At 43.7% G+C, this 71525-nt stretch overlaps 1 long non-coding RNA gene, 14 other non-coding genes and 1 pseudogene across 15 annotated transcripts; 4 read left to right on the top strand and 12 right to left on the bottom strand.

Moving 5' to 3' along the window:
• Window positions 1-2920: 2920 nt before the first annotated feature.
• On the bottom strand, window positions 2921-3001 carry trnas-aga (transfer RNA serine (anticodon AGA)). Its single transcript has one exon. It is a non-coding gene; the product is annotated as a tRNA-Ser (tRNA).
• Window positions 3002-24612: 21611 nt separating this feature from the next.
• On the bottom strand, window positions 24613-24685 carry trnav-uac (transfer RNA valine (anticodon UAC)). The gene has a single exon. It is a non-coding gene; the product is annotated as a tRNA-Val (tRNA).
• A 182-nt stretch (window positions 24686-24867) lies between these two features.
• trnav-uac (transfer RNA valine (anticodon UAC)) lies at window positions 24868-24940 on the bottom strand. Its single transcript has one exon. It is a non-coding gene; the product is annotated as a tRNA-Val (tRNA).
• A 239-nt stretch (window positions 24941-25179) lies between these two features.
• trnav-uac (transfer RNA valine (anticodon UAC)) lies at window positions 25180-25252 on the bottom strand. The gene has a single exon. It is a non-coding gene; the product is annotated as a tRNA-Val (tRNA).
• Window positions 25253-31431: 6179 nt separating this feature from the next.
• Window positions 31432-50262, top strand: LOC116682434 (uncharacterized). The gene is made up of 3 exons (XR_004330429.1): window positions 31432-31525; window positions 42688-42693; window positions 50250-50262. It is a non-coding gene; the product is annotated as an uncharacterized LOC116682434 (long non-coding RNA).
• Window positions 35769-35856, bottom strand: trnay-gua (transfer RNA tyrosine (anticodon GUA)). Its single transcript is given in 2 exon segments — window positions 35769-35804; window positions 35820-35856. It is a non-coding gene; the product is annotated as a tRNA-Tyr (tRNA).
• trnas-uga (transfer RNA serine (anticodon UGA)) lies at window positions 40212-40293 on the top strand. The gene has a single exon. It is a non-coding gene; the product is annotated as a tRNA-Ser (tRNA).
• trnat-agu (transfer RNA threonine (anticodon AGU)) lies at window positions 44402-44475 on the top strand. Its single transcript has one exon. It is a non-coding gene; the product is annotated as a tRNA-Thr (tRNA).
• Window positions 50263-51243: 981 nt separating the features above from the next.
• On the top strand, window positions 51244-51315 carry trnaq-cug (transfer RNA glutamine (anticodon CUG)). Its single transcript has one exon. It is a non-coding gene; the product is annotated as a tRNA-Gln (tRNA).
• Window positions 51316-54815: 3500 nt separating this feature from the next.
• trnar-ccu (transfer RNA arginine (anticodon CCU)) lies at window positions 54816-54888 on the bottom strand. The gene has a single exon. It is a non-coding gene; the product is annotated as a tRNA-Arg (tRNA).
• A 1460-nt stretch (window positions 54889-56348) lies between these two features.
• On the bottom strand, window positions 56349-56421 carry trnak-uuu (transfer RNA lysine (anticodon UUU)). Its single transcript has one exon. It is a non-coding gene; the product is annotated as a tRNA-Lys (tRNA).
• A 1668-nt stretch (window positions 56422-58089) lies between these two features.
• On the bottom strand, window positions 58090-58280 carry LOC116682436 (U2 spliceosomal RNA). Its single transcript, XR_004330431.1, has one exon. It is a non-coding gene; the product is annotated as a U2 spliceosomal RNA (small nuclear RNA).
• A 237-nt stretch (window positions 58281-58517) lies between these two features.
• LOC116682440 (U5 spliceosomal RNA) lies at window positions 58518-58634 on the bottom strand. Its single transcript, XR_004330433.1, has one exon. It is a non-coding gene; the product is annotated as a U5 spliceosomal RNA (small nuclear RNA).
• Window positions 58635-67783: 9149 nt separating this feature from the next.
• LOC116682435 (U2 spliceosomal RNA) lies at window positions 67784-67974 on the bottom strand. Its single transcript, XR_004330430.1, has one exon. It is a non-coding gene; the product is annotated as a U2 spliceosomal RNA (small nuclear RNA).
• Window positions 67975-68210: 236 nt separating this feature from the next.
• On the bottom strand, window positions 68211-68327 carry LOC116682439 (U5 spliceosomal RNA). Its single transcript, XR_004330432.1, has one exon. It is a non-coding gene; the product is annotated as a U5 spliceosomal RNA (small nuclear RNA).
• Window positions 68328-68695: 368 nt separating this feature from the next.
• LOC116682437 (uncharacterized) lies at window positions 68696-68869 on the bottom strand (annotated as a pseudogene).
• Between the last annotated feature and the right edge of the window lie 2656 nt (window positions 68870-71525).

Below are 71525 nucleotides of genomic sequence, written 5' to 3'. Positions count from 1 at the left end.
GATTACTTGGAAATGCTTCCGGCAGTTTCTGAAATAAAAACAATGAATCAGTGGTGGAAAATGCAAAACTACCTGTTTCTATTTTATTACGTAGTAAGACAGAGGTGTAGTGATTACCTGGAAATGCTTCTGGTAGTTACTGTCAAACAACCATGAATCAGTGGTGGAAAATGCAAAACTGCCTGTTTCAATTTTATTACATGGTAATATTAGAATAACAGAGGTGCAGAGATTAGAGGTGCAGAGATTACCTGGAAATACTTACCATGAAATATGTCTTGTCCTTCACGTACGTAACGCAGTGCAATCTGACCAGCAGCTAAACACCTTCCACCATCAAGCACTGGCGACTGGGATCCTTGTAACACGTTTATTTGAGTTACAAAGGGTGAAACTGGGAGAAAACACAATGACCAGTTACTTAGATAGTAAGGAGTCACAGCTATTAAACAAAGATAATTGTAAAAACAATATAACTACACAACAGGCTAGCAAAAATGTAAGATGAAATAAAGAAACACGTAATGTATTGTTATACAGTGTACGTAGTATAACCTATGTGGGTATCTAAATAAACTAAGATATACTTACATGTGGCATTACCCAAGATAAAAGTGGCAAACTAGCTTACTGAAGTATACCGTCAGTTAGGGCTGAACAATATTGTGTTTTAGCATTGACATCGCGATGTGCGCATGCGCGAAAGTCACATTGCAGGACGTTACGATGTTGACGTTAATACTTTTTTGCTGCTTGATAGAAAAGTAACCTTTCACCGTTTCTCCTTTACATGATTATTACCATCCGACCATTCCCCTTTAAGACAGGTAGCCATGTGGGCAACGTGTGTATGTGACGTTAGTCCGACGGAGTTTGGTATGGGAAGTGAGGCTCTTTGTGTGGAGAAAAGTAGCCTACCGTTGGCAACAGCTGCCTCTAACACAGTGATGTCATAGTATTTGATGGGTAGTGAGTGACGCTACAGTAGTTGGGGTTTTATGTTCTCTGCAAATACAAACTAAACCCCCTGATTAATGCAACATAATCACAACGTCTCCCGGCCATTTCCCACTGCAGAAAGCTGCAACCAGTCAGGCTAAAGCTAAAATAGTTCGCTTAAAGAAACAAGCAGAAAGCTGCTATCAGCCAAGCTAAAGCTAATATAGTTAGCTTAAAGAAACAAGCAGAAAGCTGTTACCAGCCAAGCTAAAGCTAAAATAGTTAGCTTAAAGAAACAAGCAGAAAGGCGCTACCAGCCAGGCTAAAGCTAAAATAGTTAGCTTAAAGAAACAAGCAGAAAGCTGCTACCAGCCGGTCTAAAGCTAATATAGTTAGCTTAAAGAAACAAGCAGAAAGCTGCTACCAGCCAGGCTAAAGCTAATACAACTAGCCCAAAGAAACAAGAGGCATGCAGGTCTGGTCAGTTTATCAAACGAGCTGGCCTCGCTAGTCGACCACAACCTGAAATTTAGAGGAAGCAACATGCAGTCACTGTCATTCACGTTAACCTGGATTGATTATTATATGAATACAATGGTGTCATGCTAGTCAACCAGAGTATTTCTACCTGATGTCCCTCTCCAAATCACTTCAGAAGAGTAATGTTAGTCACAGCGCTTACTTGCTTTGGTGTTTGTAAAGCATTAAAGTCTATCCCCAGATGAGGGACAACTCTGTCCGGCTTATTTATGTAGCATGAAAGCTAGCATAAGCTTACTAACATCCAGCCCGCTTCTAAATACTGTAAATACCTTTTAATTAGCTCAACACTTTTTAACAGTTAAACTGAAACACTGGCGCTGAGCTCCAGGTCCTGCAGACGCAGACGGTCTGCCGTTATCTCAAAGTGTTGAGATAATTAAAAAGTATTTGTTTAGAAGCAGGCTGGCTGCTATTTAGCCAATGCTAGCTTCCATGCTACATAAATAAGCCTGACAGAGCTGTCCCTCACAGAAAAAAAACACAGGTAAAATTAAAAAAACACTACATAAACTTTGCTACAGTGCGTTTATTTAAACATAGGTACACCTACATGTAGGGTGACGAGATTGCAATATAAGCCTTTATATTAATATTAGCAGTGGAAGCGTGCTGGGCCCATAACCCAGAGGTTGATGAATCAAAACCATCTTCTACTATTTCCTGTGCTTTGTATCTTCAGTAAGTATATATCCAGTCTGTTGATGTTTAACACAGCAACTGATGTTGCAAGTGTCTGAAGTGAAATGTCTCCACCTGCTGAAGAGTAAACTTAATGGCATGTTGAGATTATTTCACCCATAAAAAAAGAAACTTCAGTGCTCATACCTTTTATTCCCGCTGTAACACACGTAAAAACTGGAGTGTAATACAGTAAATATACTACACTACAAGTAATAAATACTGTAAATAGAAACTGTAAAGCATGTACGTTCAAAGTGCTTGTTGTGTTGTTTACCAGTCAGATTACCACAGGAGGTAATATCTGTTGCACCTCTTTTAAAGACTCTACCATAATACCTGCTGGAGATGCCAGGTCCTCATACATGTAAAGCATGAGCTCTACCACTGAGCTACATCCCCTGAAGATTTTGAAATTCTTTTGACTTTTTTCTGAGATAGACTTAGACTTATCTTTATTAATCCTTTTGGGATGACTCCCGCAAGGAAATTGAAATATGCGGTGGCTTGAAATGAAACCTGGGCAAAATGCTTGCACTGCTATGGTATAAATCATAGTTGAAAAGTAACACACCTGTTGCCTTTCTGCTGGACAATACAACGTTCACTGCAAATCTTGTAAGACAGATTGATAAGAAATACATTGGTGGAGACTGGTTGCTTCCAGTACCAATGAGATAAGACAATATTGTTTATGAAGGAACATCTGGGTATACTGTGATGTGTCATTGGTTGGCTACCACTCTTAAAAAGCAGCGCTCGTTGTCTGCAGGATTTGAACCTGCGCGGGAGACCCCAATGGATTTCTAGTCCATCGCCTTAACCACTCGGCCACGACAACATGACAAGTAGCTCTATACCTGTTTGCACAAATGTTCATACACGTTTCTATTGGTTAAGACTGTAACTTAAGATATCATTGTAATCACATTCAGATCACCTCAAATAAAGACACTGATGATCATTGTGTTCATAAGTGCTTCTCTTTGGGGTTGTCTTGGTTGTGAGTTCATCATCAGACACTAACACATGCAGAGCAAGTACATTTCAGCTGTTGTCCACCGCTAGCTAAATAAATAAAAGAATGGGAGTTTTGGAATAGATATTCAGCACTAAGTGGTACTTTCTAATGCTGAATGAGCTCTATCTGGAGGAAAAAGGAGTTGCCCCAAAGAAAGTCATTGGACTCTAATTGACCACTCATAGACTGTTAATGGCATACATTGGGATGATGGTTGTCTATTCATGAAGCCATTCATTACTTACAATAGTCAGTTTTTTTGTTTCTTGTTATGTCTCGGCAAGAAGTATTATACTTTTGGGTTGTCTGTCCATCTCTACATCAGAATCAGAAATTCTTTATTGATCCCTGAAGGGAAACTCTGGAAAAGACTGCTCCTTCAAGCCAGCACCCTAAGGATTTCAGCCTTATGCCTCTAAAGTCCTCCGCTCTACCAACTGAGCTGTCGAAGCGAGCTAGTACATACACATGCATTGTAAATGTGATGACACAGGACCCCCCTAGAGGTGCTTTCAGTGATAGAGCGCACTTCCAGTCTCAATGCCCAGATGTATTATCTTATCTTAAAGAGCTCATAGTACCTTACAACCCTAGGAGAGCACTACGCTCCCAGAATGCAGGGTTACTTGTGGTTCCTAGAGTCTCTAAAAGTAGAACGGGAGCCAGAGCGTTCAGCTATCAGGCTCCTCTCCTGTGGAACCAGGTTCCAGTTTGGGTCCGGGAGGCAGACACCGTCTCCACATTTAAGAGTAGGCTTAAGACTTTCCTTTTTGATAAAGCTTATAGTTAGGGCATAGAATCGAATATTGTTAGGGAGTAGTAGTTAGTCACATAGTTTTCAGATTTATCTATCATATAATATAACTAAAGGGAGACTTGGCATACAGCCCGATCCGGTTGGGGAGAGTTCTGGCCGACCGGGCTGGAGCTCTCTTTACCTTGTCTCTCTTGGTTTTGTTGTAATAGTTTTAGACAGCTGGGGACTTATTTTGATACACTAGTTAGGGCATATAATCGAATATTGTTAGGGAGTAGTAGTTAGTCACATAGTTGTCAGATTTATCTATCATATAATCAAGAATATAATAGAACTAAAGGGAGACTTGGCATACAGCCCGATCCGGTTGGGGAGAGTTCTAGCCTGACCGGGCTGGAGCTCTCTTTACCTCGTCTCTCTTGGTTTTGCTGTAATAATTTTAGACAGCTGGGGACTTATTTTGATAAACTGAGCTCCTCTCTCCTCTATCTTTCCATCTTTTCATTTATGTGCATCCATGTCCCAGAAATGCTTGTTACTAACCTATTTCTGGGGAGTCATTCCCCGGAGTCCTTATGTTCTTTTTTCCCCAGCATGTTCCCTTGGATCAAAGAGGCTCCGAAATCAGGGTAGCAGCTATCGCCATGGTCCCGCTACACGTTCTGTGATGCCATGTTCAACTGCTACACTGCGGTGTCCTGCTACGTCCTGCTACGTCCTGCTGTGCCTTGTAATGCCGCACAGCGTCCTGCTATGCTATGAACTACTACAAAGAACTGCTACAAACTACAAATTTTTTCTATTTTTGTTATTGCCACTCTTCATTCTAACCCCAACCGGCCCGTCAGACGCCGCCTACCAAGAGCCTGGGTCTGACCGAGGTTTCTGCCTAAAAGGAAGTTTTTCCTCGCCACTGTCGCACTGTTGCTTGCTCTGGAGGAAACCACTAGAACTGTTGGGTCCTTGTAAATTCTGGAGTGTAGTCTATCTGTAAAGTGTCTTGAGATAACTCTTGTTATGAATTGATACTATAAATAAAATTGAATTGAATTGAATTGAATGTTTATGATTTTTTTTACTTTTTATGAAATTTTTCGACATACTAGACTGACTTTTTATGACATTTTATGATTTTTTGACATACTATACTATGAATTTTACAAAACTAAAAGGATCTTACTCTCTAACTAAAAGCTCTATCTCTGTAGGGATCCCCCCCTCATAATGTTGTCACACACTTAGCATAATAATCTGAGTCTTTCAACACTTTTAGTGGATGGAAACGTTCTCTTGTCAAGGAGTTTAATCACAGAAAGGGCAGGAAGGATAAATCCACCATATCAAGTCTCACGCGCGAGGCCTCGTTTAATTTATTTTATTTTAACTATAAAACAACAATAACTTGAGAGCGTACAATTAAAAATGGCCAACTTCTAGTGTGCTGGTAATGATGAGAGGACCAATTTACACAAATGTTTAATTTGCGCTTTTTCTAAACTCCCAACTTTTCATAGTTTCATCCCAAACCCACTATATAAATAAAACTTACAATGACTTTCTGTCAGCCAAAAAAGAGTATGTTTCTAGAGATGAGAAGAAAGTTTTTACAAAATCAAAAAGTTTCAAACATGTCTACGTTTTCCAACCAAAACATCTTTAAACGTCTTAATGTTTCTCCTTTGGGCCTCTCCTTCTCCTCTCCATGGTGGGTACATTGTGGTTAGGGTTGGGTACCAAAACCCGGTGCTAGTACGGCACCGGTGCCTTAACACCCGGTATCTATCGGACCGAATAGTAACGGGGATTTCAGGGCCTCATTTTGGTGCTACTGAAACACCAGCGCTGCCTTTTTCCATCTAGTGGTTGTTTTTGTCATTTAGCAGCAATTTACTGGGGAAATATAACTTTTTTTTTTACATTTCATTTGGACCATATAGCGATAAACAAGCCGTTCTTAAATATTGCTGGCTGTTTTTTTGTGCTCCTTATTTTAAAACATATATACATTTAAAAAAGGTATTTTTAAAAGGATGGGTTTAGGCACCGATTCTGGTGCCTAAATGGTAAAGAGTTCTGAGGACAGGCAGAAAACAGTCCAGCTGATCCACAATAACATACATGTTGGTCAGAAGATAGAGTTACTGCTGGTCAGCCTTCAATGTGGAGAGAAGATCAGAATATAACAACACAGCTATCAGGGCATGAGGAGGAGGAAACAGCTTGGCTCTGAAACATGTTCACAACGAGGCAGCGTGAACGCGCTGGTGTCTTTTAAGGTTACCACTATGAGAAAAGGTTTCCCCACATTGTTCACACCAGTACGGCTTCTCTCCAGTGTGAATGCGCTGGTGAGTTTTAAGGCTACTATAATGAGAAAAGGTTTCCCCACATTGTTCACAGCTGTACGGCTTCTCTCCAGTGTGAATGCGCTGGTGAGCTTTAAGGCTACTACTCTGAGAAAAGGTTTCCCCACATTGATCACAGCTGTACGGCTTCTCTCCAGTGTGAATGCGCTGATGGGTTTTAAGGTGATTACTCTGAGAAAAGGTTTCCCCACATTGATCACACCAGTACGGCTTCTCTCCAGTGTGAATGCGTTGATGGGTTTTCAGGGTACTCTGTAGTGTGAAAGCTGCCCCACATTGATCACAGCTGTACAGTTTCTCTCCAGTGTGAACTCTCTGATGAATCTTTAAATATCCTGATGTTGTGAAGGATTTGTCACACTGCTGACAGCGGTGACGTTTGACCCCTCTTCTTCTCCGTTCCTATCAACAGTCAGGAAACCAAGAAAATGAGTTAGTGAGGTGCCATGCTGTAGAGTTCTATCTTAAACTAGAAACATTAGAGGATGTCTATGGAACATTGTTTGACTGACGCATTACCTTTCTTAATTATCTGCCAACATCACTATTATGGAGTTGCATTATGGGACATGTAACATCCAGTGTTGGTTAGTTTGGGATAGATAAACTACTTTTGATCAATTTATGTGCGGCCTGTATTTTGTTGCCAGCCTTTAGCCAGCCGGTAACAAATGGGGGATTATCCGGGATTTTTTTGTGCTGGGAAAGTTGAAAATGTAACATTTTCCCACAGATTTTGAGCTTTCACTGGTATCTGTAGGGGTTACCGTGTTGTCTTCATGTTGCTGGAACAGCTCTACTCCAGTTAAGTAAATTGGAACCATTGTCCCTGATAGGCATTAGCAATGAGGGGCACTAGTTGACCTTTGACCTTTTGTTTTAGGTTGTTGTTTTTGCTAAATCAAACTTGTATAGCCAGCAGTATTGTGTAAGAAAGTAATATGGTAGTGTAATGTGGTATTGTCCACACAAGCTACATTTCCTCAAGCAGTTCTGAAGCTCAGCAGAGCTTTCTGCTGTGTGAAGAATAAAACTGCTGAGTATCACTGACGCCTCTGAAAAACACAGGTGCATATGTGTCGTGGTCATGGATGTTTAAAAAATAGCTTTGATGTACAGTTGTGTTCAAAATAATAGCATCACTAAACTCATAAATCATATTGGTAAAAGTGATATTTCTACATGGCAAATAATAATAAAAGTCCTAGAAAACCAACAGTCATGACATGCATGCTGCTCATTCTGTGGAATTGAATCTGTAATTGAAAGGAGCATGTTCAAAATACTAGCAGTGTTGTGTTCAATTAGTGAGCTGATTGATTCTGTGAAGAAACAGGTGTCAGTTATGGCCCATATTTAATCTATATACTGTATATATACATATTTAAGGAAGGAAGCACATGTTGTGCATGCTGGTTATAGTGCATTTGACACTGAAATACTCAGCAAAATGGCTCGTTCCAGACATTGCCCTGAGGAACAGAGGACTTTGATTAAAAAGTTGATATGAGAGAGGAAAACATATAAAGAAGTGCAGAAGATTATAAGCTGTTCTGCCAAAATCATTTCAGATGCCTTGAAATGGCATCCAACGCCTGACCGACGTGGGAAAAAACCAAAGGACACATTGACTGGCCAACGGAGAAATGGAGCAACATTCTGGGGACGGATGAGTGGGAAACTGTTCTTTTTGGGTCTAGGAGCCGCAGACAGTTTGTCCTCCGACCCCCCTGCACTGAAATCAAGCCCCAGTCCACTGTGAAGACAGTAAAGCATGCTGGTTATGGGATGTTTCTCATACTGTGGTGTTGGGCCTGTTTATCACATACCAGGGATCATGGATCAGTGTCAATACATCAGAATACTTGAAGAGGTCATGTTGCCTTATGCTGAAGAGGAAATGCCTTTAAAACGGGTCTTTTAACAAGACAAAGACCCAAACACACCAGGAAGGACCAAAGTCTTGGTTCCAGATGAACCAGATGGATGTTATGGAGTGGCCAGCCCGATCCATGGACCTCAATCCCAGAGAACACTTGTAGGGTGACATCATAAATGCTGTTTCTGAGTCCAAACCCAGTAATGCAGAGGAATTATGGGATGTAGTTCAATGGTCCTGGGCTGGAATACCTGTTCACAGGTGACTCCATGCAACACAGATATGAAGCGGTTCTCAGAAATAATGGTTATGCAACTAAATATTAGTGCAGGGATTCAAACCCTAACACATTTTTCAGTTTATACAGTAAACATTTGAGTTTGTAAAGAAAAATGCAAATACTGCTAATATTCCTTTTTCTTCACTTCCTGTAAAGGTAGAACACAAACTTGATCAATGTTGGTCATGTTTTGATTTGGAAATCAACGGCCAGTGTTCCCAATGCATTGGTATTATGGAATTAAAAGCTATTCTAAGGATTTGGAGCATTATTCACTTCTTTAAAAACACTGTTGTTATTCTGAACACAACTGTATGTAAAGGTTTTGGATACAAAGATTTAATGATTGGTGGAAATGGGGGTGGCCTAATACGACCCCCCACCAATACATGCATGTCTATTGATCTGCGTTTGTAGACAGAGTGAGTGAGTTAGTAAGGTGCCATGGTGGAGCGAGCTAAGTAAAACCAGAAGCATTGTTCACAGCATTTCTTTGTCTAAGTTCCACTGCTGTATTACCATGGTTACGCTGTGTTTGTGTGTTAATAAAGTTTGGATTGAATATCTGTGTGGCGTTTTTGTTGCCAGCCTTGACCTGCTCTTTATGGAAAGACCTGGGAGATAAATAACATCCCAGAGTACGGTCTAGACCTGCTCTTCATCTTTATGGAAAGCGCAAAGAGATAACTGATGTTGTGATTTATAAATATATATATATATAAAATTTAATTGATATATCTGCCAGTCAGTAACAACCGGGGATGGTCTGGGATTGGTAGTGCTGGAAAAGTTTCTTTGAGGGAGTGTTTGACTCCCAGTTGAACTTGATCTAGTATCTGTAGGGGTTATCAGCCTCTCCGACTCAGGGGATTGGTTGGCACTCTTTGTTTCTTAATTATTTGACTTTACATGAGAACCAAATAAAATATAGAATCTGGATTACCCTGCACATTTATCCTCACTTTATCACTCGCTAAACCTACCCTTTGAGGAATTACGGTATAATAAATAAATCCTAAAAGACTCCCTCTTGCATTCCTCTCTTCTTCTTTCTTCACTCCTCCTCCTCTGTGTCTTCCTCCTCGGTTCTGCTGGTACTCGGTGATAAGGTCCAGGTCCAGGTTGTCTTGTGGCTCCCATGTGTTCTCCTCACTGGAAAGGTGAGTGCAGACAAAAGAACATCTCCTCACACTTTGTTTTTAGACAATCCATTCTCACTCTAATTATCATTCCTATTTTTCCTTTTCCTTTTCTATTGCCATCTTATAAGGTTATTTGTGGGTCTGCAATGCAGTGTCAAAATACCAAACCTTCAACTTTGAGGGCATGATACCATGTTGACACTTACTGCAATGTGTAAATATATTATATATCTCAGGACCAAGAACACCAAGCATTAATATTATAGACTCATACTTACGCTGAGAACCCCTTCCATTTCAGCAGAAACTCCACTCTTCCCTTCACCACTCTGCGGTCCAAAACCTTCTCCACCACATACTCCTCCTCCTCTTCCACCTCCTCCTTCTTGCCCTTCTTTCCTGCTCTGGTCGCCAGCTTGCCGTCTGCTGAAGGTGCCTTTAGTAGACCCAAGGGGGGGGGGACATGCAGAGATAATGATACAAGGGTTAGAAAAACTAATGGGAGGTGTGAGTGAATTCTAGTTGACCATGTTTTACTATATTAAAATCTTCTGTTTGAATGGAGAAAATGCAAGGGCTGATGAGGGGACCAATCCATAGGACTCAAGAGTGTCAAGTATCTCCTGCATTCAAACTGAAAGAACTACTAAAATGTAAGGCCCAAAAGTCATTAACTGGAGCAACAAGCTACATGCACAGTAGCCTGGATCAACCACACTTCATCAAGCAGAACATCTCCAGATGTTCCTGTGTGAAAATGGAAAGTTCAGAAAGACGTTTTGATGGTGCAACAAGGCCGGCCTTTTTGAGGTGCGACATGCAAAGGCCAGTAAAATGTTTATGAGTATGTAGCGACTCTATCGACGTGGGTAGCCGGTGATATGTTTACACGGCAGTGAAAAAATTGCAGCTTGACTTAGTGAGATCCGCTCATTGCAACTTAATTGGTTGCACGTTTGCCGAGCCAGGATGAAGGATGCCTTCACTTCCGTAAATAAACTCCCAATGTATCATGGTTTGGATTTACCAGAGATAGACACAGAGACAAAGAGCAAGCGGCAGAAATGAGCGAAAACGTGATAACCATGTCCAGCAAGGTGTAGATAGCTTCCCCTGTACACCCTGGCTATGTCCACCCAAGTGTGGATAGCCAGGATGAACAGGTGAAGCTATGTCCAGCCAGGTGTAGATAGCTGGGATAAGTTCACGGCTTTCTTAAATAGACCACGGTATCCATCACAGATTTACTGATGCAGAAATGTAGAAGACGCATGCGTCATATGTTACACCCAATGAGCAGCAGCTTCTAATGGAAAGTAACGAGGAGGTGAAGCAGAAAGGAAAATACAGTTGTTATTAAACGGAGAGAAAAATAAGCAACAAGAAAATGAAATCATGAATATATTGTGTCTGACCAGTCTGCCATTAATATCATATATGGGAATATTGCTGCATTGTCACTTAATCTCAGGGGCGTCCGCACGCCAGGCAGCCTCAACACGCTGACGGCCCACCGGGAAAAGTCCTGACTCTCCCAATTGCCACTCCGCATCTGGGTGCCAGTGCAACCATTTCTAACCATCTAACAACTGCTATAGTAGGGTTTAAATCAAACCACTGGCTGTTAGCCCCTGTGTTCCGGTTTAACGAGAGTCCATGTTAACTGGCGACCGTCAGCCAAAAGCGTTGAAAACGGGAAGAGAATACGTAGCTGTCCGCGTGAATTCCTGTTTAATTTCTCATTAAAATGCTCAACATAACGCATACGTTACCTCTCTAATTTGTCTTTGGAGTCTAGTCTGAGGAAACTTGTCCGTTGCGTTTGAAACGCGGCTTGCTGTTAAGGAAAACAGTAACACAACGTTGCTCTTCCTGTTAATGTCTAGAATACGTTTTATTGAATACAACCATTTGTCTTCAGAGCCTGTTCAAGTAAACACATGTCACGTAGATAAGTATTTAGCCCTAAAAAGTAGAAAAAAAAAGAAAAAAAAATCGAACTTGGATTTTAACTCGTACCTTCTTGGGAAAATGTAAATGTCGCAGCAGCCCAACGCGGTGCGCCATGAGCCGTATGGCAAATTGGTGGGCGTGGCTTCATATCAACTCAAACTTCACACAGAGTGTGGTAAAATGAGGACGCAGCCAGATCCACTTGTGACCACACTGCATGCAAATAACTCACAGGCTGTTCTTGCTCAGAAATTGTCTTTATGTTTGTTAGATTCCCACAAAGTGTACATCTTGTATGTTTGTCTACGGTAATCACATTCACTGTCAGGCATCCCCCGCTCTGATCCTGTTTGTTGTCTGTCTGTGCATCATTGTTCCTGTTGCTATGCAACCTGGGGAGGTGTGGCCTCTTTCACTTTTCACCTGTTCCTGTTCAGCCTAATCACCATCACCTGTTCCTGCTCAGCCTAATCACCAGCACCCACCTGTGTCTCATCATCATCACCACCAGCTCTTATACCATGACCTGACATCCAGTCCCTGTCGGATCGTTAGTCTTCTCAGTATGTGTTTGGCGCCTCATCTGACTTTTGCCTGTCGTCGTTTTGTTCCGTGTCTGTCTTCGTGTTTGGTAACGTCTGTCTCTCTGGCTTCACCTCCAGTTATCCTGCTACGGACCGTCAACACTCTTCACCCCCGGATTGTCTTCACTCACCTGCCGTCACAGCATTTCCCTCTGTTTCACCTTGGTTGGTCATCTGGTGCACGGATTAGTATCAATAAACTCTCATTGAACTTCTCCTTGTCTGCGTTTGGGTTATTCTGCCAGCCGGGTCTGACATTCAAAGCAACTTGAAACTCAAAATGTCCATCTCTGACAAAAAAAAAAATGATTTCATGGGATTCAAACTCCTGCCATTGTGGGAAAATATATAAGTCTCAGCTATCTCATACATAAAATCTTTAAAACAGGAGGCATTCAGATCAACTTGTGACCACTGTAGCTTTTAGCTACTAATATTAATATAATTTATATAGGCTATTTATGTTATTAGCTTCAACCTTGAGGTTACAGGCTATACTTGAAATGTGAAACTATCACAAACCAATTAATTATAAGATGGATATGAAATTGTTACACAAGATAATGGATAATCAGTTATAGAAAACACACAATATAAGGCCAGAAGTATATGCTAACGCAAACAGTGCACCTCTTTGTGATTATTGGCCATCCCATGTGTTTCCACAGAATTGACAATAATGTAAATTGCAGATGCAGATTAGGTGAGCCCATCAAGCCAAGTTTGCAGTCAATTAACTCGTTAGTACTCTTAGTATATAATGCTTTGCATAAGTTACAACAGTGTTGGAGGTAGGGAGAAAACTTTGTTTGAGAAACACAGAAAAGGAAGCAAAAAAGGATGGATCCAAAACTGGGGAAATAAAATTATGGACTTTAAAGTTCATAATTTATTCCCTTTGGGTTTGACTAAACACCAGTGATACTCCATTAAGAGAAGAGCTTCAAAGTTTGTACTTAAGGGTAAGTTCAAATCTCACATTTTCTCCATCACAATTATTTTCTGTTATACTTTTGAATAGATTTAGCTTTTTTTTTTTTTGCTCAGATGAAGTTTTTCACTATATAAGTCGGAGACGGCAAGACAAACAGGAGCATCTTGCAAAAGTGGTAGTGTCAGCCTCAGAAGCAGACACTATTTTTCGACAAATTCACAGCAGCAGCCTGGGGTCGCATTGCGGGGTTGAAAAGACCCAACACGCAATAATCAGCAGGTATTACTGGCCTGGAATGGAGGCTGATATCCGCAAATGGGTAAGTTAAAAGGGTCCCCCAAAATGACCTAAGTTTATTTACATGACGACCAACTGAACAAATTAATCAAATTGAAGCAATAATTTGATCCTAACATTTTTCTTCAGGTTGGTCAGTGCCCTGATTGCCAGGAAAAGCGTGCCAGTTTAAAAGAAGAAAAAAAAACGTACAACCCAATAGAGGTGAGGTTTTTTCTGCAATGAATATCCCATGCAGCTAAATGTGCTTATATGCTCCCTGTAGAGTGTGTGGGTGTGTTTTTTTTGTTTTTGTTTTTTGTGCATTTCACACTGAAATACTCAGCAAAATGGCTCGTTCCAGACATTGCTCTGAGGAACAGAGGACTTTGATTAAAAAGTTGATATGAGAGAGGAAAACATATAAAGAAGTGCAGAAGATTATAAGCTGCTCTGCCAAAAGGATTTCAGATGCCTTGAAATGGCATCCAACGCCTGACCGACGTGGGAAACAACCAAAGGACACATTGACTGGCCAACGGAGAAATGGAGCAACATTCTGGGGACTGATGAGAGGGAAACTGTTCTTTTTGGGTCTAGGAGCCGCAGACAGTTTGTCCTCCGACCCCCCTGCACTGAAATCAAGCCCCAGTCCACTGTGAAGACAGTAAAGCATGGTGGTTATGGGATGTTTTTCATACTGTGGTGTTGGGCTTGTTTATCACATACCAGGGATCGTGGATCAGTTTCAATACATCAGAATACTTGGAGTTAGCTCGCTCCACCATGGTGCCTTACTAAGTAAAACCAGAAGCATCGTTCACAGGATGTCTGTGTCCAAGTTCGACTGCTGCATTACCATTGTTACGCTGTGTGTATGTGTGTTAATAAAGTTTGGATTGAATATCTGTGTGGCCTTGTTGTTGCTGGCCTTGACCTGCTCTCTATGGAAAGACCAGGGAGATACAGTGAGGAAAATAAGTATTTGAAAACCCTGCTATTTTGAAAATTCTCCCACTTAGAAATCATGGAGGGTCTGAAATTGTCATCGTAGGTGCATGTCCACTGTGAGAGACATAATCTAAAAAAAAATATCCAGAAATCACAATGTATGATTTTTAAACTATTTGTATGGTACAGTTGCAAATAAGTATTTGAACACCTGTCTATCAGCTACAATTCTGACCCTCAAAGACCTGTTAGTCTGCCTTCAAAATGTCCACCTCCACTCCATTTATTATCCTAAATTAGATGCACCTGTTTGAGGTTGTTAGCTGCATAAAGACACCTGTCCACCCCATACAATCAGTGAGAATCCAACTACTAACATGGCCAACACCAAAGAGCTGTCCAAAGACACTAGAGACAAAATTGTCCACCTCCACAATGCTGCAAAGGGCTATGGGAAAATGTCCAAGCAGCTTGGTGAAAAAAGGTCCACTGTTGGAGCAATCATTAGAAAATGGAAGAACCTAAACATGACTGTCAGTCTCCCTCGGACTGGGGCTCCATGCAAGATCTCACCTCGTGGGGTCTCAATGATCATAAGAAAGGTGAGAAATCAGCCCAGAACTACACGGGAGGAGCTGGACCTGAAAAGAGCTGGGACCACCGTTTCCAAGGTTACTGTTGGTAATACACTAAGACGTCATTGGTTTTGATTTTGTTTTTTTAGATTATGTCTCTCACAGTGGACATGCACCTACGATGACAATTTGAGACCCCTCCATGATTTCTAAGTGGGAGAACTATAGCAGGGTGTTCAAATCCAGTCCAGTCTAGACCTGCTCTTTATCTTTATGGAAGGCGCAAAGAAATAACTGTTAAAATTGAATTGAATATCTGCGTGGCCTTTTTGTTGGCGGCCTTGAGCCAGGCGGTAATAACCGGGGGATGGTCTGGGATTGGTAGTGCTGGAAACTTTGAGGGAGTGTTTGACTCCCAGTTGAACTTGATCTAGTATCTGTAGGGGTCATCAGCCTCTCCGACTCAGGGGATTGGTTGGCACTCTTTGTTTCTTAATTAGATCAAAAATAAAAATGTGATAACAAAAAATAATACTTTACATGAGAACAATAATCCAGAAAAACAAAGTGTGAATATATTGTTGAATCTGTTACGTTAAATTGGTAGTACATTACAATACACTTGACTGCACATTATATGAAAGGCACCGAGGAGATTATCCACAATGACTTTTTCCCGGCCTTTATTTATCCGTGTTGCCCCCCCGGCCACTATCAGAGGGCCGCAGTTTAATTGACTACCGGTTTTTCTTTGAGGAATTACGGTATGATATATAAATCCTAAAAGACATTTGTGAAACCCTCTGTGTGCATACATAAATATTGAGATTAGATTTCTGGGACTCTTCAGTCTGGAGTACCCTCTTTCCTTCACTCACCTCCTCCTCCCTGACACCTTTCCTTTTGCCCTCCTTCTTCTTCTTCTTCTTCTTCTCCGTCTCCTTGTGTTTCTGCAGGTACTCGGTGATAAAGTCCAGGTCCAGGTTGTCTTGCGGCTCCCATGTGTTATCCTCACTGGAAAGGTGAGTGCAGACAGAAGAACATTTCCTCACACTTTGTTCTTAGACAATCCATTCTCACTTTAATTATCCTTCCTATTATTCCTTTTTTCTATTTCCATCTTGTAAGGTTGTTTGTGGGTCTGCAACGTAGTGTCAAAATACCAAACCTTCAACTTTGAGGGCATGATACCATGCTGACACTTATTTGCAATATGTAAATATATATTATATATCTCAGGACCAAGAACACCAAGCATTAATATTATAGACTCATACTTACTCTGAGAACCCCTTCCATTTCAGCAGAAACTCTACTCTTCCCTTCACCACTCTGCGGTCCAAAACCTTCTCCACCACATACTCCTCCTCCTCTTCCACCTCCTCCTTCTTGCCTTCCTTTCCTGCTCTGGTCGCCAGCTTGCCATCTGCTGAAGGTGCCTTTAGTAGACCCATGGAGGTGGAGGGGGGGGGGATGACGACATGCAGAGACAATGATACAAGGGTTAGAAGAACTAATGGGAGGTGTGAGTAAATTCTAGTTTACCGTGTTTTACTAGATTAAAATCTTCTGTGTAAATGGAGAAAATACAAGGGCTGATGAGGGGACCAATCCATAGGACTCCAGAGTGTCAAGTATCTCCTGCATTCAAACTGAAAGAACTACTAAAATGTAAGGCCCAAAAGTCATTAACTGGAGCAACAAGCTACATGCACAGTAGTCTGGACCAACCACACTTCATTTGTGAAAATGGAAAATTCAGAAAGACGTTTTGATGGTGCAACAAGGCAGGCCTGGTCGCTTCTTTAAGGGAAGAACTGTAAAGATTCACAAAGAATATGTTTACCATTAGCGAGGGCTGTGCAATTAATATAATTTTGTTTTTAATATAGATTTTGACTCCAACGATCACAAAAATAGTACAATCGAGAAAAAAATGTTCTGTGTTGAAGAACACTCATTTTGTCTTGTGTTCTGAATGACACACGCATGCACACATCTGCCCTTCCCAAAGCCATCAAACCTCTCAGCAGTCAGGGGGCAAGGTGTGTGCATCCAGTGGAATTTAAAAAACTCAGCACGAGTAAAGATGGCAGAAGGAGGGCAGCAACAGCAGCGTTTGGTCTGCAAAAAAGGCAAATCCAACTCCGTTGTCTGAAAAAAGTTAACGTCAGCTAACTTTGCGGTTCCTCTGCCTGAGCCGCACAACAACGTGTTGTAGAGCCCAGGAGCCCTGGCTCTTATCTAACATGTGTCTGTGTAAATAATTTTTTAAAAAAGACAAAAATGGTTTGACTAAAACTTGGCCATGATACCCGAGTTCTCTTTGGACTAAAACGATAAATGGACTGTTCTCTTTAGCACTTTTCTAGTGTCAACGACTACTCAAAGTTCTTCTACATAATACAGCAACCATTCACACACAGAAGTACACTGTGGCCGAGGCTGCTGTACAAGTACACCCCGTACTCAGGGTTCAGTGTTTTCGACTTTGACGTAGGACTGCAGGGATTGAACCACCAACCTTCTAATTGGCAGGCGACCGCTTTTCTACTTAGCCACAGCCGACGTCTTTTAGTGTTGACATGTTGATGGCGGCCCACCACGGTATAGGGCAGACGCACAACAGGGTTTCTGCTATGTACACCGCCGCTCCTTCAGCTGGTCATGAAAAGTCATGAAGTCGTAATTACGCGACTCTGCAGAGCCGTCTGCTCTACTGGACTCGAGCCAACTGTCATCCGCTCTCTTTCGCCAAAGCAATTGGAATTGCCTAGTCTTACTATTTTGCATGTATGTATGTATGTATGTATGTATGTAATATGCACATGCATATTGTAATGACGAGAGTCATTTATATATAAATCTTAAAAGACATTTGTGAAACCCTCTGTGTGCATTCATTAATATTGAGATTAGATTTCTGGGACTCTTCAGTCTGGAGTACCCTCTTTCCTTAACTCACCTCCTCCTTCCCGACACCTTTCCTCTTGCCCTCCTTCTTCTTCTCCTCCGTCTCCTTGTGTTTCTGCATGTACTCGGCAATAAGGTCAAGTTCCAGGTTGTCTTGTGGCTCCCATGTGTTATCCTCACTGGAAAGGTGAGTGCAGACAGAAGAACCTCTCCTCACACTTTGTTTTTAGACAATCCATTGATTATTTGAGGGCATGATACAATGCTGCAATCTATGCTGTAGATTATTTGCATTCACACACATATACAGTACAGGCCAAAAGTTTGAACACACCTTCTTATTCAATGCATTTCCTTTATTTTCATGACTATTTACATTATAGATTATCACTGAAGGCCTCACAACTATGAATGAACACATGTGGCATTATGTACTTAACAAAAAACTGTGAAATAACTGAAAACATGTCTTATATTCTAGTTCTTCAAAGTAGCCCCCCTTTGCTTTTTTGATAGTGCTGCAAACCTTTGGTGTTCTCTCAATGAGCTTCATGAGGTAGTCACCTGAAATGGTTTCCACTTTACAGGTGGGCATTTTCAGGGTTAATTAGTGGACTTTCTTACCTTATTAATGGAGTTGGGACCATCAGTTGTGTTGTGCAGAAGTCAGGTTGATACACAGCCGACAGCCCTATTGGACAACTGTTACAATTCATATTATGGCATGAACCAATCAGCTAAGTGAAGAGAAACGAGTGGCCATCATTACTTTAAGAAATGAAGGTCAGTCGGTCCGGAAAATTTGAATGTGTCCCCAAGTGCAGCGGCTAAAACCATCAAGCGCTACAACGAAACTGGCACACATGAGGGCTGCCCCAGGAAAGGAAGACCAAGAGTCACCTCTGCTGCTGAGGATAAGTTCATCTGAGTCACCAGCCTCAGAAATCACAAGTTAACAGCAGCTCAGATTAGAGACCAGATGAATACCACACAGAGTTCTAGCAGCAGGCATAGCTCTAGAACAACTGTTAAGAGGAGACTGAATCAGGCCTTCATGGTCAAATAGTAGCTAGGAAACCACTGCTAAGGAGAGGCAACAAGCAGAATAGATTTGTTTGGGCCAAGAAACACAAGGAATGGACATTAGACCAGTGGAAATCTGGGCTTTGGTCTGATGAGTCCAAGTTTGAGATCTTTGGTTCCAGCCGCTGTGTCTTTGTGTGACGGAGAAAAGGTGACCGGATGGGTTCTACATGCCTGGTTCCCACCGTGAAGCATGGAGGAGGAGGTGTGATTGTGTGGGGGTGCTGTGCTGGTGACACTGTTGGGGATTTATTCAAAATTGAAGGCATACTGAACCAGCATGGCTACTACAGCATCCTGCAGCGACATTCCATCCCATCCGGTCTGCGTTTAGTTGGACCATAATTTATTTTTCAACAGGACAATGATTCCTAACACACCTCCAGGCTGTGTAAGGGCTATTTGACCAAGAAGGAGAGTGATGGAGTGCTTTGCTTCCACAGTCACCGGACCTGAACCCAATCCAGATTGTTTGGGGAGAGCTGGACCGCAGAGTGAAGGAAAAGGGCCAACAAGTGCTGAGCATTCTGGGAACTCCTTCAAGACTGTTGGGAAACTATTTCAGGTGACTACCATTCAAGAGAATGCAAAGAGTGTGCAAAGCAGTAATCACAGTAAAGGGGGGGGGTACTTTGAGGAAACTAGACTATATATGACATGTTTTCAGTTATTTCACACTTTTCATAATTCCACATGTGTTCATTCATAGTTGTGATGCCTTCAGTGATAATCTACAATGTAAATAGTCATGAAAATAAAGGAAATGCATTGAGTTATATGATAATGATATATATATACACAGTATATCAGGACCAAGAACACCAAACATTAATATTCTAGACTCATACTTACTCTGAGAACCCCTTCCATTTCAGCAGAAACTCTACTCTTCCCTCCACCACTCTGCGGTCCAGAACCTTCTCCACCACATACTCCTCTTCTTCCTCTTCCACCTCCTCCTCCTTCTTGCCTTCCTTTCCTGCTCTGGTCGCCAGCTTGCCGTCTTCTGAAGGTGCCTTTACTAGACCCAAGGAGGGGGGGTGGGGGGGGGACATGCAGAGATAAAGATACAAGGGTTAGAAGAACTAATGGGAGGTGTAAGTGAATGCTAGTTGACCGTGTTTTACTAGATTAAAATCTTCTGTTTGAATGGAGACAATGAAAGGGCTGATGGGGGGACCAATCCATAGGACTCCAGAGTGTCAAGTATCTCCTGCATTCAGACTGGAAGAACTACTACAATGTAAGGCCCAAAAGTCATTAACTGGAGCAACAAGCTACATGCACAGTAGCCTGGACCAACCACACTTCATTTAGCAGAACATCTCCAGATGTTCCTGTGTGAAAATGGAAAGTTCAGAAAGACATTTTGATGGTGCAACAAGGAAGGCCTGGCCGCTTCTTTAAGGGAATAACTGTAAAGATTCCCAAAGAATATGTTAACATTAGCCATCTTATATCTAACTGGGATGTTTTGGGAGTGATTGGAGCAGGATTGCTGAGGACAAAGTAATGTTACACAGACTGATAAGCCATGGATGCAACACATTGACATAGTGTGTGTGTGTGTGTGTGTGTGTGTGTGTCTGTCTGCTCTCTGTCAACATGCACATGTGTTTCTTCTATCAGGGTGAACAGTTCCTTCCTGAGACTATGTAGCAGAGCCAAAGTCGTTGCGTCCAGAGCTCAGCCCCGCCCACGACTATTCTGATTGGTTTAAAGAAAACAAACAAGCCAAAACATTTCTTCTACAGTAAAAGAACGAAGCAAAAAAATCCCAGTTAAAGCTGTTTTTAACTTTAATAAATGAAAACATCTTTCTAAGAGACAACAAGGAATCCTGTTAAATAATCCTGATTTCAATAGAAACCAAAGTAATTGGGATTCATATCTCTTTCCCTAACGTACGACACGGAAAAGCTTCAAATGATCACATTTCAGAAACATAAAAATCAGCAATTGTTTGTTTGTTTGAAGATATATTTCAGGCAACGCATTAAAGCTTGGTCTATTTGCTGGAATGTTCCAAGGTAACTGTTGGTAGCTAACGTTAGCAGATAAGCCCGTTGACAGTGTTGAGTCATGAAAAGTTAAAAACAATGTACTTATGCTAAAGTATGCTGCAGTCGGGTTGAGAAGATTTGATTTAATTCAGAGGTGAATGCTCCATATCAAGCTGTTTAATTATCATCTGTTGTCTCAGTGACGAGTAGATCAGGACGGCCCTATTGTCCCCCCCCCCCCCCACACTCTAAAGAAATGATTAAGTCAAGTCTGGCATCTCACATATAGAAAGAAACCTTTTGCTTCACACCAGGAAGTAACCTTCTGCCCCCCCCCCCCCCGCTGTCTTAGACTATAAGACGATACAATTTGTTGATTGTCAATTTGTACAGTTGATTAACTGTATTTTTGTGTCTCTTTTATGTAGTGTTAACTAGCATGTTAGTTAGCAGTAATTAGCCTGTGCCTATGTTAACTAACATTTTAGTTAGCAGTAATTAGCCTGTGTCTGTTAATGTTAACTAGCATGTTAGTTAGCAGTAATTAGCCTGTGCATATGTTAATGTTAACTAGCATGTTAGTTAGCAGTAATTAGCCTGTGCCTATGTTAATGTTAACTAGCATGTTAGTTAGCAGTAATTAGCCTGTGCCTATGTTAATGTTAACTAGCATGTTAGTTAGCAGTAATTAGCCTGTGCCTATGTTAATGTTAACTAGCATGTTAGTTAGCAGTAATTACTTACGGTTACAACTTTCAGACAGGTTGCTCACGTCACATTTACGTCAGTTGGAGGCTGCGCAGTAACGCTCAGCATCACCGGAAAAGCGCTTCTAATAGACTTCACTGGTCTCCATGGAAACAACGGGACCTGTTGGTCCACTTCTTTAACTGTCTATGGTTTCACTCACTCACTTAAAATAACTACTAACTGGCTCTATTAGACTACAAGCTAGTGCTAGCTTGTAGGCTAATAGAGCCAGTTAGGTCAGTTGGGTCAGTGTTTTCTTTCTTTCATTCCAATTTCAGGTCTGTCAGTCACAGTGAAAACCGGGGACATTTCCGGGGACAGGTCACCAAAACCGGGGACTGTTCCCGGAAACCGGGGACGTCTGGTCACCCTCCACAAGGACTTTAGCTTGTGCTACACTAACTGCTAACGATGCTAACGGGCTAACGATGCTAACAGCCGTTGGTATCATAACTTTAACAAACTGTATGGATGTAAAACAATATTAACACACACACACACATATGTATGTTTTTCATATGTTTACATATGGAAATGAATGAATGTATGAATGTTTACCTTCCGTCTGGTTCAGTAAATGCAGCTAATCAGCCCCGGTAAAGATAACTGATTCTCTTCATAATCCCGGATAACGGTCGCCGAAGGCCCGCCCCTCTGCCCTCACATCGACAGCTGATTGGACGGGACGTTAACAGCAACCAATAGAATTGAAGTAGGTCAACAGATTTTAAAACACTGTATTTTTACTGTAACGCTGAACATATTCAAAATAAATTATTTAACGGTTACAAAAAACAACAACGGAAAAACTACAAAATAATATGTAATATAGAGTATACATAATTAAATCAACCTGACATGTGTGTAGTAATAACAATAACTGAACTTTTCTTTCATAAACATAATATTAATATTTAAAATCCTGAAAATGTAGAAAGTATATGTGTGTGTGTGTGTGTGTGTTAATATTGTGAGTACATTTCTTGAGTTATTATTGTATGAAATTATGGTTTAAATTATGATAAATGTATATATTAACTCAATGTTCACATCACTCCAGTTCGGAGGTCTTTACACTTTTTTCCTGCCCCTCAAAGAATGTATTTCAAAATGCTACTGCATACACAGAACCACGGGGGGATGGAGTCCAGGTTGAAATATACACAAGTTATACTTTAAATATTAACAGATTATTAAAATGAAAAGTGGGCGTGTACAGGGAGGGATAAGAGGCTGATTCACATATGCACACTTGTAGGTAATATGTGATTTATAAACAGAATATTACATACAGATGTGCATGCACATGGTTTTATCAATCTGATTTATTTTTGGCTTTTAGGTGTACGTACACTTTCCGTAAGGATCCTACATGCAGTTTTATAAATAAAACCCCAGATTATATGGATTATGGTGGGTTTGGTGATAGTGCTCTATAAAAGTAGTGATTATTTACATGGAGTCTGGTGGAGAAATGCTGTTCTATACACGCTAAAAGTAGTGATTATTTACATGGAGTCTGGTGGAGATATGCTGCTCTATACACTAGAAGTAGTGATTCTTTAGATAGATAGATATTCATTGATCCCAAAAAAATGGGACATTACAGTGTTACAGCAGCACACAAAATATACATACATACAATATACATGAGATAATAATAATAATAATGACAAAATATAAGAATATAAGAACAAATATTTAAATATGTACAAGATGGGAAAAACAAAATCTGCAACTGTTTAAGTATGGTAAAATGTAAATGATCCAATCGTGCCGGTTGCCCTTATTGCAATATTGTGGTGTCTCAGAGTCTCATCTACCCCCCAGGGATGACGCGTTGAAGAGTTTTATTGCCTGTGGTAGGAATGATTTCCTGTAGCGGTCCGTGCTGCATTTAAACTGTCGGAGCCTCTTTGAGAAGGAGCTCCTCTGTTGGACCGGTGGGGGGTGGAGAGGGTGGTCAGGGTTATCCATGATAGATAACAGTTTGTTCAGTGACCTCCTCTCCACCACAGCTTCAAAAGTGTCCTGTTTGCAGCCGATCACGGAGCCAGCCTTCCTGATCAGTTTGTTCAGTCTGTTTGTGTCGCTGGCTCCGATGCTGCTGCCCCCCCCAGCAGATGGCGGAGGAGAACAGAGCGCTGGCCACAACAGACCGGTAGAAGATCTCCAACATCCTGCTGCACACGTTGAAGGATCTCAGCTTCCTCGGGAAATAGAGTCTGCTCATCCCCTTCTTGTAAACAGCAGTGCTGTTGATCTTCCAGTTCAGCCTGCTGTCGATGTTGACACCCAGGTATCTGTACTCCTCCACCATGTCCACGTCACTTCCCAGTATGCAAAGGGGCTGCGGAGCCGTTCCCTTCCTCCTGAAGTCGATCACCATCTCTCTGGTCTTATCCACGTTCAGAAGCAGGTGATTCTTACCAGACCACTCCACAAATTCATCCACCAGTGCCCTGCACTCTCCCTCCTGTCCATCCCTTATACACCCAACAACTGCAGAGTCATCAGAAAACTTCTGTAGATGACATGACTCTGAAATCTTTGGTGTATAAGGTGAACAGAAAAGGAGACAGCACAGTCCCCTGTGGGGCCCCCGTGCCACTCACCATCTACTCAACATCAGATGGAACACGGTCCAGACCGACAAACTGTGGTCTGTCTGTCAGGTTGTCAGTGATCCAGGAGACTGTGGACGCACCGACACCCATCACCCGCAGCTTCTCACCTAGTAGCACAGTAAATGGGTCAGTAAAACAGTAATATTTTTCATTCATGTGTACACTGCCAAGAATGAGAGACAAAACATATTTGAAGAACCTTAAAGAAAGTCAATTTTCCATTCATTTTTACAATTCTATGTATAACTATGCCCTAATTGACTGAGAAGAGAAGGCATTGCTGTGGGTTTTTTTTCAATTGTTGTTCAACCCTTTTCAAATGGTAACAGGACATAGTTCTCACTTCAAACCATAAGCCTGATTCCACTAGGGATTGAACCCAGGACCTTCTGCATGTAAAGCAGACGTGATAACTACTACACTATGTAACCTCTGACGTACTGCCATCTTTAACATAATCAGAACAATACAGTAAAAATAATGGCTTGAGGTGAGGTTCTGAAAAGACATGGGCTTATATTTTATTATTTGCATTGAATTCTTTCTAAAGACTTTTTAAATGACAATTGCCAGGTGGTACCAAATCCATAGTTCTTACTTTAAAGCATAAGTCTGGTTCCTCTGGGGATTGAACCCAGGACCTTCTGCGTGTAAAGCAGACGTGATAACTACTACACTATGGAACCTCTTTAATACTGTTATTTTTAACATAATCAGAACCATACTGTAAATAAAATGGATGGAGGTCAGGTTCGAAGAAGTGAAACTAATGCAAGAGCACTGAAGAAGTCTTTCAGATAGACAATATGTCTTTGGAGCATGTTTTTTTTGATTGCCGAGTATAGTTCACTCCAATTTTTAAGACTTTTCAAGGGACGCCTGCCAGGTGATAACAGGACATAGTTCTTACTTTAAACCTTAAATTTGGTTCCACTGGGGATTGAACCCAGGACCTTCTGCGTGTAAAGCAGATGTGATAACTACTACACTACGGAACCTCTGTGATATGGCTTTTCTTTACATAACCTGCATATAAATGTGACCTGAACCATAGACTGTAGAATTAGCTGTACTGTAGCTCCGGTTCTGAAAAGTGAAAACAATGCAATGGTGAACGAAGTGAAGTGAGGATTCTTTTCAGCACTGTAGCCAGGCTGACGGATGGTCACAGCTCTATTGAGCCAAGTATTCCCATAGCTCTTAGTAGTAACGACTTTATGAGATTCGTCAATGATAAAATTACAACTATTAGGAGCAAAATTCACCAACACCTGCCTTTAACTGGCACTGACTTATCTCTAAACTCAGGAACCTTAGAAACATCAGTAAAACCAGATACGTGTTTAGACTGCTTTGCTTCACTTGATCTTTATCAATTTAATTCAATTATTTCTTCATCTAAACCATCAACCTGTTGTGGGTCTGCTGCCTTTCCTGTTCCATCCCCCCTCCTTTCCCCAGTGTGTCTGTGTTCTGTCCACCACTTGAGGGCGTCCTAGAGGTACTAGGTCTACCAGCTCAGCTGCACCACATCACCATCATCTGTCTACCAGCACAGCTGCGTCTCATCACCATCACCACCACTGCAGTATTTATACCCGGGCTGACCACCTCTTCAGCGCCAGTTCGTTACATACTCCCAAGTGGTAACTAGGCCAGTCACATAGTATTGTTGCTCCCTAAACTTGCTAGTTGACTAAACCTTGTTTCTTTGTTCCGTCTCAGATGCTGAGTTCCGTCTCTGCTCTGTGCAGCTTCCCCGGATTGGATTCCCACCTACACCTTCACCGTTGCCTGTTCCTTGGTTATTGTGTGTTTTTTGGATTAAACCTTTTTTGTTACTCTTTTTTGTGTTCCTGTGTTGTTCTGTGTCCGGGTCCGACTGAAACCCTAACAGAACGAACTGGCCAAATGGACCCCGCGGAGACACCACAGGATACCAGCGGGGAGAGCGCCCAGCGGGCTCTTCACTCTCAAGGACTCCTGCTCGGACAACATGACCGGCTTCTCCACACGTTGTTGGAGAACAACCAGCTGCTCATCGCCCAAGTCACCAAACTAACTGAGCAGGTAGATAAACTGTCTGTCACTCCCTCTGCCTCACAGCCTGTTCCACCTGCCCCCCCAGTCATGACTGCTGCTCATCTTCACCGCGAGCCTCCCATCTGCTCGCCTGAACCTTTTTCTGGAGATTTGGACAAATGCCGGGGGTTTCTTCTGCAGTGTGGACTCATATTCCGCCAACGCCCGCTGTCCTTCGCTTCGGACGCGTCCAAGGTACATTACGTCATAGGATTACTCAGGGGCAGAGCACTAGCTTGGGCAGAAGCAGTGTGTACTAGCCGTCTCACTACTGAGATCTCTTTTAAGGACTTTGCTGCGGATTTTACCACTGTTTTTGATCACCCGGACTATATTGGGTGTGCAGCTAAGCGGTTGCTTAGCCTCCGTCAAGGAGCTGACAGTGTGGCTGACTATTCGGTGGGTTTCCGGACACTGGCTACTGATTCCGGCTGGAACGAGGAGGCACTACGTGGGGTGTTTGTTAATGGATTATGTGAAACGGTTAAGGATGAACTTGCACTCCGGGATGAGCCCGACTCCCTTAACAACCTTGTTTCCCTAGCCATTACGCTCGACAACAGGTGGCGAGAGAGACGACGCGAGACAGGCAGCCGGCCGGATCCCGTCAGACGGACTACTGCTCCGACCAGGCTTCGCCAACCGTCCTCCCCTACGTTTCCAGCTACCTCGCCGGTGGACTCATCCGGGGACTCCGCAGTGGAGGCAATGCAGCTGGGTCACACCCGTCTCTCTCCTGCTGAGAGACGCCGTCGCATACAGGCAGGTGAGTGCCTGTATTGTGGTGATCCCACTCACCGTGTGGCTACGTGTACTATCCGGCCAAAAGACAAGGCTCGTCAGTGAACGTGGGGGTACTGACGAGCCCTATCCCTACTCCTGCACCCACTGCACTTCGTCTCCAGATGCCTGCCACCCTTCAATTTGAGGACCTTTCACTGCCCGTCGCGGCTCTTATTGATTCGGGTGCTGAGGACAATTTCATGGACGTTAGCCTAGCCGAGCAAGCTGGTTTCCCTACTGTGCCCATAGAGACCCCATTCCGGGTCACCGCCATCGACGGCCATACATTGGCTCATATCACCCATCAGACTGTGCCCGTCACGGTGATCCTGTCCGGGAACCACCGTGAGTCCATCTGTTTTAGGATTATGTCGGCCTCTTCCACCCCGCTTATCCTCGGATTCCCGTGGCTTAAAATCCATAATCCCGTTGTTGATTGGCAGCGTCTCAAGGTCCTTAGTTGGAGTGACCGCTGTCATTCCGTCTGCCTAGGCTCTGCTGTCCCACCCGCCGAACGTGACCCTGCCGCGGCGGTGACACCTCCGGACCTGTCTTCGGTCCCTCCCGACTACATGGGTCTTGCGGAGGTTTTCAGCAAGGCCAAGGCCCTATCGCTTCCTCCCCATAGACCTTATGATTGTGCCATTGAACTGCTCCCCGACGCCCCTTACCCCGCTAGCCGCTTGTTTAGTGTGTCTCGGCCTGAGCGGGAGGCCATGGAGAGGTATATAAGGGAATCCCTATCGTCCGGCATCATCCGTCCTTCTTCGTCCCCGGTGGGGGCGGGGTTTTTCTTTGTGGAGAAAAAAGACAAGTCACTGCGCCCCTGTATAGACTATCGGGGGCTCAACAACATCACCGTTAAAAATAAATATCCCCTGCCATTGATTAATTCCACCTTTGAGCCTCTACAGGGCGCTGCCATATTCACCAAACTGGATTTAAGGAACGCTTACCACCTCGTTCGTGTCAGGGAAGGTGACGAGTGGAAGACCGCCTTTAACACGCCTCTGGGACACTTCGAGTACCTGGTCATGCCATTTGGACTAACTAATGCTCCAGCTGTCTTCCAGGCACTGGTCAATGATGTGTTGAGGGATTTTCTGAACCGTTTTGTGGTGGTTTACCTGGATGACATTCTTGTTTTCTCCTCTTCTCTCTCCGAGCATGTGTGTCATGTCCAGCAGGTTCTTCAACGCCTCCTAGAGAACAAGCTGTACGTGAAGGCTGAGAAATGCTCCTTTCACCAGCACTCGGTCCCGTTCTTGGGGTTCGTGATCGAGAGTGGACAGGTTTCGGCTGACCCAGAGAAGACCAAAGCTGTCGCCGACTGGCCCGCGCCTACGACACGTAAGCAACTTCAGCGCTTTCTGGGTTTTGCTAATTTCTACCGCAGGTTCATACGTGACTTTAGCCGTGTGGCGGTCCCTCTGACTAAGCTCACGTCCCCCAAGATCCCTTTCCACTGGTCTCCTGCTGCTGAGCATGCCATGTCTACGTTGAAACGTCTGTTTACTTCGCCTCCTGTACTCAAACACCCCGACTGCTCACTCCAGTTTGTGGTGGAGGTTGACGCTTCTGCGTCTGGAGTGGGGGCTATACTGTCTCAACGCTCCACTTTGGACCAGAAGCTCCACCCTTGTGCCTTCATGTCGAAGAAACTGTCCACTGCTGAGCAGCATTACGACGTGGGGAACCGGGAGCTGCTGGCGGTTAAGCTGGCACTGGAGGAGTGGCGTCACTGGCTCGAGGGTGCGGAGCTGCCGTTCGTAGTGTGGACGGACCACAAAAACCTGGCCTACATCCAATCCACTAAGAGACTGAACTCACGTCAAGCCAGGTGGGCCTTGTTTTTTGGTCGTTTCAATTTTACCCTTACCTACCGGCCAGGTACACGCAATGTTAAACCCGACGCTCTGTCACGTCTGTTTGACCGCACCGAGGACTCTTCCGAGCCGGAATCGGTGCTGTCACCCTCTCGGGTTGTTGCCGCCGTGCGCTGGGAGATCGAATCTCTGGTGAAGGCCGCCCAAGCTACGGATCCTGGTCCCGGAGACGGCCCCCCCGATCGACTCTTCGTTCCGCTGCCCGTGCGGTCTCAGGTATTACATTGGACACACACTGCTCGTTTTGCCTGCCACCCTGGCGTACAACGTACCCTGACTCTGCTGAGGCGACACTTCTGGTGGCCGTCGGCTGAAGCCGATGTCCGGGCTTACGTGGCGGCCTGCACCGTCTGCGCTCGGGGAAAGGCCTCCCACCAACAGCCTGCTGGTCTGCTGCAGCCACTCCCGGTCCCCAGCCGTCCCTGGTCGCATGTGGCCCTGGATTTTGTCACGGGCTTGCCCGTCTCTGGAGGTAATGACACTATTCTCACTGTTGTGGACAGGTTCTCTAAATCTGTCCATTATGTTGCATTACCTAAATTACCTACCGCCAGTGAAACGGCTGACCTCGTTGTCCAACATGTTTTCCGTCTCCATGGAATTCCTGTGGACATTGTGTCTGATCGAGGCCCACAATTCATTTCCAGGGTGTGGAAGGAATTTTGTTCTGCCCTAGGTGCGACCGTCAGCCTCTCTTCTGGATTCCATCCTCAATCCAACGGTCAAACCGAAAGGGCCAACCAAGACCTGGAAACCGCGCTCCGCTGCGTGGCCGCCCAGGAGCCCACTGCCTGGGCGTCTCTCCTGCTGTGGGTGGAGTACGCGCATAATTCGCTTACCACCTCGGCCACCGGTCTCTCCCCCTTCGAGGTGGCTTTGGGGTACCAACCCCCGTTGTTCTCTGCCCAGGAGAGGGAACTGGCTGTGCCGTCTGTGCAGGACCACCTACGTCGCTGTCGTCAGGTTTGGGTCACGGCTCGGGAGGCCCTGCTTCGGTCCACAGAGCGGTCCAAGGCGGTGGCAGACAGGCACCGGATCCCGGCGCCCCAGTTCCAGCCAGGCCAGGAGGTTTGGCTGTCATCCCGGAACGTGCCGCTGCGCACCGAGTCGCAGAAGCTCTCCCCACGGTACTTGGGTCCGTTCGTGGTCGAAGCCATCATCAACCCTTCGGCCGTCCGGCTGAAGCTGCCCGCTGCCATGAGGATCCACCCTACCTTCCACGTCTCCCAGTTGAAGCTGGTGTCGTCCAGTCCCCTTTGTCCTCCCGCTGACCCTTCTCCGCCGGTCAGGCTTATCGATGACCATCCGGCCTACACCGTCCGTCGGCTCCTGGACGTTCGGCGGCGTGGCAGGGGATTCCAGTACCTCGTCGATTGGGAGGGCTACGGGCCCGAGGAACGGTCGTGGATCCCGCGGCGGTTCATCCTGGACCCTCAATTGGTGGCCGATTTTCACCGGTCCCATCCGGATAAGCCTGGGCCGCCAGGTGGCGTCCCTTGAGGGGGGGGCTCTGTTGTGGGTCTGCTGCCTTTCCTGTTCCATCCCCCCTCCTTTCCCCAGTGTGTCTGTGTTCTGTCCACCACTTGAGGGCGTCCTAGAGGTACTAGGTCTACCAGCTCAGCTGCACCACATCACCATCATCTGTCTACCAGCACAGCTGCGTCTCATCACCATCACCACCACTGCAGTATTTATACCCGGGCTGACCACCTCTTCAGCGCCAGTTCGTTACATACTCCCAAGTGGTAACTAGGCCAGTCACATAGTATTGTTGCTCCCTAAACTTTGCTAGTTGACTAAACCTTGTTTCTTTGTTCCGTCTCAGATGCTGAGTTCCGTCTCTGCTCTGTGCAGCTTCCCCGGATTGGATTCCCACCTACACCTTCACCGTTGCCTGTTCCTTGGTTATTGTGTGTTTTCTGGATTAAACCTTTTTTGTTACTCTTTTTTGTGTTCCTGTGTTCTGTGTCCGGGTCCGACTGAAACCCTAACACAACCTGCCTCTTAGATTTCATCCCGACTAGGCTACTTAAAGAAGTTTGACCATTAGTCAACACTTCTTTACTAGATATAACCAATCTATCTTTATTAACAGGCTATGTACCACAGCACTTTAAAGTAGCTGTAATTAAACCTCTTCTGAAAAAGCCCAACCTTGATCCAGATGTTTTAGCCAACTATAGACCTATATCCAACCTTCCATTTCTTTTTAAGATTCTTGAGAAAGCAGTCGCCAAACAGCTGTGCGACTTTCTGCATAGCAACAGCTTATTTGAGGATTTTCAGTCAGGATTTAGAGTTAATCATAGCACAGAGACAGCACTTGTGAAAATTACTAATGACCTCCTAATTGCTTCAGACAAAGGACTTATCTCTGTACTTGTGTTATTAGATCTTAGCGCTGCATTTGATACCATCGACCATCTTATCTTATTATAGAGATTGGAACACTTAATTGGCATTAAAGGAACTGCCCTAAGCTGGTTTAAGTCTTATTTATCAAATCGATCTCAATTTGTGGTCCAAGATTGTTGAGCTCAAACGGCTCACACATTATGATTGCAGCCTTCACAGGAAGAAATAATTAGTCAGAAAGAAATAGCAACATTATAATTAGCCTGCCCTGCAGGGAAAGCACACCAGCTTACAAATTACCACATTGTCTAGCTAGCAAACTAGGTATTTACACTGTTTTCAAAGAGCACTTTTGCGGTTTGTTTTACCTCGGTTGCTAAGCAACCCAGGGGCGGTATCATGCAGTAAATACCTTTAACTGTCTATGGCAAATACAGATGTTTCATAAAAACAGTAAAAACATTCAGGGCTATAACATAACCTTATGTCTGCACTAAATAACCAAAACAGTGGCATTAAGATGGAATTTTTTAAGGTGTGTAAAGTCCTGACCATTCCCTGACCGTGAATTTAACCTGGGCCACAGCGGTGAGAGCGCTGAATCCTAACCACTTGACCATCAGGGAGTCACATGTATCAAGTTTATCTTTGGAGATGTGAGTTTCGTTTTCACTTACTGGAATGACACATATTGTTTTATGAGAGGAATGACTCCTGGCTAGAGCTTCAGAAGGCAGGCCATGACAGATTACACATCTGTCACATAGTCAGTTTGTATTCTTAAATACCAAGTCTCTTGCTGTTCCTTGACTAGTTGGCCACCCCTGCTTTGCATCGCTCCACGTAAGTAGAAAGCAATCTGTTATGCACCTTTGCATTGCACTAAAATGTCAAAATTTTGACCTGAATCCAAAATGACATTATTTGACACTCACATACATTGCTTTTCAGGTAGAAAATGTTGGTTAGGGGTTTAGTTACTGCTTGAAAAAATTAAAAGAATTGTTATTGAGATGGAGGCAGATGAAGTGTTTATGACCCATCAATGATGACAAAAGGATACATCCGCTGTCTGGGTCTGAGTTAAAGGAAATGGTACTCTTTAAAAGTGTTGGGGTTCTAGTGTTAAACTAATGAGGAAGAATCTGACTAATCTAAATCAACCAAAAACAAGTCCAGGAACTTACTCTTTCAAATCTTACACCTGAATATGTCAAGTCCTGACCATTCCCTGACCGGGAATTGAACCCAGGCCACGGCGCTGAGATCGCTGAGATCCTAGCCACTAGACCATCAGGGAGTCACATCCACCAGATTTATTTTTGTAGATGTGAATTTCCTTTGTGTTTAATTTAGCATCTTTCTCATCTTTTCTCTCATTTCCTCTTTTTTCCTTCCTTTTCCTCTTTTTCCTTCTTCCCTCCCTCTTCCCCTTTTTCGTCTTCTTCCCCCCCCATGAGATTATTGCTCCCCAGCTTTGACGCAATGGATAACGTGTCTGACTACAGATCAGAAGATTATAGGTTTGACTCCTGGCTAGCTCGTAGTGCTCTTTAGCGACAAAATCCCTTCTTCGTCATTTCCAACTTAACCCCCCAGGACAAACTCTACAAAGAAAATGTACATCTTTAAATAGCCAAATGATGAGTAATTATTGTTTCAAAATGTGTGTAAATTCATCTAAGCCACTAAGTGTCAGTCAACTACAGCAATAATCAAGCTCTTGTTGATGGTTTTCTGTTTTTGCTTGCTAATCATTTTTCCTTGAAAATAAATGTGTCCCTGAAGACAGAATCAGCCGTGCTAGATAAACCATCCATGAAATTTTCAATTCTTAGTCAACAATCAGGGAAAGCGGGAAAATATCAGTAGAGTTGATATTCAGAGTTCCCACTATGCTTTCACAACAACAAGGCCCTACTGGTTCCAAGTGGCCGTGATTGTATAGTGGTTAGTACTCTATACTCTATGGTTAGTTATTGCGTTGTGGCAGCAGCAACCCCGGTTCCAATCCGGGTCACGGCAAATTTGTAAAGCTAGTTCTCCATTATGCCTCCAAATTGTTCCATCCTCCGCTTCACTTTACATTGATAGAAACTGCAAAGCAGGGGGGGCCAACTAGTCAAGGAACAGCAAGAGACTTGGTATTTAAGAATACAAACTGACTATGTGACAGATGTGTAATCTTTCATGTCCTGCCTTCTGAAGCTCTAGCCAGGAGTCATTCTTTTGGAGGATTTGGCGATCTCACTGCCGCGGCCCGGGTTAAATTCCTGGTCAGGGAATGGTCAGTACTTTAAGGATTCAGGTGTAAGATTTGAAAGAATAAGTTTGTGGACTTGTTTTTGGTTGATTTAGATTAGTCAGATTCTTCCTCATTAGTTGATCGCTAGAACCCCAACACTTTTAAAGAGGACCATTTCCTTTAAAGCAGACCCCCAACAGCGGATGTATCTTTTTGTCATCATTGATGGGTCATAAACACTTCATCTGCCTCTATCTCAATAACAATTCTTTTCTTTTTTTCAAACAGTAACTTGTAATGGAAAATTACATTTAACCAATGATTTTCATATTAATTATTCATAATAAGATCTCAAATGTTCCTCAGAGTATATGACTTCTGTATCTGTCATCTGTGTGTTTCTCCTTGTAGGAGACAACTGGGTTAGATAGATAGATAGATAGATGTTTATTGATCCCAAGAAAAATGGGAAATTCCTGTGTAACAGCAGCAAAAATCAGTCACAAAGCACAAATATAAGTGTAAATGAAATACTTGGAAAAATATACATACATACAATATACATGAAATAATAATACGAATAAAGTAAAAAGAACAAATATGTGAATATGTACAGGATGGGGGAACAAAAATGTGCAACTGCTTAAATAATATGCTAAAATGTAAATTTAAATAAACCAAATGTCCAGGTTGCATTAGTGCAGTAGTGTGGTGTCCAAAAGTCTCATCTACCACCCAGTGATGACGTGTTAAAAAGTGTTATTGTTTGTGGAATGAATGATTTCCTGTAGCGGTCCGTGCGGCATCGAAGCTGTCGGAGCCTCTTAGAGAAGCTGCTCCTCTGTTGGACCAGTGTGGGGTGGAGAGGATGGTCAGGGTTATCCATGATAGATAACAGTTTGTTCAGCGACCTCCTCTCCACCACAGCTTCAAGTGTGTCCAGTTTGCAGCCGATCACGGAGCCAGCCTTCCTGATCAGTTTGTTCAGTCTGTTTTTATCGCTGGCTCCGATGCTGCTGCCCCAGCAGATGACGGAGGAGAACAGAGCGCTGGCCACAACAGACTGGTAGGGTTTGTTATGACTCCACACCATTTCCTTGAAGAATAGATGACGTGGAAACTGACAGAAACAGTTGTCTAAAGCGGTGTTTATCATAGTTGATCCTAGTTCGAGACCATAGCCTATCCAAGAGACAAGATGTCTTTTTTCAGCTAAGATAGAATGACCGGTCAAGAAACTTGAAACAAGGAGTGGCAGATTCAGAAAAATGTAAGAGCTCCAACTGTCTGCCTAAGGTCCACTTTCAGATTAAACCGTTTTCCAAACAAGGGATGTTTTTTTCCTCTGGGGGCACTAGATATAAAGAAGTGTGTTACTGATTGTATTCACACAGAAATGTGGTCACTCTGTAACTTTGTGCATTGTGAGAGCTGTTCTTGTCATCTGATTGTTTTTCTTGAGAAAACAATTAAACCTTTTCACCGAATACGTAGACCTTTAATTCAGTTTGCAGCCTGTCTTTATTTTGTTTCAACAAGGTCTCTTCTCCAATCCAAAATTCCTCCTTTGCTGTACAAGAAACTTCCACAGGAAACTTGGTGTTGTTGGCAGGATTTCAAGGAGGGATCAGATCGGGACTTGCTGGTGACTGATGAGGGCATGCATCCAGGGATCTGATGGTCACCTGCCTCTAAACCTCGCCAAACATCTTTGAGAGACAGAGGGTCAGAAACCACGGAGAGCTCTGCTGATTCAACTCTGAAATCCAAAAGACAAGGAAGCAATTTCAAACAGCGGGGGTAAGTTAAAGTTTCAATTCTGTCGGATAAATGATTTAAATTGGACATTGAGACTGTTTGTGAGACAAATATTGACTGTGTTTTAACTGAGGGATTCGGTGAAAGTTATCTTTTGTTTTGTACAAAACAGTTGAAAAGAGAAGCTAGTTTTTTTCCCAATTCTTCTGGTCACACTTGGCACTATTTCACAACTTTTGTCTGTAATTCTCTATTCTGTCGGGGCTTAACTCTATCTCCCCCACGTCTTCTTTTTTTTTCTTATGTATGACAAGAAGTATTATGCTTTTGGGTCGTCTGTCCATCTCTACATCAAAATCATTTATTCTTTATGGATCCCTGAAGGGAAACTCTGGAAAAGAGTACTCCTTCGAGCCGGAGTTGAACCAGCGACCTAAGGATTTCATCTTTATGCTTCTACAGTCCTCCGCTCTACCAACTGAGCTATCGAAGGGCAACAATCTATATGAATGCACTTCACATTGTTGTGAATGTGAAAACACAGGACCCCCTGGAGGGAATTTCTGAATCATCAGGGGCTGTAGCTCAGTGATAGAGCGCCCTTTCAGTCTCAATGCCCAGATGTATTACAAGATTTGAAGTGAACATGCATTGTCCAGCGATGGTGGTATAGTGGTGAGCATCGCTGCCTTCCAAGCAGTTGACCTGGGTTTGATTCCCAGCCATTGCAGTAGCTTTCTTGGAGTTGTGTTACTTGATTTTTTTTTACAAGAAGTCAGCAGAAAGGTTACTTGCCCAACCTGGTTTGATAAAATCTCTCTGAGCTGCATGACTATGGCCAAAATGATAACGACAATTACTTTGATCAATATGGAGATTATCACAATTATTTGCTGATGTTCTACTCCAAAGTGCTGGAAAGGAAGGATTCACTATGTGTTGAACCTCAGGTTAACAAGGAACAATCTCAGCAAGGTGATGGATGATTCTAGTTACTTCAACAAGTTCAGGCCAAATGACACAGCTGTAAGAGACCACGTTGGTTAGCTTCCAGTTTCTAAAAAATGTATATCTTTTGCTATGGTTAGGCCTCATATCCAAACTACTTTGGCAGATGTAGTAGTGTCGATGTAGCCTTGGTAAATAATTAGCAGCTGGTAGATAAATCTCTACTTTTTGGAATTATTTCTTTTTGTTGAGACTTGCAGTCACTTGCTTTAGAATCCTGGGTAGCTCAGTCGGTAGAGCATCAGACTTTTAATCTGAGGGTCCAGGGTTCAAGTCCCTGTTCAGGCGTAGAGTTGCACATTCTGCTAAATGAGTTGTCCATTTGACATACCTGAACACTTCAGACACTATCATATCATGTGTATTCCATGCATAATTCTTTAAAAACAATTGTGGCTGTTTTTCAAGCAGGTTTGTATCAAAACAATGTTGCTGGTACGTCTAAATGAACAATGGGCAACCTACATCCATCTTGCTAGCAGCCAAATCTCTGTACTCATCTCCTTGCTTGGATAGTATGTCCAAGGACATACCACATATGTTCTATAACCCTTTTCATTGGTTAGCTACCACTCTTAAATTAGTCCTTTCATTGTATCAATCTCAAAAATGACCAAAGCATGACAAATTCCATTTATGTGCCAGTGTTCAACCACTTGAATGTCACTGTATTTTCAGCATCAGTTGTGTTTTTTTTGTTTTTAAAACACCTTCCCCGTGTGAGGGTTGAACTCATGACCTTCAGATTATGAGACTGACACTGCGCCAACGAGGCAACAAAAGACATTGCAATGGTTGGGAAAATCTCAGAAAAACTAACAATTTGGTCTTTAATCTCAATAAAAACAATGTATCTGGAAACCTATGTACTCACACAAAGGCTAAAATTGACCCTAGATACTTTGTCATGACCCCATGAAAAGGCCAGGACAAAAGACCGTGTGCAAAGGTTGAAGGAAATGCGAGAATATGACCACAACAAAATAAATGATAATTCAATGATGGTGGTAGTCAGTTTAGTCAGTGGTGAATGTATATGCATGGATGAGTGTGAGGTATGGTGTCAGCGATTTATGCTGGACAGTGTAAAACTAACAAAGATGAGCGGGAGAGGTGCTGGACTGAGAGCACCTCTAGGGCAACCACAGATGCACAACCAATAATAAAACACTACTGAGTGAATGCGTTCAGAAAATGAAGAACATTGTTCAGAAACCTTAATGAAGCTTCATTTGACCATAACTATTAACCACCTGAACCTGGTAAAAGGTATGAGGTACTCATGCATAGCTAGCCAGTGATTTACTTACTGTAGGTGGTGGTTGGCATGCCAACGAGGCTCGATAATTTGCAGATGGGGATTCAGAGGAGATATAACAGTTTAAAGTGTAAAGTAGCTTAATTTTCTAAATTGTCCGCCTGCAGTGCCAACGAGAGCTACTTTGATAGCTGTGACTCCCTGATGGTCTAGTAGCTAGGATTCAGCATTTTTACCGCTGTGGCCCGGGTTCAATTCCCGGTCAGGGAATTATCTGGACTTGACACACTATAAAAAAATGGATGTGTAGAGATGGGCTTTCAAACAATGCACCTTTTGACATGTCACAGTAGGAAAAGCAAAGGTGTGAATAAAAATAAATTATGGCTCAACTCAATTTACATTTTTACAGTAGACATAAGGCATTACAAAGTCAAGAAGCTACAGTGAGGAAAATAAGTAATTGAACACCCTGCTATTTTGCAAGTTCTCCCACTTAGAAATCATGGAGGGGTCTGAAATTGTCATCGTAGGTGCTTGTCCACTGTGAGAGACATAATCTATAAAAAAAAATCCAGTCAGCTTCCCCAATTTCTGAATAACAGGAAAATAGCCTGATAAGCATACATGTGCAGCTTAACCTCAAAAAGTCATAAAGCAAATGCTTGTGGCTTACAGATCGAGCTATCACTTTATAGAGGCGCAATCATGGTCACACAATGCTCATACACGGCATTGGAATGTCTACACATTACAATTCTGAATAGTGATGAATAACCATTGTGTTAAACGTATCACTATTTGGAATTTTAATGTTCAGACAGAAGCTACATGCAAATGACTGAGTGTAATATCGCAACGGTTCAGGAATAAGTTAAACATGTTCTGAATGTATTCTAACAATGATAGCAGACTGCTGAAACACACCACTTTATCTCGAGCGAATACTTACCTGAAAACCATGGATATGCTATTAATGGCGCTGGTTTGAATGAACTTTTGGGTGCCCTGTCCTCCATCTTGATCCAGACTACATGGTGTATATGGAAGTCAAGCAGTTCAGGGACACCTTAAAACAGATGCGTCCCCTACTGGCGGGGGTGTGAAACGATTGTTTGTGCACTGATCAAACCACTTGAAGAAATGTGAAATGAATTAAGTTCTGCAAAAATCTTTTTATTTATAAATTTTTATTTTATGTATTTTCATCAAATACAACTAACAAAACAAAATAAAGAACACATGAGTTTTTTAGCAATCAAACTTTTTTTATAAAATTTTAGAAAGCCAATAATTTTAGAGTGAATCTAAATGTATACTTCGAAAAGTCAGAACAACCAAAAACAACCAAACGGGAACATTGTGTGAAGGTTCAGCGCAAACGCAGGGTAACGTTAAAGTTGGTTGGTTCTCTTAACGTTTAGGGAATGTTCCCTAAACGTTAGTTTTTGGTTTGGTTTGAACTGACCTTTAGAGAACCAAAAACTAACGTTCCCTAATGTTCCCTAATTGTTCTGTATCAGTGGGGCTCAAACTAGTAACACAACGTAAAATAGCTGTTACTGTTACTGTCATTAGAAAAATCCTGAGATTCAGTTGTCAGAAAAACAACCCCATGGATTAACACTAACTAAAATCAATCCAATGCCAAAACTCGAGTTAGACCAAAGTCAAAGTCTTACAGTAAGCAACCTTCTTTCCTCATGATCTTCTCCGTAGTACCGATGTTTCTTCTGGCATCTTCTGTGTTGTGATATAGAAGCAGTGGAAGTGGTTCCTTACACAGATTTGTCATCTTAAATACTTAATGCAGCCATTTCCACTCAACTCCACCTTCTTTTTGATCAAGTTTCAGTGGTCTTGTCTATTGTAAGTAATGAATGGCTTCATGAATAGACAACCATCATCCCAATGTATGCCATTAAAAGTCTATGAGTGGTCAATTAGAGTCCAATAACCTTCTTTTGGGCAACTCCTTTTTCCTCCAGATAGAGCTCATTCAGCATTAGAAAGTACCAGTTAGTGCTAAATATCTATTCCAAAACTCCCATTCTTTTATTTATTTAAGTAGCGGTGGACAAGTGCTGAAATGTACTGCCTCTGCATTTGTAAGTTTCTGATGATGAACTCACAACCAAGAGAACCCTAAAGATAAGCACTTATGAACACAATAATCATCAGGGTCTCCATTTGAGAGGATCTGAATGTGATTACAATGGCATCCAATGATTTTACTGATCGCTGGGGGAAAAAGAACATAAGGACTTTTGGGGAATGACTCGCCAGAACCAGGTTAGTAACAAGCACTTCTGGGACATGGAATCACACAAATAGAAAGATAAAGGAGAGAGGAGCTCAGTGTGTCAAATGAAGTTAGTTGATCATTTCTTTAATGTTTAATTTAAAATACTGCACTGTAACTTTTATTCTTGTGTTTTATCTTTTTTTATTTTTTAACTGTTTTTGTGTAAAGCACTTTGAACTGCCCTGTTGTTGAAAGGTGTTATACAAATAAAGCGGCCTTGCTTTGCCTTGAATAGGTTATCAATATTAGAGCAAATCAGTATTAGACTGGTTTTCATGTTGTCGTGGCCGAGTGGTTAAGGCGATGGACTTGAAATCCATTGGGGTCTCCCCTCGCAGGTTTGAATCCTGCCGGCAACGAAAGCAGTCGTTCAATGGTGGTCACACATTTCATTATACCTATAAGGCAGATGTGCCTTCATGGACAATGTAAAAATATCAAATAGGTACTGGAAGCATCTCTGAGCATTTATTTTCAGTCTCAATGCCCAGATGTGTTGTAAGATTTGCAGTGAACGTTATATTGTCCAGCAATGGTGGTATAGTGGTGAGCATAGCTGCCATTCAAGCAGTTGATATGGCTTTGATTCCCAGCCAGTAACTTTCTTCGAGTGATGATACTTGCTTTGTTTGTCAAAAAGTAACCAGAAAGGTTACTCTCCCAACCCGGTTATTTAAAACATTAGATCTCAGTTATATTGCACAAATAAGGGAGCATAACAATCAATCAAGCTGCCTCCATGAGGATCCACAGACATAGACATGTTCCACCTCCTTCTATTAAGCCTGTCTCTACAGCATCTAGGCGCCGCTGCATCACCTCCTCTACAGCTGGAGAGTTCGCATCTACGTTTGTGATAGTTTCTCACAGTTAGCAAAGCTCACATAAAGCAAATGCTTGTGGCATAAATATTGAGCTCCCTGGAGTGAGCCAACTCCCCAATTTCTGAGTAACAGGAAAATAGCCTGATAAGCATACATGTGCAGCTCAACCTCAAAAAGCCATAAATTAAATGCTTGTGGCTTAAAGATCAAGGTGGTGCTCATAAAACATTAGCTAGGTGCAATCTCAGTGGCGCAATAGGTTAGCGCAGTTGGCTGTTAACTGAAAGGGTGGTGGTTCAAGTCCACCCAGGGACCTTTGTTGCTCAAATAACCTGGAGAGAGCCATCTCTAGGATAAAAATAACCCAAGTGGCCTTATATTAGAAGGTGCAGTTCTGCAAACCATGTACATATCAATCCTTGCAGTCATTGGTATGCAGGTCGCTTGATGAAATACAAGCAAATACGAAAGGCCCCACACAACAGTGTTGTGATACGGGGCGTGTAAATGTATGTCAATGATCAAGCTTGTTGCTGTGACCAATAAACCACCAGCAAAATAACTGATACATCATCAGTTCCGAAAATTTCTTGGATGCCAAATATTTGAATTTAAAGTCAGAATCCAATTGACCTGTAAGAATACAATGCACGTCCAGCTTCTACATTTCCGCATGAGTCAGCTTCCCCAATTTCTGAGTAACAGGAAAATAGTCTGATAAGCATACATGTGCAGATTTTATTATTTCTTTATTATTGTAAAGTTTAGATAAACAAAGGCAAGAGAAGCTAACAAATGCTATAGCAACGTGGATAGCTACAGACTGCAGGCACCATCACATGAAGAATACACGAAGTTGAAGTTGCACAGCAGTGGAATGTGTCAAATAAAGTCACCGCAGTTAGCACGAATAGATACGAAATATGATCGCTGCTGCGAGCCTTCTGCCTTTAAACATGTACCCTGCTTTGCGCACGGTCTCCAGCGTTCTGTCACAGTGTCTCTGCTTAACAGTGCGTTTAACAGTGTCCTTGCAAAGTACAGAGAAGTTGTGGGGCACTCTAAACACAGTCCAGCAAGGGCTGCAGAGTTAAAGCAACAACAGATGAACGTGGACAGAAGGAGTCGCTTATGCAACACGTTCCAACCAGATGGAATTCAACTCTGGACATGATAAATACATTGTTTATGTAAACTAAACATTTTATTTAACTGCTACTTTATAAACAAAATGCTGGTAAGTTTTTGCAGAACTAATGTTACAGCACTTTCGTTCATATGGCAGAACATTTAAAATAAAATTGCACTATATACACTACTTTTGAATTCATTATTTCATTTTGCGATTAATTGCGATTAATCAGGGAAATTATGCGATTAATCGCGATTAAAACTTTTAATCGCTGCCCAGCTCTAATATATATATTATTGTGCTTTTATTGTGTTATCTATTTATTCTGTATTATCCTTTTGTGCTATATAAATAAAGTGGATAGGATTGGCTTGGATAATGTCAGATGATCGAACCTGGTGTGGAGTGCCGACTAAGATGGCTTCAGTCTTGGAGCTGTTTAGCTGCAGAAAGTTTGGCTTCATCCACACCTTCACCTCCTCCAGGCAGGTGGTCAGAGTGGAGGATGGCAGGGCAGCAGAGGGGGTTTGGTTTGTCCTGAGGTAGAGTTGAGTGTCATCAGCATAGCAGTGGAATGAGATTCCATGCCGGCTGATGACATGGCGAAGAGGGAACATGTAGAGGATAAACAGGGTGGGGCTGAGCACTGAGCCTTGAGGGACACCACAGGTGACATTGTGCGTCAGGGACTTAGCCTCTCCCAAGGCGACATGTTAAGTTCTTTCGGTGAGGTAGGATGAGACCCACTCATGGACAGAGTCAGAAACACCAATAAGGTAATTAAGACAATGGAGGAGGATGTTGTGGTCCACAGTGACGAATGCTGCAGTTAAGTCTAGGAGGTTGAGAAGAGATGGGGAGCCATCATCTGCAGTCATCAGCAGGTCATTTGTGACCCTGATCAGGGCTGTTTCTGGGCTGTGGCCAGGGTGAAAACCAGACTGATATTTTTCAAAAAGGTTGTTTTGTTTGAGATGATCCTGAAGCTGTCCAGCAACTACTTTTTTCAGCACCCTGGAAAGGAATGGAAGGTTGGAGATCGGCCTGTAGTTGGTAAAGACATCTAAGTCTAGGGTGTTTTTTTTTTTAGAAATGGCCTGATAACAGCTGTTTTCAGTGTTGATGGAACATGGCCTGCCTGGAGTGGTTAATGACCTTTGTGATGAGGGGACTTATGGCATGGAGGTTGGTTTTTACCAGGGCTGTGGGGAAAGGGTCTCTCATCTCTCAAGGACCTTGCATAGGACTTCTGGTGTTCTCAGTAGGCCTGCCTATGAACAGTGAGTCCTGAGGCCTTGAGGCGTCGCTCAAGGACACGTCCAGCTGTTTACATTTGCTGGAGTCCGTAGGGGTCCCCTGCTGGAGCTGCTGGACGAAGATGGATGGATGGAAGCAACCCTGTTCAATAGCTCATTGTATTCTTGCAAGACAGGCTTCTCTGTAGAAGGTGCTGTAGCTTAGTGGTTAAAGCGCCTGCCTTGTAAACAGGAGATCCTCGGTCCAAATCCCAGCAATGCTGGGATATGCTGGGTCATCTCTTAATGAAGTGTAGGCATGTCATTCTTAATAAGTGCAACAAAGTTACCAGTTGTCTAATTTTTACAGAGCAAAAAAGTGACATGTAATGTTGTCTTATATCGTAACATTATATGTGGCCACATTCAGCCCATTCAAAACAAGCTTTAAAAGCATTAACAAATGTGTTCAATCCATTTCCTTTCTCAAAAAACAAGGAATGATTTCTTTCAAAATCTAATATTGTCCACAACCCTGTTCCAGGGTACAAGCGGCCAAAATGCGTTTCCTCAGGAGGGGGGCTGGCATCTCTAACCCAATGGATAGTGGGGGCTTGGAGTAGAGCCGCTGCTCCTTCGCGTCAAAAAGAGCCAGTTGAGGTGGCTCGGCAAAGGGAAGTTTGGGGTCCCCTTCTTGAGCTGCTGGACAAAGATAGATGGATGGAAGCAACCCTGTTCATTAGCTCATTGTATTCTTGCAAGACAGGCTTTTCTGTAGAAGGTGCTGTATCTTAGTGGTTAAAGCACCTGTCTTGTAAACAGGAGATCCTGGGTCCAAATCCCGACAGGTGTAACGAAGTTGCATGATTTTCCAGAGGACAAAAGTGACATGTGATGTTGTCTTATAACATTATATGTGGCTGAAAACAGTCTATACCAGTGGAGTGGATTGCTGGCTTTAATAGGTGCAGGTGGGCTGCACGCTGTTAAGTCAGCCATTTTGGGAATCATGGTTTAGACTTCCACCAATGACACTCATCAAGGGTGCTGGTGATGACGGATGGCCTCGCGCCCTCTTACCCATCTCACCCCGGACACAAACTATTCCAGCTTCTCCCCTCTGGAAAGCGCTACAGAGCACTTTACGCCAAAACCAACAAAGTCAGGACCAATTTCTTACCACAAGCCATCACTCTGATGAAATATTTGCACCGCTCTTCTATGGCTTCTGAATGAGAGTAAGTTTGTTGTTTTGTCTGTTAGTAGTACACAAGGGGGTGCTGTGGCTTAGTTGGTTAAAGTGCCTGTCTAGTAAACCGGAGATCCAGGGTTCAAATCCCTGCAGGACCTTGTTGTTGCAGTCATTACCTCTGTTTGTCTACCAAATCCCCATGCTACTCATTAAGCCCTGGTAGCAAATGAAAAAGGTATGTTACATTTACACAGAAATACTACATCAACACAGACTTAAGATGATACATGAAAACACATGAAATTCAGTGCAATGCAAATTTAAGATAGTTCATTCATCAGGTTTTGTGGTTCTGTTTATAGAAACTACATCCTGTTATGTCGCGTGATCATACATGAATTTTCGAGATCCTGTGGGTCCTTGTGACTTCAGTGGCCCGTCAGGTGGGTGTTGATGGACTGCGGATCACAGAGCAGACACGAAGCGGAGTGGATCCGCAGTTGGTGGAAGTCAGGGGTAAGGCCTCCTGCACACTGCCTGTGTGGTGTGAGCATGGCATTTCTGTTGCGTGGTATTTTCTTGGTCTTTGCACACCAGAAACGTTTCTGACGTGGCGATGTTGCTGCTAGCCTTGTCTGTACACATGTGTGTTTCTCATTGACATGTGATTCAATAACTAGTTAATTGTTAATCTGGACTGGTTCGGAAATGAATCAGATCATCTAAAGGGGTGGATTAACCACCCACATTACACCTGAAATACCCTCAAGATTTGAACAATCCTTTGGAACTGAAATGCTTGGGAATCCCCATCAGTCATTCAGAACTGCCCAAGGTACTTGTGAGATAAGCTCTATCTTTGTCTGATTGATGGTACCAACTGTAATGGAATCTGAATGGCCTCAGTGGTTCTCCGCTGTAAAAACAGAACATATTATACAGCTTTGATGGCTGAGTGGTTAAGGTGTTGGGCTTGAAATACAATGGGGTTTCCCTGCGCAGGTTCATACCCTGCTCACAGCAATTTCCAACTACAGAATAAATAAGAAGTCAGTGACATATAGGGGATGATATTTCGAGAAATTACAGTTTATTGGTGGTGCAGATCCCTACGAGTTGGCTCCCTCTTCTTAGATCCATGATGACACGGTGATTGTTCTTTCAGTTGCATATCGCGATATAGTCAACTAATATCAAATAATCAATGTATTAATTTTCATTCCAGCAGCACTGAAGACGTTAAAATCAGGGAGTCAGTGCCCAAAGTGCCTTGGCTGGTAAAGTTCATGTTTATTTCACCTCTGACCTCAGTCAGCATCTAACACCTAAAACCCCACCCGACAGTGATGTCACAGAGTCCTGGTGTACACCTGGGCCATGTTCAGCCCCAACATAACAAGGTTTAAAAGCATTAAAAAATGGGGTTCAATTTACATCAATCAATCATTTCCCTTTAGATGTTTATTGCCCTTCGACAGGCCACAACTGGGCAAATTTAAGTAATGCTTGTTAATCATTATAGCAAAAACAAAGATACACACTATTTAGTAGAGATAACTCTTGTATTAACTGATTATCAGGCACTGCTAGGATTTGGACCCAGGATCTCCTGTTTAATGCAAGAATACAATTAGCTAGTGAATAGGGTTCCAACCATCCATCCAGAAACTCTTCCTGGGCTGAGAGACCGGGGAGACACGGAATGACAGTTCCTTCACTTGTTGTTGACAAATTTAATGTTTGAGTTTTTTGTTATGTTTAAACAAGGCCAGCAGGCTGCAGACCACGCTCGCGATTCTTGGGAGAATTGGCAAGCGGTCTGCTTGGATGATCTGACAATGGAAGATGTAGAAGATTTGTGGATAATTGGAATTCTGTTGGGAGGCTTTCTGGTCATGGGACTTGGAATCTCCCTAAATCATTGTAAAATTGGTAAGACAGCAGCCAGAAAATGTGCTCCAAGGCTGTCTGGGGAACTTTAAGAGGGTTTGAATGTATTGAACGAGAAGCTGAAGGTTTTACATCAGAGGGATTGACAATGAAGATAGAAGAAATGTCGAAATCCATACATGAATTGGACGCACGGATGTTGCTGAGGATGAGAGAGATTGACGGACACTGATTCGGACAATGCCACTGAATAAACCTAAATTGAATTTAAACTGATGGTCTTTTATGCCCCCCCCCCCCCCCCACCCTTTTATGCTTTTTGGAAAAACAACCTGCAGCTGGCCTCACTATCTCGTCCTGCGTCTATTTCTCTCCAAGGCCGGACTGAAATGAACTCTTTGCAACAACAACACAGACAGTCCGCCGCCCTACACCTCACCACACACACACACAGATCCACTTACACACACAAACCCACGTACACACATACACACCCCGTCCCTATCCCTACCCCCCTCCGACCTGACTTCCTCGGGGACCTTAATTTTGTTCTTTCATCTCACACCCCCAGTCACCTCAAAAAATCCCTTCATGTACTGTGTTTTGTCCTGTGCATCATGATCATTGTGTTTTTTTGTGTTGTATTCTTGTTTTTTCTTCTTCTCATGCTGTATCGGATGCTGGTAACTTTAATTTCCTTGCGGGAGTCATCCCAAAGGGATTAATAAAGCTAAGTCTAAGTATACTGTATGCTTAGCTTATACAAGGTAAAAGACAAATTAAGACTTAACATTATAGTTATTCATGGAGGTGCTGTGGCTTAGTTGGTTAAAGTGCTTGTCTAGTAAACAGCAGAGCCTGGGTTCAAATCCCAGCAGCACCTTCTTGTTTCAGAGATTACCTTTATTTGTGTCCCATCATCATGTCTCCCCAATCCCCATTAAGCCCTGAAAAAAAGCATGTTACATTTACAAAGAAACACTACATTAACACAGACTTAAGATAATATATGGAAACACATAAAATGCACATTTAAAACACAATATACACCAAGTTCATTCATCAGTCATTTCTGTTCATTTGGCCTAATTATGTTGTTTGTACACTTTGTACACTGAACAATGGAGCCTCCGCTACCTTCTACCTACCTACTTCAGTAAGCCAGAGCTCAGGGTTGTCTGATCTGGCCTCCTTTGGCAGGTGATTACCAAGCTGGAAACATTACTGGCCCACTGGTGCAGCTCGAACCCTCCGGAGGCTAGGAGAGCCTGTAGCTTTTCCACTAGCTGTCTGGCATTCCTTCATGTTGGCAGGCTCTGGAGGCAGTTATCCACGTAGAAACATCTAAACATGTGGAAGGTCCCATCAGGAAGCACAGTGTATGCTCAAGAAACTTTGTGGTCTTTGTCAAAGAAAACATTTGCAAGTCCTTCATGATGTTAACTGTAGAACACCAAAGGAGGAGCCAACAGAAAGGAGTTGCCTCATAAACACAGCTACTGGAGTATTTTACTTGCATCAACAAATCGACTGCAATCGGGTGCTACTGAAGGTCATCAGAGTGATCCTGCATAACTGTAAACACACCCTGGACACCTACGCAATACTAGATGATGGTTCTGAGCGCCCAATGCCCCTTCCAGCAGCAGCAGAGAAGCTTGGACTGAAGGGAGAAGTCGAAGATCTCACCCTCAGAACAATCCGGCACACAGACCTGTAGTGGAGCCAAAGTAGCACACTTATTAATTAATTAATTTCATTGGTTATCAGTTAAATAAAACACCTTGTGGGGATGAATGTGGGTCATTAGTCCACAGTTAGTGAATGGGCATTTTAAGCAGCTCTTACCATACAGTCAATTAAACACAACATGGTTCTTCCCATTGTGGCTACTATGTGGTGCGAGATGTACCACGATAATTTTTAAATCAATTATTTAAGCCGAAAATACCAGAAATGCGTCTCTCTGGTTGATGCGGCAGCCATTGTTGCCTGTTGCACAATGTGTATCGCTACCCCTCGGTTTCAAGTAAGCTGGCATTCTCCCTTGATTTTTTTCATTCATTGCCTATGGTTCCTAGGGCCATACACCCCTTACCCCTCGATCAAAAAAAGTATTGGGACAGCACTCGTTCTCACATGAACGCTCAAGACGTAGGGAAAGGGGTAGCGGTAAGATAGAGAAATGAGATTCAGCCTAAGACTTCCTGTGTTAATCTGACTGATAGGGTTATGGAACATAGTGGTAGACCAAGGCCTCCTATGGTAATCTGACTTGAAGAGTTTTGGAGCGTAGTGTTAGACTAAGACCTCCTGTGACGCAAACTAAGCAGTATGCTCTCCCTTTTATACCTCAGGCTATCGTTGACAGCACAACAAACACCTCAAACATACACATTTTACAGTTTTTATTGTACTGTATCTATACAGTATTAATGCTCCAGTTTTAATGGGTGTTACAGCGGGTATGAGCACAGAAGTTTCCATTTTAATGGATGAAATAAACATAACATAATGACTGTACCCTTCAGCAGGAGGAAACATTTCACTTCACAAACACATGCATTGTTAATTTTCAACAGCCTGGAAGTGGACTTAACATGGAGACAAAGCATAGCAATTAGCAGAGGACGGTTTTGATCCATCGACCTCTGGGTTATGGTCCCAGTAAGCTTCCACTGCGCCACACTGCTCTGCTGCCAGACCAGAGGCTGGAAGATCTGTGATTCACCAGTTGCACCAGTGGGAACCAGTGGCAACCAACGTTCCAAGGTAATCTGACTGTTAGGGTTATGGAGCGTAGTTGTAGACTGAGACCTCCTAAAAATGATTAATTTCAGTGAACTAGACATATCCAAGTTAAAATAGATATAATTAACCAAGTTTAAACACGTCACAAGCTATCTTGAGGGTTACAATTTTTATCATTTAAAATAGTTAACAGAGATCTGATTGTTGCGTGGTTATTGTAAATAGGTAATGTTTGTGAAGTATGGTATGGTTTTAAACAGAATGAGGGATTAATAAATGCAGCAGTAGCATGTATATAACCGTAGTTTTAGATGGTAAATGTGCGCACAAGAAAGCTACGGGATTACTGTGGGGAAATGGAGAATGGCTCGGTTAACTGAAGATTTCAAACATTGTGAAAATTAATGAAACACATGAACCTGTTAAACATATACGGGCATATAACATATACCTACAGTCTCAGTCTCTGGATGGTATAGGTAGCGTATCACTACCGTGACGGCCGACATGCACCCCGTGACAATTATTGAAAATTTTATTTCACATTGAACACTTATGATTGGGTGGTCATTAAAAACAGGGCATTGCGAGTACAGATATAAACAGCAGAGTTAGAAGGAGTCTACCAAGCCTCTTATGACTTTATTTACTTAACCAAGCGATGTCATAAGAGTTAACCTCACTTCAAGTCATCATATTGGTTGCCTTACAGCTATATAAACCTGGTCCAACAGTGGCACCCCCATGAGGTCCCTCCCGTTTGCCCCTCCCAGTTCCTTCAGATGGTGGCCTCCTCACCGCGTGTCCCCCTGAGACAGGACTGGCTCAGCTCCTTCTTACTGATCTTTGCATCCACCACATGATCAGTCATGGCTGGCACACCCTCCTGCCTGAGCTGCTCCGTCTTTGCCCGCCGCAACAGAGAGAGGTCTCCTGCATCCCACTCAAATATGCAAGCAGAGAGACAGCTCATGAAGGTGGGGTAGTGTCAGTGGTACACCCGACAGCCAGCCTTCGCATGAAGTACCAGATGTCCAGCCGTATGTGCAGGTCCGGCCACTCTCCAAACCTTGTCTGCACCTTGCTGGAGCGCTCACTGATGCAGCAACCACAGTTCACATACAGCAGCAGTGGGGGTGCAATAGCTGACTGATGATGTATCAGTCATTTTGCTGGTGGTTTCTTGGTCACAGCAACAAGCTTGATCATTGACATACAGTTACACGCCACGTATCACAAAACTGTAAGGCCACTTTGGACTATCTTTGGGCTGCTCTATGGTCTTCTGCAGAAGGATAAATCCCAGAGTTGGCTCAAAAGACTTGGCCATTTAGACTGTAAACAGTATGTTGGTGGGGGCATGTTGAAGAGTCACCTGGTTGTTAATGTAACTGGGAAGAGCTCAAAATTTGACAGCTATGTGATAGGCTTTGAGTTACATGGGGGATACACACTTTGCATTCAGTCTCGTAATCACCATAAAAATTAGGGATAACTGAAATTTGAAGTTGTGTTGCTGCAGTCAGCAACACAAGGACTTAATGTGGGCATCGTATGGCAATATTTGATCCGTTTAGACCATGAAGACAGTTATCAGTTTATTTCCCATCTGGCAGGGACATTTCTGGATTCAGGTGGACATTGTGGACAGAAACAAATAATAATATATATATTTGGGCTGACAGTTGAGAAACCTTCCCTTGGTAACTATGACAAGGATGACTGAGAACCTACTATATCATGACATGTTTAATTTGCTATATTATAATTTTTGATACAGATCCTACCAAACATCTGTCAGATCAGTCAGGATGGCCGAACGGTCCAAGGTGCTGCGTTCAGGTCGCAGTCTCCACTGGAGGCATGGGTTCAAATCCCACTTCTGACAACTAGTGTTTTCATCTGGAACTAATGTCTGAGACATGATATTGGGAGGAAAGAACACAGCAGTTCTTTGTACTTGAGAGGACGTGAATATGCGCAAGAAACACAGTTGCAAGTCAAGCATTTTGTGATCATTTTTAATGTCAACAGATGTAAACTTACTATATGTTTGTACACAGTAGACACATCTACTGCTGTATTCACTGTCTGTGTCAAGTCCTTTAAAACCTGTTCTTGACTTGCTTTTCCCCACATCCTTTCAACGCTTAGCTAACTAAATGACTTAAGTTGGCCAATAATTGTTGCTTTTTCATCTTTGTTGTGATTGTTGTGTGCCTTTAATAACGCACAAGTGGATGTTATAAAGAAACTGCCTAGCAAACCCTTACAACACTTCTAAAGGTTCCATGGTGTAATGGTTAGCACTCTGGACTCTGAAGCCAGCGACCTGAGTTCAAATCTCAGTGGAACCTGATTTTTACCCACAGCACAGGGGAAAAAGATCAACCTTTCAACGTTCCACATCTAGTTTAAAGTAAGCTTACAGGTTTAATGTCCTTGGCCACTTAGACTGTAAACAGTATGTTGATTGGGGCATGTTGAGGAGTCACCTGGTCGTTTATGTAATCCGAAGGAGCTCCAAATTTGACACTATTTAGTGGAAGTGATAGGCTTTGAGTTATATGGGGGATGCACACTTTGCATTCAGTCTTGTACTCACCATAAAAAGGAATCAATCCTGAATGGGGCAGTATAGTTCATCAGATTTGCTTGTTGAATGGTCTATTAGCTTTGGAACCCCCCTTTCCCCACAGATTTCAATTGTCAGATATGGGTGGAGGAGTGGGCACTGTGTCCAACCCTTTCTGTGTAAAAAAAACAATTAAAGAAGTCTCTTGGGTGAGAGACAAAACTTCTGCAAAGAACCTTTCACCAAGTCCAGTTCCCCTCGGCCTAGTTGTGAACTTTTGGGGTAATAGCATGGATCAGGAACCAAAACACACACATCTGGACTCAATGTGGGCATTGTACTTATATTTGACACGTTTAGACCATGAAGACAGTTATCAGTTTATTTCCCATCTGGCAGGTATATTTGTTGACTCAGTTGGACATTTTGAAGATAATTGCACAATGTTGACCCAATTGTCAGTCTATTTCCCATCTGGCAGGGACATTTCTGTATTCAGGTGGACATTGTGGACAGAAACATTGGTGGATCTTGATTCCCACCATAGGATTTAGCCTGTATTGCACATTGCCTTCACATCCCGCGCAATTTATTGCTATTGTCAAGCACATTGCCACCCTGGTGACTTTCTTCCATGTCTCCATGAACGCCCATATATTTGGGCTGACAGTTGAGAAATCTTCCCTTGTTAACTATGACATGGATGACTGAGAACCTCCTATATCATGACATGTTTAATTTACTATATTATAATTTTCGAGACAGGTCCTACGAAGCGTTAGTTGGATCAGTCAGGATGGCCGAGCGGTCCAAGGCGCTGTGTTCAGGTCGCAGTCTCCACTGGAGGTGTGGGTTCAAATCCCACTTCTGCAACTAGTACTTTCATTTGGAAGTCATATCTGAGACATTGTATTGAGAATACAACTCTTAGCAGTTCTTTGCATTTAAGAGGACATATATGTGAGTAAGAAACTCAATGGCAAGTACAGCGTTTTGTGAGCATCCTTATTGTCAACACATGTAAAGTTACCATCTGTTTGTACACAGTAGACATATCTACTGCTGTATTCACTGTCTGTGTCAAGTCCTTCAAAACCTGTTCTTGACTTTCTTTTTCCCACATCCTCTGAACGCTTAGCTAACTAAATGACTTAAGTTGGCTAATAATTTTGCTTTTTCATCTTTGTTGTGATTGTTGTGTGCCTTCAATATCATACATGTGGATATTATGAAAGAAACTGTCTAGCAAACCCTTGCAACACTTTTAAAGGTTCCATGCTGTAATGGTTAGCACTCTGGACACTGAATCCAGCAATCTGAGTTTAAATCTCGGTGGAACCTGTTTTTACGCTACAGCACAGGTAAAAAAGATCAACCTTTCAACTTTCCACATTTAGTTTACAGTAAGCTTACAGGTTTAACTGTGTAATATTCACACTGGTAGGGAGAACCAATGTAGAAATTATCATCTGGGTCAATGTTGTTTTCAACGTCTTGTGGTTTATGTTCTGTGTATTTAAAATTTTCCAAGTTCAGTTTATCATATGTAACAGATAAGTTTCTGTCCATGATCATTGTGTTTGATACGTCCAATTCAGTTTGTATATAGTTACCTTATGTAGGCCTATGTTGCTCTTGATTCATTCCTTCTTCAAACTTATCCAGGTCGGTGATGTCCCTGATGAGAATCACTTTCGCTGCCTGAAGTGCCATGAAGTTTGATGTATATTTTACAATTTCTTGCCCATGTTGCCTGGATCTTGTTTTGTTTCTGAGTACAAGTGCTTTCTTGGCAATATCTGCATTTTTCTTTGTGAGTTGATGTAAACTTGGGTGCCTTTTAATTTCCTTCCTTGTCTGAGGAGTGCTGACTTTTTATTTCTGTTGGTGAACCGGATTATTACCAATGGAGTGGCCGTTTGTTTTTGCTCGGAAGAGTATGACAATCCTCAATGTCCCTGCTATCAACATAAATGCCTTTGCTGTCCAAAAAGCAAATCACCTGTTGTTCCAGCGTCTCCTTCTCCTCCTCGAGAGCTTCCCTCAGCCTAGCAGTGGTGTATCCAGCGTCTGCGGCCACCCTGGCATAGTTCCGTTGTTTGGTTCTCAGGCCGCTGATAATCACATTGCATTGCTCGAGGTCAGCAACTCAAGTTTCAGAAAAGTAATCTTCTCCACGTTTTGCCCGTTTAGCGTTTGCATTTTACTCATCAGATCTATGATTTTTCCGCCGACAAGAAGTCCAGAGATTTCTTTATCTCCTCAACCTCATCGGGTAGGATTGCATTTTTCTTAGGTGGCATATTCTCCTGGGCCTGGTGGTAGCCGGCTGCTCCTGGTCCTGGTGGTAGCTGGCTGCACCAGAGCACCTGAGATGTCAGGGTTTGCAATCTCCACCTCTGCAAAATGCCTCTTCTTAGCCGGATTACGTCTGGTCATGTCGTAAATAGTAGCGGCGATGCCTCAAAACCGAGAATATAATTGGGTGTGATAATTTTAATTATGATCGTTTCCAGCTGCTGCATTTATCAATGTACGATCATTCTCACGCTCTGATTGGTGTGATACAACGTTTCATGAATCTCACGTAAAGCCTGTCGTAAGAGGATTTCTACATTAGGTTAATAAATGAGGGCCATTAGCTCTAAGGATGTGCTTCAATACATAACTGAAGTGGACACACTAATGAGTATCACTATGGATCAATTTGTTTACCTTGTCAAGCTAAAGCCTTTTTCTAAGCTAAAAGAAAACAAGGCACTCTTCTGCAAAAGCACAGCTGGGAGTGCTTGAGAGCACTCTTGAGGTGCAGTGTGATTTTCGGCTGAGATGCTTCGGGTGCGTTTAGGTGTGAGCCCAAATAGTTGTTGAACGACAAAGACAAGACAGCGATCAGGCGGTAGAACCAGGGTATTGATGTCCCGTCCATGCAACCGATGGATATGATTAAAACCTGTATACAGCCCAACCACTTACCAATCACATCACTGGAAAGACAGCATTACTACAGGGTCCTGACAGGGTAGTGGATGTCAATTTTTTAAAATGGACAGAAAACTGCCAGAACGTGATTTGCTACTTTTCATGGGCTGTCAACAACTTTTCCAGCAGTTATAACATGGTTCATCTCACCATGGAAATCATAATCTCTTGATTCATCTCCCTTTCAGAGTGTCTACCATTGTGTCACCAGCAAAACAGAGCTAGCAGAGGATGATTTCGAACTATCAACCTCTAGGTTGTGGGCCCAGCACACTTCAGCTGCACCACTCCGCTGAAAACCACCCCAGATGGGACTTGAACCCACAATCCCTGGCTTAGGAGGCCAGTGCCTTATCCATTAGGCCACTGGGGCTTTACGTCACCCAAACTCAACAGTTCAGGAGAAATACATATACAGTTCTGGAGACATAATGAAACAGTAACCTTGACCTCTAGATTTTGAAGTGTTTCCCTCTAGGCGTTCAGGGATATTGCATTCACAAGAATTGGATGGACAGACATGAGGACACAGTCACCTTGACATTGAACCTTTGACCTCCAAAATGTCATCAATAGATTTGTGAGTTCATGTGAATGTTTTTGCAAACTTTGAAGAAACACATACATGGGCATTGTGATAAGATGGTGCTGTCTATTGTTGTTTCTGAAATCAACAATACCTTCTAAAGTTGAATAGCTATTGCGTACCCGGTAATATTAGAGAAGAGCTCTCGTTGGCACTGTAGGTGGACAATTTAGAAAATTAAGTTACTTTACACTTTAAACTGTTACATCTCCTCTGAATCACCAACTGCAAATTTTCAAGCCTCATTGGCACGCCGACCACCATCTACAGTAGGTAAATCACTAGCTAGCTATGCATGAGTACCTCATACCTTTTACCAGGTTCAGGTGGTTAATAGCTATGGTCATATGAAAATTCATTAAGCTTTCTGAACAATGTTCTTCATTTTCTGAACGCATTCACTCAGTAGTGTTTTATTATTGGTTGTGCATCTGTGATTGCCCTAGAGGTCTCTCAGTCCAGCACCTCTCCCCCTCATCTTTGTCAGTTTTACACTGTCCAGCATAAATCGCTGACACCATACCTCACACTCATCCATGCATACACCTTGCACACATGTATACAACCTTTGCACACAGTCTTTTGTCTCCCCTTTTCATGGGGTCATGACAAAGCATCTAGGGTCAATTTTAACCTTTGTGTGAGTACATAGGTTTCCACATACATAGTTTTTATTAAGATTGACGACCAAATTGTTAGTTTTTCTGAAATTTTGTGAACTATAGCCAAGCCTTCCATAGCCTCGTTGGTGCAGGAGGCAATGTGTCAGTCTCATAATATGTAGGTCGTGAGTTCAACCCTCACACGGGGCAGTTTTTTTTAAAAACAAAAAAAACACAACTGATGCTGAAAATACAGTGACAGGTGGTTGAATACTGGCACTAGCACATGAATGGAATTTGTCATTCTTGGTTATTTCTGAGATTGATACAATGAAAGGAATTATTTAAGAGTGGTAGCAAACCAATGAAAAGGGTTATAGAACATATGTGGTATGTCCTTGGACATACTATCCAAGCAGGGAGATGAGTACAGAGATTTGGGTGCTAGCAAGATGGATGTAGGTTGCCCATTGTTCATTTAGACTTACCAGCAACATTGTTATGATACAAACCTGCTTGAAAAACAGTCACAATTCTTTTTAAAAACTTGTGCATGGAAAACATGATATGGTAGTGTCTGAATTGGTCCATGTCCATACATGGCATGTCAAATGGACAACTCATCTAGCAGAATGTGCAACTCTATGCCTGAACAGGGACTTGAACCCTGGACCCTCAGATTAAAAGTCTGATGCTCTACCGACTGAGCTACCCAGGCTTCTAAAACAGAGGATTGTGGGAAAAACAATCTCCTGAACTACAAATTAAAGTGCAAGTAAATGAAGACCAAAAGCTGTTGCCATGATCACGGTCTTCTGGACAGCAGGAGGGTAGACCACGATTTGCACATTGCCTGAGAACACCAAATGTTATTGCACAAACTGGTTGAAAATTGGCTAAATTGGCCAAAACGGTTAAAAAGCTCAAAGTCACAACTCATCATGGCCACTAGCAGACTGTGAACATCCAGTAAACCTGCATGACAGATGACGATAGCGAGCACTTCATACATATCACACAATCAAGCTGTTGCCTTACCAGGGACTTGAGCTGTGGTTTTCTTTTTTGCTCAAAACGTTGACAGCCTAATGCAATTTTATGGCTACAGACAAATAAACTTTACTACTTACTTTACGGCTACTCGCCGCAGCAAGAAGAAATGTTTTGTTTCAAAAGAAGCTGAAGGAAGCAACAAAAATCACCGCTAAAAAAACGGGAGTTTGGGAATTCTGACGGAGTTCAGACGTTGACATGACGGTTGTTCGCCGACACAAAAGGGTAAGTTACGTTTCCTGGTAACGTTAGCTAACATTTGCATGTTTTCAGCGTCGCAGTCAGTATTTACTCTACGCTATATAAAGTACATGAACTTTAGCAACCATGATTACACACCAAAACATGTTTGCTGTGTACTGTTTGTGTTCCAGAATATTCACGCTTTGCAAAATCGCCGCCGCAGACCGTCTGGTGGGCGATGTCCGACCGGTGAGATCTCTGGTTCTGATCTACTGGACTTCCTATAATCTTTATGAGAGTTACGGAGAGGCTTGTGACAACGACTGGGATGCATCTGGGACAGCAGAGCCGACAGGGACAATGTCACAGGGTGCAGAGGAAGAAGACCGGAAAGTTTGGGAGGGTTTGATGAGCTACTTGAAAAGCTAAATAAAAACTTTTGTTATATATATTGTCTTGTTTTTTTAAAGTAACAGTGTGCAATATTGGAAACGACATGAAGCCGCTAGTAGCCCGAACAGTTGAAAAGTGAGATTAGTGCAGAGAGTGGATAATCTGTCGGTGTCGGGCTAGATTTGTTTTAAATGTCCCGTTGGTTCTGGAAACACACTCCGCACTCTTGTTTGCTAACAACGCAGTCATAAGTGACGATTCTCTCCGACCAACCAGCGGTCTGCAGGTTTTCACGTCACCTTTTGGTATCGCCTCGGCTCGCTTGGAACCTCGACTGAGGTAGTACTAAAAAAAGTACTTGGTAGCAGGTCCCAGGGACTTTTTTTCGTAATGGAAAACCAAAAAAAGCGAGTAGAGCCGAGGCGAGTCGAGTAGATACCACGCAGTGGAAAACCGCCATTGGTGTGCCGCTTTCCAAATCCAAGGCCTGGCCTATTGCCACACTGTCACAGGGCCAATATTTTGTCCTTGCTGTTTTTCCGCCAATAAATAGTGCAAATCTTGCTACACTTTTGTATGGCTTTATCTTGCCAAGTATTATAACAACGTTTTGATACCAGGAACCCAACGAGGTCATTCAGGTTTTGCGACAACTTCTGACGGTAAAATCTGCCAGCCATGTCTCTTCAGGTCCATTGACAGTTTGAGCAACGGGCAGCTCCACGTGCATCGTCAATTGTTTTTCCACAAGACAGAAGATGGGTGCACCGTTCCCAGCGACGCTGCAATACCGGGTCGATGCGTGGAGTGAATGGAGCAAGCCCCTTTTTCAACTCCCATTGCTAAAAATCCATTTAATATGTTGTCCCCTGATAGAGGACATATCAGAAATTAAACTGATAAGAACAGGTACTACACTTGATCTTAGCCAAAAGGCCGAGAAGCGATGACCACCACCTCTTTGCTGTCCGATGCGACCTCCCGGACGGTTCTCAGTTGTCACGGTCCAGTAATTTTAAAAGGACATAACAGCTGCTACTTGGCACCCCCGTCCAAGCAATTTTGGTTTTCCCAAGTGGTCAAGCTTCTGCCAACCTGCAATGTTCCCATGCTGTCACATTTTAGCTGCGTTTAAGAATCTGAGTTTCCTTATGGAGAGCACATTTGTTTTTTACAAGTACAAAAGGCTTAACCAAACAGCAAAGCCCACCAAAAATAATTTCAACTCATAGGCGTTCCTCTCCACAGAAGTCTTTAGTAAAAGGCGAAAGGCTTGTGCGTTATGAAGAGAAACCAGAGTAAGTGCAGCCCACGCTCGAGAGCAGCCGAAATGCCCAGTCTTCCCAGTCCCAACCCTCGCGGTGATTCTCACTTGGTGTGCCGCTTTCCAAATCCAAGGCCTGGCCTATTGCCACACTGTCACAGGGCCAATATTTTGTCCTTGCTGTTTTTCCGCCAATAAATAGTGCAAATCTTGCTACACTTTTGTATGGCTTTATCTTGCCAAGTGTTGGAGAAATCCTTCTATAAACTGACAACTGACTCCATGATGAATTAACACAGCGTTTATTCTTGTGGTCAACAGATGAAATGCGTTTCCGAGCAGTTTTACGTGCACGGACCTGATGGGAACTTGTCTAGTACAGAGGTTCCCAAAAAGGCACTTAAACAATAGCGTGCTCAGGGTTATATTGGTTCCCTTGTGGGGCCTGATTGGTCAGCTATACTGTTGCTGGGGTACAATCCCTGCTCTGCCTCTTCCTTCTTGCCTGTCTATTATTTTCAGTTATCATTTACTTCACAAGACAGCTATGTTCACTCCCTTCTTGTCCTGTTCTCTGAGTTATCAGACCGTCCTCGAACTTCAGTGTCCTTGGCCTCACCATCTCCTCTTCTCGTGCTCACTGTAGCTTATCTGACTAAGATAGCCCTCCTGTTCTCTCCCTCCTAGCTGTACCCCAGCTGCAAAGCATAATGTATAATATGTCACACATACACACACTCTTATTTAGTCTTTGGTTAATTCAGTATATACTTTAAGCCAGCTTTTACGTGGCCGTTCCTGAGTGCCCTGTTCATCACCACCTCAGTCATTGTATTATTTTCCCACAAATTCCCCCTTTTCGCACCTACTAGGTGCGAACACTTTTTACACTAACTGCAGTGCCTCAACGTCCTCCCCGTCCTCAGGCATGGTGAGTAATGGCAGCATCCCAGCGGAATAGGGAGGCGGCGCTTTTTCTTTGGACAAGGCAGGGATATCATGGTCCGCAGGCAGGGCACACAGCAACACCCACAGGTAACTAGAATAGCGAGAAAAACAGCAATAGATGTCAAACAAGCAGTGATAAGATTCTTCCATTTGCCAAAAAAGGTTGTCATCCACCCCTCCAATGGATTTGATACACCTGAGGCGTCATGCATCTCCTGGGAAAGGGCTCGAAGTTGGTTCAAAGCCCTGGTGACCTTCCCATCCGGGGCAGTGTTGTTAGGGATGACCGTACAGCACATCTCTCCGAACATGGAACAGACTCCTCCTTTTTCAGCCAACAGCATGTCCAGCGCCATCCTATTCTGGAGCGCCATGAGGGACGTTGGGGCCATCTGCTCGGCCAGGCCTTCGATGGCATCCCTAGTTGCATTGCTCAAGCGTAAAACATTATAATGCACAAAATTTATCCTATCTACATTTTTGCTGGGAGTGACGGGGAAGATGGCTGAAAGCAGTGGTATATTCTCAAATCCTGCGGCTATTTGATCTGCCAATTTGTATTCATTCGGGACACCCCTAGGAACTCCTATGCTGTCTATATAGGTTGGGGTTCCCGCCCATGGATCAAAAGCCGGGCCTTGCATACTACGGGCCCTGCGCCTTCTCTTTACGGTCAGTTGCACAGCCTTATGGTGGGTATAGTGGACTCTACTCCCCACCAAAGATATGGGCATAGCTAATCTAACCATAGCACAAACTCCTGACGTTTGATTTGGGAACTTTATCTGGGAGTACAACCTAAGACCACCACAATAGTAGAATAGTCCTATTCTAGCCACTGGGCCTAGGGCTGTTTTGTTTTGTACAGTTGTATTACACCAGTCTGGGGGTATATCACCTAGTTTGATTGTGGGCTTACTTGATCCGGTGAGATTGAAACAGTGATATCTTGCACCCTCCCCCTTTATGGCGGTAAAATACCCTGGTTTTTCAAAGCCTGGGGGAAAGAGGGATGCTAGGGTAGTACAATTGCGGGAAGCTGTCTTAGAGTGTGTGAAGTTCAACATGCATGCATATCCTGCTGGGTCCTCATTAGGAAACAACGGGGCCGGGTTAGTGAACATGACTGGTCTAGCTGTGGCACAGGCCACGCACCCTTCCATGTGTTGTTCTTTGGCATTCTGTATTAGCCACCTGATCCATAAATTGTCCTGGCCTGCACCTGCTGATAACTCTAACACATCTTCCACCCTCATTTTAGAGAAGTCCTGCACTATTACGTCTTCCTCCTTCAGGGGGGTTTTACTGTAGTCTCTGCCATGTCAGTGTCATTCTGTGTGTGCGTGAGGGGATCCAAAATATTTATCTGCAGGGGGGTTATCTGGTCACTTCCTGCTATCCATACACCTATGGCTAACATCCACACATCCTGACCGTTCCTGCTCCCAATTGCTCTATTTACTGACAGGGTTATGGGATTTTTCGTGGGGTCTGAACTATAGTCCCGCTGTATAGATAATATCTCCCATTCATCTTGTTGTACCCACCAATCTCTTTTGTCTGTCAACCTCGCCCATGGTTTCCACCCTCCTGTTGTCCAACCCGCGTCATACCAGCTGTTACAGAGACTACCTTTCACCTGTCCGGAAGCGCTCCTTTCACAATCCTCTACCTTTTGATAGTCGTCACAGATGTACACATCTGTGTTTTTGTAGAAACTATTATACCCCCCGCAGTCTATAGCCTGACACAAATCAAAGGTAAATGACGTGGTTGAGTCTCTCACATAGGGGAGAGTCAATCTGGCACCGCACCTTGGGGATGGGCCCTTAGTGTGTTGCTTCACTACTGCCCAAACTGCTCTTCTTTTCTCTCGTCTAGTTTCATTTCCTTTGTTACTGAGAGGTGGTTGGACACTACCGGGTGATTGTTCTTTGTGGTCTCGGTCCCCATACGCATGTTCCAACCCCAGAATTAATGCTGCAACTCCCACTACTACTACTACTGCTAGGACAACTGTTGTCTTTTTCCCAAACCCCATTGCCTTCCAAGTTATGGGTGTACTACGCGGGGGCTGTTCCCCGCCAAAACATCTCTTCCATCTATACATTTTGGATTGCTTTTCTAATTTCTGCCAATGGGCGGCTAGGAGGTGCGGCTGGGGCACAATGTGTCAGGTGGTGCCAAGGTGCTCCTTTTTTACCTTTAACCTGGACCGAGTGTGAAGTAACCTCCCTCACTACGGCCCGGACCACCTGGGGTCAGTCCACTTCCTCTTGTGAACTTTGACCCTGACCCAGTCGCCTACCTTGACAGGTAGTGTTGCTTCCTCCTGCGGTTTCCTGTTCGCCAACTGGACCTGCGTAGAAAGGGCTGAAACCAGAGATGTTAGCTTTTTCATATAGTCTGTCATTTCTATTTGCTGAACATCTAACATTGGCATGTGGCCTCCATCTAGTGGAGGTCCTGGCATTTTTCTCCCTGTCATTATTTCGTGTGGGGTCAAATGTGTTTCTCGTCCTTCTGAGGACCTCATAGCCATGAGGGCCAATGGGAGCGCTTCTACCCATGTTAACTTGCTTCCTGCACATGCCTTGGCTATCTTAGCCTTCAATGTCTGGTTTGCTCTTTCCACCATTCCCTGTGACTGTGGATGATAAACTGATCCGAAGGCATGAGTGATTCCCAGGGCCTGTTCTACTTCTCTTAGTAGTTTGTTGTTAAAATGTGTGCCATTATCTGACCTTATTTGCCTGGGGACCCCATACCTCGGGATGAGTTCAGTTTTGAGCCATTTCACCACTGTTTTTGCGTCCTCTTTTCTGGTGGGAATGGCTTCTACCCACCTAGAGAACCTGTCTACCATCACCAGAAGATACCTTTTTCCCCCTACCACATTTTCTGCGCCCATATCAGTATAATCTATACTGATATCTTGAAAACAAGCTGTGGGGACTGGGTACGCTCCTTTTAGTGTGGTGTATGGTTTCTGAACATTATGCTCTCCACACACCCTGCATTCCTGACAAAAATGTGTCACCATGTCCCTCAAATTGGGGTGCCACCACAGCTCAGACAGATTCAGGAGAGTCTGTTTTCTTCCTTCATGTGTTGGTCTGTGTGCCTCAGGTAGCAACATTCTGCACATCTCGGCTGATGCTGCTATCTTTCCTTGATGAGACCTCCATATCCCATCTTTGTCTTTTGTGGCGCCGCTCCGCTGCCACTGATTCCATTCATAGGCTCCTGCCTTTTTCCACTGTATCCAGCCTTGATGAGTGGTACATCAGTACATGTCTGTCTCCCCCTTTTTTCTGAAATAAAATGGCATTGAGAAAGCCATTGTTTTCAGAAACATCCATATGAAATGGGAGTGAGTAGTCTGGGGAGGTGAGTGTCTCTGCCCTTGCTAGGGCACTTTTGAGGTCAGAGAAGGCGACCTCGGCCTCTGTTGTCCATAGGAGGGGGGCGGTGAGACAGCGATGACCAGCAGCAGCCACCAGTTCCCTGAGCGATGTAGTTCTGTTGGTATAGTCAGGGATATGTGAGCGGCTGTATCCTGTGAGGCCCTTTAAAGCACCACATGTCTTCAGCGTCAGTGTCAGCTTTTAGAAGGCCAGGTGTGGAGGTGGGGAGCCATTTAAATGTTAGTGCACGTTTTATCATAGGGCCCAGGGATCTGGCCTGCTGGCCAAATCCTACTGCGAGTGTGACATGCGGGGAAGAAGAGTCCCAGAGTGTGTACCAGTCTTCAGAGGAGTGCGTTAAGACCACAGAAGCAGCCACCCCTTCTTTACCACAATATATGCCTCTGCATAAGAGAAGTGGGTGCTGTCCTTGCATGTTTGTCTCCCAGTCATCTTGATATGGGGTGTCCAGGTCGTCAGCTACATGTAGAGTACAGTGTACTTGTGGGAGTGGGGACATGTAGGGGTGCAGTCTGTATATGGCTGGTTTCAGGATGTTGAATGCATGTTGAATGGAGGGTGTGTCAGGGCCTGTGGGAAGCAGGCGTAACCAATATACATATTGGTGTAGTTCTGACACTGGGGTTGGTGTGAGGGAGAGAATGGTGACTGGGGAATCAGGAGTGGATACTGGAGGAACAGGAGTGACATGAATGCCATCCACATTCATCCATATGCACAGATTCAATTTACACATAAGATCTCTTCCTAATAAATTTACTGGGCATGCAGGGGAAAGCAAAAAAGAATGTGTGTGTGTTTGTGAGTTAAATTCGGTTAACAATGGCTGTGTGAAGTGCTGTAAGATAGGGGTCCCACTGACTCCCATAACTGACTGAGTTTGAGCTGAAGGAGGAGGAAGTAGGTGGAATTTAGACAGGAGAACGTTGCTCCTGTGTCTGCCAGCATTACATGTGGTTTACCTTGAATAGTAAGGGTAATGAGGGGTTCTGTGGTCAGACCAAAATGAAAATCAGTGGGAGGACACCTTCATTGTGGACCCTGTTGGTCATACCATTGCTGTTGTAGGGCCTGATTAGCGGGGGACAGTGGCCATGGCTCACCGGGGTATGGTTGGGGTGAGGGATTTCTCCCTGGCCCTCTAGGGGGCTGTGCTGGGGGCTCTTGGCATTCTCTTGCATAGTGGCCTTGCTGACCACAGTTGTAGCAAAGGAAGTAGGGCTGAGAGGTCCTTCCTCCAGGCCTGGACCTAGTCATTCCTCCTCCTCTCTGAAAACCTCGCCCTCTTCCTCTTGTGGGCCAATTTTGCTGGCTCGTGTTCGCTGGCCATGGTGGTTGTGGGGTGGTGGCCAGGAAGCTTGTGCTCTCTGTAAGAGTTGAGTGACTGCTTCCAACACTGGGGCTTCTGACTGTTGGGGGTTCTGTGAGACTGTCATTTGTTTAGCTTTGCTGGGCTTGGGCTTGTTTAATTCTTCCAGTTGTTTCTTTAACAATTGAGTTTGTAGTCTTTTTAATTCATCTTCTTGTTGCTCTGCTCCTTTTTGGTGTTTTGACAGGAAATGACGCACATTCTCGCCCCATGTTGCATCGGTCATTGTTTGCAGGCCTACTACTCCTCCTAACTGTGTCTGAACTGCTGTGGGTAATCCCCCTAGTACCCCATGGCGGAACAGCGCCACTGTGGCGGCGGACTGGTCCCACGGTTCCCTCATAGCACGCTGCCAAATCTTTTTTGCTCTATCTGCATAGGCATCAAAATTTTCATCACTTAGTCTTTTTAAATCATGCCATGCTGCATGATCCCCAACTGTGGGATACATGCGGTGCAGCTCAGCCCAAATGCCAGGGGTTACTGCTGATGCAGGCACTGATGCGGGAACAGTGGGTCCAGCTCCCCCTCTGGTGAGGGCAGCACTAGCTTCATCTGCTCCCATTACTCTACCCAATACTGCTCTGAGATCTCCAAACACAGCTGCACTCCTGCTGTAAGACTATTGAAAGCTGTGAGGAAATGCTCAGCCCCTCCTGTCAGGGAGGGGAGTTTTGCACACAGAGCATCTAAGTCACCAAAACTGTAAGGGGTGTACATCAACAGTCCTCCTCCTCCTCCTACTGGGCGGAGTGGGCATTGTAGCCCCGCCTCTGGTGTGTGGCGCGTCTGCTCTTCCTCACTGAGCTCATTCACTGTTCGACGCAGCTGCTCTTGCTGCTCTTTTATCTCTCTGAACTCTTTGTTAAGTCTTTCCCTTATTCTAGTTGATCTTCGCAGCATAACTTCGTCAGGGTCCTCGTTGGTAAATTTACCTTTAAATGTGCCTGCTACAAAAACGTCTTGAGGACTTTGTGATCTAGATCTGGGCCTGCGTTTATATCGTTTTTTAGTCCTTTCCCTAGAGCTAGAGTTTCTGTCTGTTTGCTCACTTTCCCTGCTGCTGTCTGACTGTTCGCTATCTTCCTTACTTCCTGAGTCTTGTGGGGTACTATGGTGAGGTGGACTGGGTCCTTTTACTGACATGTGAAAATGCTCTGGATTTTGTTGGCAAAAAGACGCTGAATATGGGGTACTAGCTTTGCTTGGGCCGGCTGGGACTTTGGCCGCTGGTTGTGGTGGAGCCGCTGCTGCTCCCCCTGACGCTGACTGTACCATTAAATTTAGATAACATTCTAAATCCTGTACGCGGCCCTCTAATGCCGGTATCAATGGGTCCTGTGGTACGTCTATTTGTAATGCATTTGGCTGTAAATGGGCAGTTACCACTGGGGCTTGGACTGTGGGTTTTGATGCCGTTGGACCTGTATACGGCGGCGGTGGAGCGGAAATTCTTAGGTTTCTTATGTCTGGATAAAAAGGGTTTGTTGGCGGGGGCGCCTCAGCGGGCAGCGGGGTTTTCTCTGCGCTAGCGGTTTTATTCTGTTCAGCTTCTGTCTCAGTTTTTGGTGAACTTTTGTCATCTTGTTTTGTCAATCCCAATTGTTTCTGTATTGCATTTGTCATTTTCAACCCCACCCCATATTTCTCTTTCTGCGCTTCATACTCCTTCTGCTTTGGTTTAGTCAATTTAAACCATTTCTTTCTTTTCCTCCTCTGCCTGCCTTTCCGCATACTCCAACTTACTTTTTTCATACTTCACTATTTCATTCACTTTCTCCGGGGACGGCGCCCCTTCTCCCTCAATCCATCCTCCTCTCTCCCATTCTTTCACAATCTCTTTTGCTACTTTCTCCTCTCCTTTATTGCCATACTTTTTCACTGCCCCTACTAACACTTTACCATAAGGGGTCGTCATTTTACAACAAATAAGCAGTGAGAAAAAATCCAACAAGCCAAACCACAACAAAAAACACATGCAACAACAAACAACTTTTTCATTAAGACTCCATCTAGAGCCTTTTTATGTACATCTCTATAATCTTTACAACTTAAAAAGTGACCTCTCACTCCTTTGCACAAATACACTCGCGGTGGACTCGTAATATTACAATGACAATCTGTTAACTGCAATTCTTTTTCAGGTTGTTCACACAGAACCAAGGGTGGCAATTCACAATCACTCATCTGAACTATCTGTCCTTAGCAGTCTCCTACCTCGTCAACCATCTGGACGTATTTTCCTCTGACTATTTGTCCCTTTCCTCTCCTACCGCCACCCGTATTATTCAACAATTCTCTCACAACTCTCTAGTTGTTTTCTCTGTTTAATCACATCACATGCCCCAACATTTCATCTGTTTGTATCCCTTTAATTACAGCACATTCAATCAATTCTTTTCGCTTAAAACAACACTTACGACAGTTGAAATGTGATCACATCAATTTAGTTTTCAGCCAATACAGAATTTTGATTTTAAACAGGCTTCTGCTTACCTTTTTGTTGAGAGCTCTCAGTGATCACACCACGAATCGCAGTATCGCCGCTCAGTCCCCTTCACGGGCTGCGGGATGTCAGTCCGGTGGCTGAGCTGAACCGGACCGTGGACACAATGCCAAGGTCCAGTTGGATTCTCCTGTCCAATTACGTTATCACGTCCGGGGTCACCAAATTTGTTGGAGAAATCCTTCTATAAACTGACAACTGACTCCATGATGAATTAACACAGCGTTTATTCTTGTGGTCAACAGATGAATGCGTTTCCGAGCAGTTTTACGTGCACGGACCTGATGGGAACTTGTCTAGTACAGAGGTTCCCAAAAAGGCACTTAAACAATAGCGTGCTCAGGGTTATATTGGTTCCCCTTGTGGGGCCTGATTGGTCAGCTATACTGTTGCTGGGGTACAATCCCTGCTCTGCCTCTTCCTTCTTGCCTGTCTATTATTTTCAGTTATCATTTACTTCACAAGACAGCTATGTTCACTCCCTTCTTGTCCTGTTCTCTGAGTTATCAGACCGTCCTCGAACTTCAGTGTCCTTGGCCTCACCATCTCCTCTTCTCGTGCTCACTGTAGCTTATCTGACTAAGATAGCCCTCCTGTTCTCTCCCTCCTAGCTGTACCCCAGCTGCAAAGCATAATGTATAATATGTCACACATACACACACTCTTATTTAGTCTTTGGTTAATTCAGTATATACTTTAAGCCAGCTTTTACGTGGCCGTTCCTGAGTGCCCTGTTCATCACCACCTCAGTCATTGTATTATTTTCCCACACAAGTATTATAACAACGTTTTGATACCAGGAACCCAACGAGGTCATTCAGGTTTTGCGACAACTTCTGACGGTAAAATCTGCCAGCCATGTCTCTTCAGGTCCATTGACAGTTTGAGCAACGGGCAGCTCCACGTGCATCGTCAATTGTTTTTCCACAAGACAGAAGAGGGTGCACCGTTCCCAGCGACGCTGCAATACCGGGTCGATGCGTGGAGTGAATGGAGCAAGCCCCCTTTTCAACTCCCATTGCTAAAAATCCATTTAACATGTTGTCCCCTGATAGAGGACATATCAGATATTAAACTGATAAGAACAGATACTACACTTGATCTTAGCCAAAAGGCCGAGAAGCGATGAACACCACCTCTTTGCTGTCCGATGCGACCTCCCGGACGGTTCTCAGTTGTCACGGTCCAGTAATTTTAAAAGGACATAACAGCTGCTACTTGGCACCCCGTCCAAGCAATTTTGGTTTTCCCAAGTGGTCAAGCTTCTGCCAACCTGCAATGTTCCCATGCTGGTCACATTTTAGCTGCGTTTAAGAATCTGAGTTTCCTTATGGAGAGCACATTTGTTTTTTACAAGTACAAAAGGCTTAACCAAACAGCAAGCCCACCAAAAATAATTTCAACTCATAGGCGTTCCTCTCCACGGAAGTCTTTAGTAAAAGGCGAAAGGCTTGTGCGTTATGAAGAGAAACCAGAGTAAGTGCAGCCCACGCTCGAGAGCAGCCGAAATGCCCCATCTTCCCAGTCCCAACCCTCGCGGTGATTCTCACTTGGTGTGCCGCTTTCCAAATCCAAGGCCTGGCCTATTGCCACACTGTCACAGGGCCAATATTTTGTCCTTGCTGTTTTTCCGCCAATAAATAGTGCAAATCTTGCTACACTTTTGTATGGCTTTATCTTGCCAAGTATTATAACAACGTTTTGATACCAGGAACCCAACGAGGTCATTCAGGTTTTGCGACAACTTCTGACGGTAAAATCTGCCAGCCATGTCTCTTCAGGTCCATTGACAGTTTGAGCAACGGGCAGCTCCACGTGCATCGTCAATTGTTTTTCCACAAGACAGAAGATGGGTGCACCGTTCCCAGCGACGCTGCAATACCGGGTCGATGCGTGGAGTGAATGGAGCAAGCCCCTTTTTCAACTCCCACTGCTAAAAATCCATTTATATGTTGTCCCCTGATAGAGGACATATCAGATATTAAACTGATAAGAACAGATTTTTTTTCTTTTGAAAATAATTTATTGACACTAATTTCATACTTTTGTCATTTAACATGTCACATGAAAGTTACCTTTTAAAATACAACAAGTCAATAAATAAATCATAAAACATCCAAAACAACCTTCAAGAGATGCGTTATACATAAATAATCCATAAAACATCCAAAACAATTGCTTTAAAAATGCATTACAGATAAGATTGTCATAGATTAAAGGTATATAAAAGGTTTTCAATGTAAATGAGTGTCTATGTTAAAATCTCCTCAGCAGGGAGCGCATATGTTATGAATAAAAAGTCCACTGTTGTGCAGGAGTGGGGTGAGTCCCTACCAAGTGGGAACTCATTCCGCTCCCCCAAACAGATTTGGTCTCTCGGGATCCTGTCGAGGTGCTCAGAGGAGACCCTCACCCTGTAGCTCCTTCCCACCGACCTCACCCGGAGGTCAGGCCGCCGCTGCTTTGAACTTGTACTGTGTGGCTCCGCTCCTTCGTCCGAATGGGCACAGAGGCGATTCTTCTTTGAGGCTGTGTCCTAGGCCCGCCGCCTGCAGCTCCGGCCATTCGAACCGTCGCTGCGGCCATCCGGATCACAGCCTCGGGGGGGATCTGCATGTGCTTCCTTACCAGCAAGTTTCTGGAGGTCCATATGGCGTCTTTGATGGCGGCTAGGGTGAGCCACTGTTTGGCAAATGTTCGTGCTGGTATCTGTTTTCCTTGGCTCACCCCGTACAGCACCAGCTGTGGTGTAAGGACCTCCCTTGCTGGCAAGTACGGGAATTGCAAGGAGCCGGCCATTGCCCACTGTTCTACGGCAGCGCTGCACTCCCAGAGCAGGTGCCTCACCGACTCAGGCCGCGCCACAACCTGGTCGGGGCAAGTTGCGTGCGCCGACATGCCCGGGAGTGCATTACGGACCTGACCGGGAGGATCTCGTGAGCCACCATCCATGACAGGTCCCGGAGTCTGTTTGGAAGAGCGGGATGGTTTACGTTGCGCCAAACTGTTGAGGGCGCGCCCAATGCGAGCCCGCGCACTGGACTCACTGGTTCCCGCTCCTGCACAACAGAAATGAGAGAGCGGTGAGTAGTTAAAACCTGCAACTCCTCCTGCTCAAGGTTAAAATGCCTTAAAAATGACTGGATAAAAGCATAAGCTGGTGGCAGGTTAAAAGACACTGGAACTCTGAGGTCTGTGGGTAGAATCTTGATTTTCCTGAGGTACGACCCCATCCAGAACCTTGTCATCGCTGCGGTCTTGGGGTTACTGGATGGGGCGTGGCGGTTAAAATGTGCAGGGCGGTGTATCTGCCCCTAAAAACAAGTACAGGTCAGGCACTCCTTTTCCTCCTCCTCCTTTGGCTTCTTCATCACGCTTCGTTTCAGTCTTTCCCACTTGGAGCCCCACAAGAAATAAAAGATGGCTCGTTCCAGGTCTAAAAATCGTTCTCCTAGGCGGGATAAAAACAGAACTGATTAGTAAAAGCAAAGGTAAAATCACTGCTTTAATGATTAAAACCTTTCCTTCTAAAGTCAGTCCTCTAAGTGTCCAGTATCCTAGTCTCTGTCTGACTTTCCCTACCTTGTCTGCCCAATTTGTTTTCCCTTCCCCTCCCTATCAAACTTGATCCCAAGTATTTTTTGGTCGGTCCGGGTCACAGTCAGGGGGAGTCCTGTCGTCTCGTCGCCGTCCATGGTCCATAAAAATGGGCTTGGGTCTTGCTTCGCGTTGAGCTTCGACCCAGAGGCCTGTCAGAACCAGTCAGTCAAGTCCAGCGTCCTGTTGACAGATATAAAAGCGTCAGTGCATAAAATGTTGATGTCGTCCATATATAAATGCATTTTGTCTCGAGTCCCCCGCTCCCTGGGACTCTTACCCCATGGATTCGTTGGTCCCTTCTCAAGATCTGTGCCAGCGGTTCTATTGAGAGGACGTAAAGGAGGGCAGATAACGGACAACCCTGAGGACACCGCAGTTTATATCCACTGCTGCTGTCAGATGCCAGTAACAATGAATTTGCTGTTGATCCCCCGGTACAGCAGTCCCACCCAGGCTATAAACCTTCTTGGGAACCCCATTTTTTGCAGTACCTGAAAGAGGTACTGGTGCGAGACCCGATCAAAAGGCTTTCTCAAAATCTAAATTCAGGACTACTAGCCGAATGTTTCTGTCTCTCGCATAACAGATGGTGTCTCTGATCAGTACGAGGCTGTCGGTGATCTTCCTCCCCGGGACGGCACAGGCTTGATCCGGGTGAATCAGCTCTCCTAAAAACAGGACATACGTGAAGCTAATAATTTGCTAAAAAGTTTACAGTCGACATTTAAAAAGTGTGATGGGTCCCAGTTTTTCAAGTCTGTCTTGTCTCTGTCTTTATGTAAAAGCGTCACTATCCCTACTCTAAAACTGTCAGGGAAGTCGGTCCAGGTGTTCAAAATCCATAAAAACAACAAGCAAGTCTGGTGCTAAAATGTCCCAAAATGTCAAGTAAAATTCAAGGGAAGCCAGTCTTCTCCTGGTGACTTCCCTTTTAAAAGTTTTTACACAGTTGTTTAGTTCAATCATGGTAAAATCTTGAGTTAAGAGCACATTGTCATTTTTTGCTGTTCAATTGATTTTAAACCTTTCGGTCATGGTGTCCTTATTAACTGCTTTTTCCGTGTACAGTTCACGGTAA

The sequence above is a fragment of the Etheostoma spectabile genome, unplaced genomic scaffold (genome assembly GCF_008692095.1).
Source record: "Etheostoma spectabile isolate EspeVRDwgs_2016 unplaced genomic scaffold, UIUC_Espe_1.0 scaffold00018790, whole genome shotgun sequence".
Classification (NCBI taxonomy): domain Eukaryota; kingdom Metazoa; phylum Chordata; class Actinopteri; order Perciformes; family Percidae; genus Etheostoma; species Etheostoma spectabile.
This window is presented reverse-complemented; position numbering and strand designations above follow the sequence as displayed.